The sequence below is a fragment of the Eublepharis macularius genome, chromosome 6 (assembly GCF_028583425.1).
Source record: "Eublepharis macularius isolate TG4126 chromosome 6, MPM_Emac_v1.0, whole genome shotgun sequence".
NCBI lineage: Eukaryota > Metazoa > Chordata > Lepidosauria > Squamata > Eublepharidae > Eublepharis > Eublepharis macularius.
This window is the reverse complement of record NC_072795.1, coordinates 105,629,046-105,701,134: the sequence shown is the minus strand read 5'-3', so window position 1 is coordinate 105,701,134 and position 72,089 is coordinate 105,629,046. Positions and strand designations below refer to the sequence as shown.

General features: G+C 42.0%; 1 protein-coding gene across 3 annotated transcripts; it reads left to right on the top strand.

Annotated features, from left to right (window-relative positions):
- The first annotated feature begins 32,038 nt into the window (after nucleotides 1–32,038).
- A1CF (APOBEC1 complementation factor) lies at nucleotides 32,039–67,933 on the top strand. 3 transcript variants are annotated; one of them, XM_054982400.1, is made up of 12 exons: nucleotides 32,039–32,110; nucleotides 37,962–38,105; nucleotides 39,845–39,979; nucleotides 45,473–45,603; nucleotides 46,321–46,559; nucleotides 47,343–47,507; nucleotides 52,733–52,830; nucleotides 53,967–54,240; nucleotides 56,085–56,269; nucleotides 58,520–58,656; nucleotides 59,835–59,968; nucleotides 63,877–67,933. In XM_054982400.1, the coding sequence occupies exons 2-12, from the start codon at nucleotides 38,007–38,009 to the stop codon at nucleotides 64,026–64,028; spliced, it is 1,749 nt and encodes a 582-aa protein (XP_054838375.1). In that variant the 5' UTR covers nucleotides 32,039–32,110; nucleotides 37,962–38,006; the 3' UTR covers nucleotides 64,029–67,933. The 3 variants fall into 3 exon arrangements, with proteins under 3 accessions (XP_054838375.1, XP_054838373.1, XP_054838374.1); XM_054982398.1 differs by having other exon boundaries at nucleotides 56,061–56,269; XM_054982399.1 differs by having other exon boundaries at nucleotides 32,062–32,110; nucleotides 38,002–38,105; nucleotides 56,061–56,269.
- Nucleotides 67,934–72,089: the final 4,156 nt, after the last annotated feature.

The following is a 72,089-nucleotide window of genomic DNA, read 5'->3' as shown; positions in this document are numbered from 1 at the left end:
ACATGTGGTGCCTGATTTGGATTATATGCTTCAGCTTTTCTGACCTGAAACAGTCTGGCAGGGGGGCTGCTATTCAGTCTGTTCTGGAAACTCTTGTGGGTTCCCACAGCAGGCCAAACAGCACATTTCAAGACTACTGTAAGTCAGGAAAATGGTGCAGGGTGATGGCTGAAGCCCTTTCTCCAAATGGGCCACAGTTTTCATTCAAACTGGGTATCGTGCGCTCAGGAACTGAGGAGAAACCAGAACTCACATGTGACTGTTACACAGGATACGGGGCAGGGATCATAGACCCAACCTGTGTTCTCTATAACATGTAAATCAGGCTCACAGAATTTGTACCTTCAGGGATAGGCTCCACTATAAGAAATGGAGAGAGCTCTGTATTACAGCCAAGTTCCATAACCCTCTTTTCTTTTTGTGCTCATTCACAATCGAGTCTGTTGCTATCTCAGTGTTTGCTATCATTTCATTTAAGCTGTGTACTTCATTCCATGATATGCAGATAGGGTTACCAGCCAATCAGGGAAAAAGTGGCCTAGGCTCTTTCTCTGATTAACCTGCATCCAGGGCAAACTGGGAGGCAAAAACAGCACCAGAAGAAGGCCCCACTCCCTCATCAGAGGGGAGAAGGAGGAAGAACAGGCATATGCCAGTTGCACATGACTAGGGACCACTGGTTTACAACAGCATCAGGTCTCACCTCCTTCACAAGAGTCTGCTGGTACACAGCAGTGGCTCATGCCCGCCTCACAGGGAGCAAAGGACAGTGGCTTGTGGCAGCACAGGACAACGTAATGGTTTCTCCTTCTTATCCTCACAATAATCACCCACTGCCTGCCTCACACATTATAGCGAGGATAAAAAGGAAAAATCATTACATTGACCCAAGCTCTTTAGAGGAAAGAGAAGCTACAAAAGCGCCAAATAAACAAATGCATGTCAAAAGAAAATCTTTACACTATGCCAAGCCTGAAGAAATTTTGACCCACTCAGCCAGCTATGTATGGCACAAAAAGGCTAAGCAGGTTGAGAGTGTGCTAAGTAGTTTGGGGACTGAAAAAAAGAAGGGGGGAGTAGGTATCAATCATCTGGCAGAACAATATATGGCTGGCAGGCTGTATTCAGTTGGGTCAGCCACATGCTGAACAGGCCAGCTTTATACAACATCATTCTTTTCTCAAGGATTTCCTTGACACTAACATTTTGACTGTAAACCCGATTCTGGTTTTAAAAACCATGAAGTTCAAAACAAACATAATGTAATAAACAGAGCAGATTAAAAAAACAAATTAAGGGGAATGTGAAAATTCTGTACATGAAAATAAACCATCCTCACTAAGAATTTAGGAAAATTCTACTTTGTATGGCCTCACTTCTGAGTCATTCTACATACTTGCCTTTTAACCTTTCACATGATTTACACACATGGGCTGAAAGAGCTGCATCTCCCCCCCCCCCCCCCACCCCAATGCTCAGTGGACTATGTGGCAGCACCATTTTCCTTTCTGCCCTTCATACTAATCAGACATCCTCCAAAGAGGCAGTTTAGACCTAGGTCCATGGTTAGCAACGTATGTATCAAGTTACAGGACAGAATCTGCTGTGGTAGGAAAACCTATGAAGCCAAACATAAAGAGCCACTAGTTTTGCAAATGAAAGATTAAAAAGAACCCTTTTCTTTCATTTCCCCCACCCCTCAAATTCTTTAGCAGCTCCTCTAGCACATTTACAATCTGCTTAGACTTTTCAGGCCATTAAAAGACACGCACACACATCTGCCAAAGCAGGAATGTGTTTAATCAAGAGTGCCCCATATCCCTTTCAGTGGATTACATTATACAGTGTAAAACATTCTATTTGGCTTCAGAGACTGGGAACCATCCTTCTTATGAGTACAAAAGGTATTCTTTTCTCCTTTTTTTGCAAGCATGTGACTTATTTAAAAAATTAATAGCTAAACATTGACATTTTCCGCTGAGGTTTTCTTTTTCTGTGAATATTGAGGCCACATATTTTTCAAGCATCATTTTTCAAAGGAAAAGAAAAACGGGAATGTTCAGTATCATTTTTACGAGTCTTTTACACACCCAAAAACAAAGAAAAGCTGTGAACAATGAAAGAGTCACTCGGTGTATCAGTTCCACCTAGGATTTTGCATACAGTAGGAAAACATTCCCATCAAAAATGAAGTGAAGGACCTATCTAGGTCATATGTCACAGAGCCTTGGTTCGCTACATATATTATATGAGGTGTCTGTCTCTTTCCTTGGATTTTGGTGTTCAGGTGCCAAGCTGTAAAAAGTTCAAATAGGAATATCACATCCACTTGCCTGGATGGGAGCTGAAAATCATTAAAAATAGTCTGTCTAATGCAGGAATAGAATTTTTTCACAAGAAAGAGAAGAAAGAACAGAAAGCATTTTATTTAGACACACTTAAGGCTGTGGAATAGCAACATCTGCTTATTAAAAATGGCTGACAATACAAGATGATGCACTCCAACTTCACCATTGTTTGTGTCCACATAGAAAACAGCTGTAGCATTTGATTGCTGATGAAACTTTTTACCTTTATTGGCGAGATTTCACTATCCAGTAGTAAAGTTAAATGAATTTAGAAAAAGATGTAACACATCCTAATGCCTGAGGGCCTTATCATGCTTGTGTTCCGCACCTTCTGTTTCTCCCCTCCAGAGTTAGCCCACAATGAATTGCTGTATGATGGCAGAAAAAGCTGTGTGCTTGCAGAAATCTTCAAATTGCTTCATACTGTGGAACAAAGTGGGACAATAAAACAGAAGGTGCTACATGACTCTTCTCTACTAAAACTGTAATTTGATCACAAACTGGAGAGCCAGTTTGATGTAGTGGTTAAGAGCAGCAGGACTCTAATCTGGAGAGCCAGGTTTGATTCTCCACTAGAGATGGACACGAACAGGAAAAAAAAATGAATACCATGTTCGTTGTTCGTTGCCATCCACGAACAGGGATTCATGAACATCGACAGACATAACATGTTCATAAACATGTTCGTAGTTGGAGGTTCACAGGAGCCAGAACGGCCCCCTTGGGACTTAGCTGAACTTGAGCCGGGGAAAGGAGAGTCCATGGGTCTCCCCTTTTCATGTCATTTTCTCTTCACAGTGGCAAAAACTAGACTGTCTGCTAGAAGCTAATTGGGGAGCTACAAACTGACCTTCCCAATGTCCAATGCCCACCAAATTTGCAGGGGACATAGTCCTCACTGTCCTCTGAAGACCTCCCAAGTTTCAGAGAGATTGCACCCCGGGAAAGGCATGATCCATGGGTCCTTCCCTTTCCTGTCATTTCTTTTCACAGTGGCAAAAACTGGACTGTGCTGGAAGCTACTTTGGGGGGTTACAAGCCAGAAGGAAAGCCAGAAGGAGTTCGGACAGAGTTCAGACAGTCCATGCCTATGTTGCCAGGGAAACTGATTGAAAGGCGCCAGACTATCTGGCTTTACAAATGGCTGACACGTTCCAAGCCACGAAGAGGGCTTGGAAAGAACACATGTTCGCCAGGAAATGGGGCTTCACGAACAGGTTGCTCACAAACAGCAGATTGGGCTGTTCGTAGCTTTTTTTTGTTTGTTTGTATTGCTGTTCGTGCTCACCTCTATTCTCCACTCTTTTGCTTGAAGCCTGCTGAGTGACCTTGGGTCAGTCACACCTTCTTGGAGCTCTATCAGCCCCACCCTCCTCACAGGGTGATTGTTATGAGGACAATAATAACACACTTTGTAAACCACTCTGAGCAGGTGTTAAGTTGTCCTAAAGGGTGGTATATAAATTGAATGTTATTATTATTATTATAAAATCATGGGGGCGTGGTGTCGGCATCATGAGGGATGGACACCTGAATCGAGAGCTCTCTCCCCTTCTGTCCTAAATCCTGGCATACAGCAAAGAAAAACCAACTTTAAAGCATGAATATGAGAAAACAGGACACAGAAAGAAGGAAGAGTAGTGGGAAAGAGGTGAAAAATCTACAGGAGTACTTCCTGAATGCAACAACATTGCAGGGAAGCAAGGGAGACACGCAACAAAAAATGGTGGACGACCTGAATAACGCAGAGGCACTCAATGAAAATGTATTAGACCCTGTATTAGCTATGCATCTGGCAAAAATGGAAAGAAACATCCTACAATAAATGTCTGCCTTGCTGCAACCTCTAGTAGAGCAACTCAACGAAATAAAAGCTGATCTCCATACAACACAAAAAGCTGAATACACAGCTGAAATTAGTATGATAATACAAAGCGAAGTTAAGGCTCTACAACAAGATAATAACCATCTGAGGGCAAGAGTACTCAGCTTAGAGATAGCAGCTTGGCAGCAGCACTTGAAATTCAGGGGTCTAGAAGAAGAAACCACAAATAAAAGGGACCTACTGACATTTCTAGCTGCATGGCTGGCCCAAGTTCTACGACTGGAAGAAGGCATAGTCCCAAAAATAACTAAGGCCTATTGGATAGGAACTCTAAAGCAAACAAACCGCAACAAACCCAGAGATATACTTGCAGTGTTCCCAGACAGGGAAACTCAAAAGACTATCTTAGAAATGGATAGGAATAGCGGAGCGCTAAAGTGCAACGGAATGCCTATTCATGTATATACAGAACTTCCTAGCGAAGTATTAACAAAAAGAAAGGAACTTAAAGAAACAACTGAAGCCCTGAGATTGGCAAACATACCCTATAAGTGGGTGAACTTTACAACTCTACTTGTTCGATATCAAGATAAATCCTACTACCAAAGAATCCTGCTGCAGGACTAGATCTTTTACACAATATCAACATAGAAACATCGATAGACATTGACAGGTCTTTGCAAAAGAGGAAAATGCAGCAATCGCCCTCACCACACAAGGGAAGTAAGATCCTGATTCGTGATGCCTGAGGACCAAACTTATCCTAGTCTCACAAAAGAATCCAGAAGATCACAGTAAAGGCTTTTCTCAACCTCCATGCAACAATGAGATATCACTGGAGCTGGGACAAAGGGGGAGGGGAAATCCCAAACTTTGCTCTCTACTGATTAACGGCACTAAATTCTGGTGTTAGAACCAGTAGCTGTGAGGTTTATTCACCTTCAGCTAGAAAGTGCCATTTTTGGCTCATCTATTTAACCATTTGCTTTATATTTCAGTGTTTGGGTTACAAGGGAATGGAGGGAGGGGGGTAAAAAGGGGAAGGGAGTGAGGGTGGATAAAGGAAAGGGGGGAAGGTAGATCTAATATATAACAAATCTGTTTAGATCCCTATTTAAGTTAAAAATAATAAAAGTAAATAATAAACGAATAAACAAATTCAAAAAGGGGAGGGGAGGGGTAAGGAAGGGAGGAAAGGTGAAAAAGTTGTATAAGCATAGTTAATGATAGATCATAGTTTATTTCTTTAGCAGTAAATAGAACGGGAGAGTGGAGAAAAGAGAAATTGGAAAAGATATTAATAATATAAATACAGCTGTTATTTATTGTTTACAACTCATTAGTTCATTAGTAAGACAGAAGAGGGAAGTGAAGGAGGAGGAGTTTAAAAAAAGAAGAGCTATACATAATTTATATATATTTGTTAATCATTGTTCACGGTTCATTAGTTTTTAAGTAAATTAGTAGTTGTTCATTGTTGTTGATAGTTCATTTTGTTTCAGTAAGAAATAATAAAGGGGAGGGTAGTGGGAAAAAAGAAATAGGATTATTATAAAATTGCAAGAGAAGCCTAAAAAGTTTTAAACGAGTGTTTTATTGAATGGTCTAAAGGGGATTGCAATTATTTTCTGCATTTGCATTCTCCCACTGACAGTTGGGCATTGTACTACATTGCAAGGAAAGGCATTATTTATGATGTCTTGGCGACTGTACAGAAGCTCTGTGCCTCTGTGCATCACAACACCTTTCCCACTGGCTAGCCAATGTGCCAGCATTAATTATCTTGCATTATTCTTAGCAATGTTCTGAAGACAGGGAACCTTTAATTTATGCATGCCTTGCCCCCAGTTTTTGAGTACATGAGATTTAGCCATAGCAATCCAGTAGGTTTTGAGAATCTACCTACAGTGGCTACTAGCCATCTATACAATGACTCGTGATAAATGCAGCCTCCTGCACAAAATCAAAAGCAGCACTAAAATTTTCTCAGCCCCACCCACCTCACACAGTGATTGTTGTGGGGATAATAATAACATACTTTGTAAACTGCTCTGTGGATGTTAAGTTGTCCTTGTTAGAAGAAGGGACTGGCGATGTCTCTTGCTCAGGCCTTTAGGACTTCCAGCAGAGAAGAATGAAGGCAACAAACATAAAGTCAGTTAGATAGATAGGCTGCTATCAGTCTCCTTCCTGTCAGAGGAACTTCCTCCCTTCCCTTCTCTCCCCCTCCTCTTTTTCTTCTTCCCTGCATGCACCAGGAGAGGCAGCATGGTGTCTTCTCCTGAGAGAGATGGCCTACTTTCAATCAAAAGCCATCCTAGTTAGTTAGATCAGTTACTAGTTCCTTCTCTCCACTAATCTTATGTAAATATATTTCTATAGACAAATAAACAGTTATTGGTTCTCTAACTTGGATGAGATGCTTTCAGCGTGCAGTTTGTTTAGTTAATGTGCCTTAACTAAAACCCAATAGTCCTGAAGGGTGGTATAAAGTTGGAAGTGAAGTCTGACGTATGTGTCAGTCTATGGAAAACAGGATACGTTGAAGTTGACTCCCACCCCCTTGCAGCAAGAAATCCAAGCTCTCTTGAGTCAAAGGTTCTTTAATGAGATATCCTAGCTTCAGCATATATATGTCCATAGGTTACACAGAGGCAAGTAAAAGCATCTGGCTGTACACAGGTCTCTTGTTGAGAATGATGTACTGAGTGCTTGTTACAATATATCTATCCCTCTACACAGCCCCCCCCCCACCCTCGGTGCCCATCCAGCTGGGTATAGTCAGTGGGAGAGCAGGAAGGGGCTGTCCCAAGGCCGCTGCGGTGAGCCATCCTAGATAAGAGCTCAGCCGTCCCGGGAACTAGACAGCAACTGTAGAAAACAGACACATGAGAACATACTGCAATATACTCAAAGTGGGCATTATGGAGGGACTGTGGGCAACGGACCTGACAGTATGCCATCGAAAGATCAGATGTAAATCCAGATGTTGCTCAAGCCAAGGATTTGATTAAGAACATACTTCACCAAATTAATACCAGGGTCTTTTCACTTTTCAGAGGTAACATTTTTGAGAGACCTAGAGAGAGCTGTGACTGAAAACTGAAGCATTAGCTAGCTTATTCCAAGCCCCTTTGGTGGTCTAACATTTAATACTCTAAATGTGTCAGTTTCATCCACACATGGCTACTACAGGCAAATAGTCTAGCACAGGGCTAGGCAATCCCTAGCATGCATGCCTACAACTGCACACTAGACCATTTTGCATGGCACCCTGGACCAGATGTACATCCAAACAACCAAGGCAACACCGCTAGGGTAATTAGTGCAGGAGAATGCAACAGGCATGCCGTAAGCCCATCAAGACCTTCACAGGCACTAGACAAGACCAAGGAAGATCCATGAGAGAATAACAATGATAATACTAGCAACACTGGGACTTGGCTTGTTCCAAGAGTTTGCCAGCACAGCACACCAAAGCCCTGTGCACAGAACTTATCTGTTCATTGAAGCATCATGTAGGGGAGGGAAAGCAGGCATGATCCCGCTGGCCCTGGTACAATGTGCATTCGCACCATGTAGACAACTTGGTGATCATGCAGAGGTGGTGGGGCAAGGCCATCATGCTCATGGCCACTTTCCCTCCCTGCACAGCGAGCCAACATGCAGGTGTGTTGTCTGCACTGGGCTCAACACATTCACAGGTAGGCATAGCATTTATTTTCAGCCCTTGGACCAAAAAGGTTGCTTCTTGGAATCCACAGCTGTTTGCTAACAAGTGGAAATTATGCCCTGCTTTAGATCTGGCCCAACAAGACAAAACATTTCTTAAATCTTGGAAGTTTAAATTTTAAAATTATGTCATTAGGGATAACTTAAACCGCTGTTTGCTAACTTAAGCAATACCTATAATGTTAACTAAATTATTAAACTAAGAGTGCATACTGATATACAAATGAATAGGAACTACTGCAGGTTGTCTGAGTAGGAGTAAGCTCCTCAATAAACCCTATCTTTATTCTTAAAAACACACACACACATACACACACACACAAATATGTGCTTCCAAATCCAATGCTGACTTTCTCATCACCCTTCAGGCTGGTTGTTCATTTTAAAAAAATATTTCAAGCACTTTGCAAATTCATCCAGTCAAACTTTTGTTTGTATTCTATTTCTTTATTATTAAAAAGTTTTTTAAAACGTAGACAATAACTTTGCAGAAACTACCATGGCTTCAGGATATAAAAAAGACCACCAAGCAGCTCTGTGCAAAATCAGCTTCTCAAAAAATTGCACTCAGTCAGTATAATACTGTAGGGAAGGCAGTTCATTTGATCAAAAAAGGATAAGTACGCTTCGACGATAGTTACAGTTTGATTGCTATATCTGCTTTTATCCCAAGGTTTCTCTCACTTTTAGATGTTATGTTTATTTCATTGTAACTTTATCCTCTTTAGCTCTTTGAAGTTTAACCAGTCTCTGTCCATTCTAATCACAGTAAAAATACAGGTTCATCCTTATATTGCTATCAGCAGTTGAATCTTAATAAAGCTATTAAATTCGAAGCTAGTCAGAGTGGCCTGATTTTTCATTGATAAGGTACTGGGATGCCTGGGAATGGAAACTGGACAGTATATCTCAGTTGTACACATGTAGGGGGTGTTGTGGGAAGGGCTGGAGTGTTGTGGAGTTTTGTTGAGAATGGGAAGTCCCAAGGAGGCTTCCAGTTTCACAGCCCCCCTCCTTCTCTCTTCAGCCCCAAAGTAGACAAGGGTTTGGCTGGCTGTACCCACTAGGATTCAAGGGCTTGATAAGGGAGGACCTGGAATACCCTCTCTGCCCCCTAGGAAGCTCCCTCTACATTCAGGGTGTGTGTCATGTCTGTGCCCCATCCATGCCATTATTTGATGCTGACCTGTTGTTCTGAACCAATGTTTCATGCTATACCTTAATGTCATATTGCCAATGCCATAACTGCTTTGCTTTCTCAGGCTTACTGAAGCTGCAGGTGTCTTATCTAATGGCTTTAGAAGCTCTCAGTGCTTCTGACCTTGTACACTGCTCGCTCCAATGAATTACTGTGTTTCAACTTTGATCTCCTGCTCTCTCAGTGTCTAGACTTGATAGTAAAAATATGTGAGTTCTCAGGACGGGTTCGCGGCAAAAGCCGTGTTTTACAGATGGAGGGGGAGGAGTAATTGTGTTCTTTAAGAGGAATAGTTTTCCCACATGTTGCCATTCCTGTCAGCCTGTTCTTACTGCTTAGTTGCTTACCTTGCTTCTGAGTAATTCTATGGACATATCTGTGGAAATGATCTGATTCCTGAAAAAAACCTTTTAACCAAGAGCCTGGATTCTTGCTGTGATGGTACAGGGGTCTATCTGCCATAGCCTGTCATCCATAGCCTGACAGTGTGTGCCCTGCAGTAAGGTCAAGTACAAGGAGTGAAAGATCCAGGCAGAGTTAATGGAAAAGCCTTATTTATTAACCAAATACTGTAACAATTGACTAAATAAGAGAACAGTTGTGAACATGGAGAATAATTTAACACAGCATATGCTGTAAACACACAGGGCAAAGATCCCACAGAAAAAAGCTGGTTGGAAAACAAAGCTCCATAATGTGACTGTCTTACTGGACTTCTAACCATTTCAGTCCCTGATCCCCTTAGGGTTGCCAGGTGTCTGGCTTTTATCCAGATAATATGGTATTTTGGAGGATTGTCTGGGGAAAACATTCCCCAAATACCCGCCACCTGGCCCCTCCCCCCAGCAGCTCCATCACCCAGCCCAGGAGCCTGGCTGGCCTCCTGCAGCTGTATGGCACCACTGCCAGCCTGGGGAAGTGGCCAGCCAGCCCTGGCTAGGCACTAGCCTCCTGCACAGAGCCGGTGAGAGTGGGCTGCCCAGCCAGTCTCCTGCAGCTACATGACACCAGCGAGAGTGGCTAGCAAGCTTCCTGCAGCTGAGTTGCACCACCCAGGAGTGGTCAGCTAGCTCAAGCACCCAGAAGTGTGGTCAGAGTGATGATGTCACTTCCAGTAGTGACATCATTGCACTAGAGCAAGAGCATGTGCAAAAAGGTGAATGCTGCCCTCAGCCCTAGGATCATGTCAGGGGGAATGGATTGCATTTTTTGGATTTACCCTTATATACATTTGGTATAGTTTCTAGCACCTTTCATACCTTCTAAAGCTGTGATCTACACAGGGCAGAAATGGAATTGCACTATCACTGTCTGGACCTGTCCTTTGCTTACTGATCTCAGAATATGCAATTGAGGAACTCGCAAGCAGCATTCCAGATTGCATGGAGTGTGCTTACCATTGTATGCACAGAGACTATGTAAAGGAGCTAGTACCCAGAAACAGTCTGCTCCAGGACATACCTAAAGGAACTAACAACAGAACACCACTGGTTGTCACCTATAGCTCCCAGCTCAAACCCATCCAACGTATCATCAGGGAGCTACAACCCATCCTGGAAAATGATACCTCTCTCTCAGAAGTCCTGGGTGGAAGACCTTTCCTTGCCTACAGACAGCCCCCCAATCTTAAACGACTTCTCACTTACAATCATGAATCGGCCAGCAGGGCCACCAGCACAGGTACCAGGCCCTGCAACAGACCCAGATGCCAGCTCTGCCCCTATATCTACCCAGGGAATACAATTACAGGACCCAATGGCATCAACTACACTGTCTCTGGCTCTTACAGCTGCTCATCCTCCAATCTGATATATGCCCTCATGTGCCAACAATGTCCTTCTGCTCTGTACATTGGACAAACCAGCCAACCTCTACGCAAAAGAATAAATGGACACAAATCTGACATTAGAAATGGAAACGTCCAAAAACCAGTGGGAGAACACTTCAATCTACCAGGACATTCCACCAAAGACTTAAAAGTCGCTGTGGTTCAACAGAAACCCTTCAAAAACAAAATCCAACGGGAGGCTGCTGAATTGGAATTCATATGCAAATTTGACTCTGTCAAGCTGGGACTGAATAGAGACTATGAATGGTTATCACATTATCACAGGTAACAGATTTCCTTTACAGAGGCGTGGTCTGGGGGAGCCCAGAGACGCCTGGTGTGGGCTTTGTTTGTCAATTATCTCAGCCTGAGTGCCTGTGGGCTTTCGGGGACCACAGTTCTCTTTGTCAGATGCAGCTGGCAGGGAGAGCTGTGGTTATCGAGGGCTTATACTACATAGGAATTGTATACCTTCACTGCGGCAAACTGACTCCACACCAAAAGGAGATGTTTACATTTACAAGCAAAGGAATGTTTTGATTGCCTTCACACTAATTGCATTCTGTCTTCTTGTGATATATGTCCTGTTCTTTCCCCTCCCCTCCTCTTCTGTATTTGACCAGTTCGGATCAGGCATCTGATGAAGAGAACTTGATTCTCGAAAGCTTATGCTACAATAAAATAAAATTGGTTAGTCTTAAAGGTGCTACTGGACTCTTTTTGATGAACAGATTGACACTGGAACATCAGGTATGACTCTTCTCCATGTATTGATTGCACAAAGTTTTTGAAGCTCTACAAGACTTCTGAGTAGAGCCCCTGTGTACACTGAACACACATAAAGAAGGATGTGGAGCCAGAAGGAAACCCAAATGGCTACATGTGTCTACCCTCTGACCCCAAAGGTCTCCCTCTGAACATGTCCAAAATGCAGATTAACACTACTAGGGTTAACTTAATCTCTCCCAGTATATACCAGCATCCCATGGTTTGAGCTAATCAGTTCTATAAGAAGGAAGGGGAGGGAAGACTTATTTCCTTGAAGTTTTGGGGAACAGCAAAACCAACACTGGAACATGATGTTGGAATTTTACTACTAACAAATAGATAAACAGTGAGGTTGCTACAAATATACTAGCAGAAATCCTACAACAAACATGTAACAAAATGGGAAATATTTACATTTACACACTCCATATCATATAGAATCAGAAATCATACACATACTCTGCAGAATAGCTGAAACTAGGGTTGCCAGTCCCCCACTGAGAGCGGCGAATCCTCCATTCCCACCCTCCACCCTCTATCCCCGCTTACCTGGCTGGTGGGGCGAAAGGCAGGGGAACGTGTCTCCCAGAGCTTGCTCCTAGGCAGTGGGCATGCACCCATGTTCCACAGTGGACCTAATTGGGCCCATTTGGGGACAAAATCGGCCCACTGCAAAGCACAGGAGCACTCCAGGGCCCATTGTGCCACCCCAGCAGCGCTCCTGTGCTCCACTGCAAGCCAATTTTGGGCCCAAACAGGCTCGATTGCTGATGGGAGGGCCCTGAAATGCTCCTGCACTTCACAGCGAGCCAATTTAGGCTCCAAATAGGCTGAAATCGGCCTGCTGCAGAGCGCGGGAGCACTTCCAGGGGTGGCATGAGGCCCTGTATGATGACACACTCCCAGAAGGAGATCTGAATACCTGTGGATTGAATGGCTGGTATAATAAGTATCTTATTCGCAAGTAATATGAATCTACTAAAATCAGTTGTTTGGTGTGGTAATATGAGTGGAACTTGGGAAGATAAAACCAGAACGCTTGTGGCGATTCACTATCCCTTTGTGGGTTCGATGTACAAATTAAGACAGGCAATACAACATACTTAAATATGAGTTGGGAGGGTTCTTTGAAACTTATAGATTGTAGGGATCAAACACTCTATTTGAGGAAAGCATGGGAATCCACTTTATTTGAAGTGGCTCAAAAAGCAATTCAGCTAACTGAAACCAAAGGCAGATGTTATTGCCTTAATAATTGAGGTGGAGGTTGGGGAGGGGGGGGGGAGTGATGCCAGAAAAGTCCTTTTACTTCAAACTGTGGCATTTCTTATGCAAGAGAAAATGAGGGCATGCCTTCGGAGCTCTAGTTTACCCAGAACCTGTTAGGATTTTGATATCCTGTCCATGGATCCAGACCATGCATAGCAATCAAGTTTTTAATAACACCAACACTGCATGCCTACTTACTTACTTTCTTACTTACCTACCTACTGAGATAGAAGGCGGATTACACAGTGCAAGTGAAATGCAATAAAACCAACAGCTGGGGCATTCACTGGGCAAAATACAATAATGAACAACAGTTAAGAGTCAGATATTTCATGAGCAGATACAATTAGACATGAGCATGAACAGAAAAAAACCCGAACATGGTGTTCGTTGTTCGTTGCCATCCACGAACAATGAACATTGATGAACATGACCTGTTCATGAACATGTTCATTGTTTGTGGGGGCCAGCAGGCTCTCCTCCAGCCACACCACTCCCAGAAACCCTACCTGAGCAGACAGCAGGAAATGTACCAATAATAAATATTAGCTTGGCCCAGAGCCTGGCAGTAGTCCTGGAACTTGAAGGGGTAGATCCCTATCCCACCACACACAAAGAAAATTCAAGCTCCAATGCACTCTCCCTGTCTCTCTCTCAAAATGCCAACAGCAACTGTCTCTCCCTCACTGTCTGCAAAACCAGAGCTGGGAGCCCCCTTCCCCCCTGCTCTTTGCTTCCTTGTAACAAATTTGGAGCTCCACACTTGAAAGGAAGACCTGCCTATCAAGCTAAATTGGGCTTAGATGGGGTTTCCAGGGCAGCAGCAGGAGTTCAGACAGTTCAGGCAGTCCCTGCCTCCGGTTGCCAAGGGAATTGATGGCAGTTGCCAGACTGTCTGACTTGACAAACAGCAACGAACGAGGTTTGCAATGACCACCTGTTCGTTTAGAATGGGGCCTCACAAGCAGCTTTTTCGAGAACAGCAGATTGGGCTGTTCGTGGCTTTTTTTTGTTCGTATTGCTGTTCGTGCCCATCTCTACTCACAAGCAATTTGTTAGTGTCCACAGATAACCATGCAACAGTACAGGGCTACAGTCATGATGTACTGAAGTTAACATTGTCCAACAATTGTTGCTCTATGCCTGCTGCTCCTGATCACCAGGTACAGTTTCCGGTGTCTCTAACTTTTGAGAGTGGGGGGCCCTTGTAGTCCTTTGAGTACAGTGACTGGATGCCAGCTTTGCGCTCCTGGCTAAGAGTCATGGTCAATAAACCTTGTGCTCTCTCCCTTCACTGTGGCAACAAGCTTGCACTTCTGCACAAGGTTCTGGCCCTTTGAAGCTGAGAAGGGACTCGCCTTGGAATCTTTCTTCCAGCCAGCTTCCCCAAGGCAAATAGATATTCCATGTAGCTGTATTAAAAGCAATGTTGTAGTACTTCGCAATATGGACACTGTGACATCACAAGAATGTTTAAGAAACTTTTGTATATTATACTCCTGCCACATTGCCCCACTAGGCAACTAGCAAGCCAGCACCTCAGGGTCCATAGATGACATCTTTCAGTTCTTTTTAAAGAAGCCACGTCAATTAAAATCATTTCAGAATGGTTTCAAACTAGTTTAAAGTTTGGATTATGTTAATTTATTTAAATATTTATAATCTGCCTTCCCCTTGTGCCTCCAGGTGGCTTGCAATTCCAATTCAAAAAAACATACAAAATACAATAAAACTCCTATTAACCCTCTGCCTCAAGATAATGCCTGCAGCCTACAGCCCATAAAAAGTTTTAGTGAATAAAACAGCTTTTCAGTAGAAAAACCCTAAATATGGGAGACCCTTCATCTCTTCATTGCCTCTAGTAGATGCAAAGCTTCCTTCCCCTGCAAAGTGCAGGAACAACCAGTAGCGTTAACCTGAAGAGTATAGTTGGGAAATGGGGATGTGGGAGATGGTCCTTTTAACCACCATAACGTTCTCTCTTACTCAGATCACACTGTATCAGTACTGCTGTGCTTTATTTAAAACATTGGTGGTCACTTCTTCTGCCTGTTGTGATGAACTTCACTGGTTCACCAGAGAGTTGAGTCAACACAGTGGTTCTGTCGACTCAACAACACAGTAGTTCTCATATACCTTTTACTATATGTTGAAATACAGTCAGGTCTAATGCATAATTTGAGGTTCAAAACTTTTAAACGGCTTTAGCCATGGTTTATTTTTCTTTTGTCACCCTTTCTCCACCTCAGCACAGAGAATTACAATTTAAGAGGCTATGAAGGCAAGACAAATCCAGAGCACTGTTTGAAATAAAAATATTTAACAGCATGCCAAAGTAGTGACTCAAAGGCATAGAAAATACTGCATTAATTGAAAACATTGTTTTGTCATGCAATCAGAGTTTGGTTTTTTAAGAGCTTGTCACATGACACTGAGGAAATTTAAAGACACAACACAGGCCTGTCACAATTCATTCAGACACAATCTTTGCAGCACTTACTCCTGAGTAAGTGTGCATAAGATTACAATGTTAAAAATGCTTCTGTTTACTAACAGCTTATCCAACAAACGTTACATCAAGTCTTACTATAATCAGGTAGGAGGCTGTAGTTCAGACTTATCTGGATCTATCCAGGTTGCCAGGTTCCTCACTATTGTGGAGGGTTCCCTGTAGCCACTCACCTGGCCAGCAGGGGAAACTGAGGGGAAATAGGGGGAGATGGGCTGGGGCACAGGCTGGGGATGTCAGTGGGTGTATGCCCATATTCCCAGCCAATGACATCAAGGGTGATTCCGCACACGTTGGATAATGCACTTCCAATCCTCTCTAGAGATCATTTGGAACTGAATTCTTCATGTGTGAAACAAAAAATCCACCTCAAATGATTGATAAAGTGCATTGAAAGTGCATTATCCAATGTGTGTGGAATCAGCCCAAGTTTAGCACAACCCAGAAACAATGAGGAATACAGTTCTGTTATATTGTTCTGAATATCAACACAATAAGCATTGCTACAAAAACTTATAACAGTGGCCCTGATCCAATGTAAAACCTACTTCATGGTGGCAGAGCCAGCTCCATCTTTCCAAAAGGTAGCGGAGCAAAGCAGCCCAAGAGGAACAGGAAATTTCTGAATCCTGGCCTGTACTCCCTCGCCCATCATGGGCATATGCCTCCTTCACTAAGCACAGCCGGTGTGCTTAGGGTTGCCTGGTCCCTCTAGTCCCCTGGCGGGGGACTGGGAACCTGGCACTAACCCCCTGCAGCGTCCTGCATCCCTTTTCGCATGTGCACTCCGGGCACGTGTGATGACATCACTTCCGGGACATGACATCATCACGCGGGTCAAAGGGCAGCCCATGTGTGTGCTCCCATGCTTGCTGAAAGGCTGAATTTCCCCCCCTTCGTGGGCACAATTCAGCCCATTGTGGGGCACAGGGGCGCGCTGCCCCGCCTACAGGGCACCCCAGGGGGCGTGCCCCTCGCTGGCCAGGTAAAAGGGGTCAGGGGAGGAGGTGGGAACAGTGGATCCCCCGCCCCAGGCAGGGGATTGGCAGCTTTACCAGTGTTCCAGAGCAGCCACAGGGATTCTCCTTAATGTGTGTCAAAATAAAGACATAGCTGCAGACCTGTTAGATATCAAATCTTAATAAGCGTCAAAATACGGACATGCCTCTTAGATAGCAAACTAGCCTGTGATTCGCCTTTTCAAATCCAGCATCTTTTCTGAGGGAGTAGAGAACAATAAATCTGGTAGGACAGTACACCATTTGCTCTAACTGACACCTCTCTGGGTTGGTTGTTATTATAACTGACATTCTGTGAGGGATAAATTGATGTTGCTCTAGCCTTTTGGGTGCCATCATAAAACCAGCCACGTGTGCCTATATGACAAGGGCCAGCTGGGTCATTGATTTGGGAGAGTCTGGTTTTAACTCCCTAGGAGGGAAGAAAATTCTCTTTCCCCCCCGCCCCCGCCCTTTGGGGGAGAGAAGGTTTTAAAAGGTTTGGTGTCTTTTGTGGTACAGTTCTTAGGATGGAGAGAGGAGAGAACTAAAGGTGAGTTTGCCTTTGTTCCCTGGCCCCCAAGTGACAAACACCCATCCTTGCAAGGGATGTTTCAGGCACTATTTGGTAACTCTCAAGGGACAGTTAGATATTTGACTTTTTGTTTCCTTTTCTTTTTTATTAGATGTTAAGCCTTGTGTGCTACCCCTTCCTACATATCAGCGTGCTCTCTGTTTTTTATATGCTACTGTAGTACAATAAAGTTCTTTCTTTGGTTAAACCAATCTGTGTCCAAACTTCACCCACGAGTCTCTTGTTCAGCCATTTGCTAGAACTCTGCACACGTACAGAGGCTTGCCAGCTTCCCAAATGGCTGGTGAAGAGTCAGGCTTGTTTCAGTTTGGGGGGGGGGGGTGGCTCCTGAAGGACCCAAAGGGTTGGGAGGGAGGGAGAAGCCCCCCTCCCCAGTCATAGTAGCTTGCTTTGTAAATAAAGGGAGCTTTTTTCTCCACAGAATTAGATTTTAAAATGCACTACCCACCCACACCTCACAGAGAGAAGTGGTATAGCTCCAGCAGTATACTGTAGGATTATTATGGAGATGCAGAATAATTGGGGGGGGGGGGGTAGGACTGAGGAGATTTGGGTTCAAATTCCTGCTCAAATAATTGGATGACCTTCAGCCAGTCATTCTCAACCTAATCAACTTCACTGGGATATTGAGAACATAAAAATGGAGGAAAGGGGGACCATATGAACTATCCTCAGTTCCTAAGGGGAAGAGTAGGATAAACACTGACAGACAGAATTACTACTAAGTGAAATCAATCTTGGGAGGGTTTTTTATTTTTATTGTTCCTGCCGACTAATTTTAAACTAGAACAAAATGACATTGCTTTTCTAAAAATATCTTTAGGGGCTGAAAACAAGTTCACTGGCTTCACAGGGTTTTGTTTCGGTTTTTTGTATAAAACGACAAGCAGAGTCAAGAGTTTGTCTGTTGCGTGGAACACAAACAGAAATATCTACCAAACTGTGGAAAGTGGGAACAGGAAAAAAAGAGAGAAATGAACAACCTGTTCTTAATGAAAACAAAAGGGACACCAATTTCAAATTACACATGTTTGGAAGACATGGGCTACTTTACTAATACTTTTACCTACTTTTGCCTCTAAACAAAGATAATCTTTGTAGGGGGAAAGCATGCATAATCATGAACTGTTTATCCTGACTCCTATTAGAAATCCACAGCCTAAGTGCAAGAAAGTCATGGCAGACATGACATCCTCATTGTCAGGGAGCAGTGGAGACAACATCATGCCCCCCTCCAACCCAGCTCCCCACAAGAGAGGTCTTTTAAGCAAGTCTTTGGAGAAATGGCATATATATCTGCTAAATAAATCTAATGCCTAACATATATATATTCAATAAAGGTAGAAGGTGCTGGAAATGACATTTCTCACCCCAAGACCTTGGAAAGCCACAATAGGTGATTCTGAGCTAGATTGATTAATGTCCTGGCTCAGCATAAAGCTGCTTAATATGTTCATGTTTAGCTTTCCTGATTAAGAAGTTTTACCTTGATCTGGATGGCCAGCCCACCTCAGTCTGATCAGATCTCATAAGCTAAGCAGGGTTGGCCTTGGTTAGTATTTGGATGGGAGACCTCCAAAGAAGATCAGGGTTACAGAGGCAAGCAATGACAAACCACCCCTGTTCACCTCTTGACTTGAAAACCCTAGCAGGGATCGCCATAAATTAGCTGTGCCTTGAAAGCACTTTACACTCACACATTTAAGAGGTTTCAGTTACACTCTATGGCTTAAGAAACCTAAAAACAAAAGCACGTCAAAGGAAGTGAGATTATAAATCTACTCAGAGTTTGTTTGTTTGTTTGTTTGTTTGTCTGTTTGTTTGTTTGTTTGTTTGTTTGTTTGTTTGTTTGTTTAAACATTTATTAGCCATCTTTCCTCTAAAAGTCCTTAGGGTAAAAATCAGCAGTGGCTGAACATAGCCTAACTCAAACAGGGCACAGTATCTTATTCCAGGACACCAAAATACTGGACAACACTTCCAACTACTTTGTCAGACTGCACAGGGAAGCCATTGAAATTCACAAGCATAAGCAAAACTTCAACAGGAAAGAAGAAACCTTAAGAATGAACAGAGCATGGGCTCCAGTTCTGAAAAACAACAGGCCAACAAAACACTCCACACCCGACAATAGCCCTGCAGAGAAGATTAGCACATCAAGCACCAATCCATATGCAAAAGAACCTCCTCAGGATACAGTGAAGCCTCCCGCCATTAGCATTCCACACCCTGGGAAACTCTTACAGAATGACTCAGCTCAACCCCACCCCTCCTGAGTAGATACAAATGACCTACATCTTTTCCACACTGTGACACTGAGAGATCTCTGTCTTTTGGTGCTACACCTCTGAAGATGCCAGCCACAGCTGCTGGCGAAACGTCAGGAACTACAATGCCAAGACCACGGCAATACAGCCCGGAAAACCCCCAACAACCATCCTTAGGGTAACATACAAAGAAAAATATAAAGAACATATATATATATATATAACAGTTTAAAACAAAGCTAAAATAGCTAAAACTGAGTTAAAATATAGTTCAATTCCATTTAAAAGCTAGCCTAAATAAAACAGTCTTCAGCAGCCTCTTGAAGCTAGATAGTGAGGAGGTCAGGGTCGTCCCTGGGCAGATTGTTCCACAATCATGGGACTACCACTGAAAAGACCCTCTCCTGTGTACTTACCAACTGAGCTTCTTTGGTTGATGAAACCATCAGGAGGGCCTCTCCATGTGATCTTAACTACCAGGCAGGAATGTATGGGAGTATCTTAGAAATTGTTGCCTCAAGAACTCACCTTTTTTATTCTTCCAACACAGGTCATGCCATAAAACAGGGTGGTCAACCTTTCCAGAAGCAGGACCCAGCTTTCACCCTTAGGTGGCAGCATGTGACCTGCTGAATGCATGTGAGGAAGTCATATGACAAAGAGAAACTAGAATCACTGGACCTGCCTGTGCTAAAAACAGTGATGCCCACCACTGAGAGACCTCATCGGCCTGGTTTAGGGTTGCCAACTCTGGGCTGGAAAATTCCTGGATTTCTGAGGTGGAGCCTGGGAAGATGAGGTCTGGGAAGAAGGAAGGAGCACACCATGGATTTGGTCCATCCTCAAAAGCTGTCATTTTCTCCAGGGGAACAGATTGCTGTAGTCTGAAGATCAGTGGTGATTCCAGGAGCACTCCAATCCCAATCTGGAGTTGGCAATCTTATCCTGGTCTCCTATCAGCCCGCATGCAAAAAGGAGCACAGAAAGGATTGCCAACTGGCCTGAGGGAAAGGTACTGTCCCTTTACTAGAGGTTCAAGGTGTGGAAACAGGTAGTTGAAGCTTTCCATGGAATTCCATTATGCCTCTATTAAAAGAGCAACCCAGCTGGCAACTGTTTGGCAACCATAGGACCAGAGCTCTTGATATCTGTGCAGGTTCTTTCTTTCTTTCTTTCTTTCTTTCTTTCTTTCTTTCTTTCTTTCTTTCTTTCTTTCTTTCTTTCTTTCTTTCTTTCTTTCTTTCTTTCTTTCTTTCTAACTGAGATTCAAAGCAGATTATACAGTGTAAATCAGACATTGAATGCTCAGACATTCAATAGATAATACAACAAGCTATGACTTGCAGAAATTTGAAACAAGCATTATTCTGAATACACACATGAAACACTGCTGAAACAAAACATATGTAATTTGACATGACATATTAAACCACGTGGACAATATTCAGTAAGAGCATGTTTACATCAACAGACAGTGCCCAGTAGTATAGTTGACAGTCCCTGTCCCTTTAACAAACAATCTTTCTGAGCCTTTTCTTACAACACAAGGTAGCCATCTTCCAGGCTAGTCTTAGTTGGGAGAAGGCCTTACTTAAATCTCCATTTACTTGCTTGTCTAACAGTCCCACTGGATCCAGTATAACCCCTAAACTCTTAACCGAATCAGCAAGGCTCAACTGAACCCCACTAAAAGTAGGGAGAATGATGCCTTTCAATATTTCTGCCTTCCCAACCAGCATCACTTCGGTCTTGTCTGGGTTCAGTTTCAATTTGTTTGCTTTCAACCACAACTGTCAGACACCAACTCAGGTCCTAGCAGCAGATCCTTCCAAAAAGGTGGCAAAAAATAATAATCAAAATTTGCGCACACACATACACACCCTTCAAGCCACTACAGTCTACAAACTGCTGCCTTGAGGGGATTGCTCGCTCCATCTGATGGTACAGCTGACTCCATCAGCTCTTTTACACTTAATCAATTTGGACCTATTTACCAAGTACAGTCCCTATTTTCTGGTACTTGTCCTTGATAAAACTCCATTCATGGCTCCAATCTCTGGATTTAAGTATCCTCAGATCAGGACCACTTGGCTATTAGTAGATAAGATGCCTTTTAGCCAAAATATACTTTTGAGCCAATGCATGCTACACAAAGCTAACATCTGAAAGTTTCTCTACATAATATTAAAATCTGTGCTGATCTTTATTACTTTTGCAACAAGATGGAAAGTTAAAATGGCATATACTTCACAATTCTTCATTGCTTTGGACAGATTTTTTTTTATATAATACAAAGAGACTGAGGCTGGAGACTGCACTCTGCCGGAATCTGCCACGAAAGCAACCACTTCTATTGCTTCATAATAAGGCTGGTTCCTGCATAAAATATCCATGAGTTCACAGAACCTTTTCAAAACAGAATGTACAATATGCATTCCTGAGCATTGACAAATCTATTTGGGCACTGATTTCCACATGTCTCCCATTATAGTGCAGATAGAAAACAAAGAAAGAAGAGAAAGAAGCTATTTAATTGGTAGAGAAATGATTTGAAATGATGGTAAATGATGAGTGTCTTCAACAAAAGGAAAAAAAAGAGAAAATTAACCTTTTTATCTCCAAGTGTCATTTCCAAAGAACTTCACAGCATCTTCACACCAAAGATTCAAACATTGATCCTTAGCTGGTCCAAAGTGGTTGCTAATTGAGGAAGCCCAAGTCTGAGGAAATTTAGGAGGATATTTCAGGGACTCTGAATCTAAATAATATATAAAGTTTTATAGCTCTATAGCGCTCTTGAGAAATCCAGCCTAATGTGTATATAAATGTATCTATAAAAATTGGTCAATTTATTTAGACACTGAAAAAATGTACATCCTACACTAGAATATGCAGTTAACTTTTCATGCCCGTGCTTTACAGAATTATTGTATACGTTGATAGTTTTGAGGTGAGAAACTACTTCAATCTGCAGTAGAATAGCAAGATTTGGATCCAGTAGCACCTTAAAGACCCACATAGTATAAACTTCTGAGAGTCAAATCTCTCTTCATCAGATGGGTGTAAGTTGAGAAGATGCTTCAGCAAGCCAGATCCTTAGAGTAGGGCAAGAAAGAAATCTAATAAATATCAAAACCTTGTGTTAAAAATTGATCTTATAGAAGTGAATTTCCAATTAGACAGCAGTTGACACCGTGGTGCATTTTCAAGGGCTTTCTTCTTTCAACTGCTACTCTGCTCAGAAACACCAATAACTAAAGAAGTTGAAATGGCTTAATGTTATAGGCAGCATAAGACTCCACCCAGTACTTGGTAGTACTTGGGTCTAAATCATTGTTTCAGCCTCCATTGGCAAAGCTTGCTGTGATAAAATTTGAGAATCGCTCATTTTAAAAGTCATCGTTCTGAAGCTAACTTCATTAACACAGTGTCCTGTTTACAAAGCACAATGTGAGAAGTGAACAAAAGAAACCAGATTCTTGAGCTAAAAGACAAAATTAGATTTTGCTCACTTTGAGCTTCTATTATCTAACCTTCCTACAAGGAAAAAAATGCTCTGCTCTTCTAATAAAATAGAGACAAGGGTGGTTCTGTTTCTTTCCATGTCCAAAGTGCCAACAAAAACAGTTTAGTTACAATTTTTCCTGTTCCTTATTTTTCTCTCTGGGTGTTCCATTAAATCTTAAAAAATTCAAAAATAAATCATCTACATTATGGGTTTCCACTCATGCAAGGTAGAGGTGGGTGATTTCCCCTGATTCCCTTTCCTTATGGTAACTCCCACCACATAGCACTGTGGTGCATTTCATTTAAAGAATTCCCCCCTGCCCTGACATTCAGCAGACAATTTCCAGTGGCCTCGGGAGTCTGCTGAGGGAAAGGGAAGGCAGGGAAAGATTAGCATCTGCAGCCAGATGTTAAGAGCAACCATGTTAAATCATATCAATTGTTGGTCTAGCTCAGCTCTCTGGTTCCAACAGTACTTAGTCAGATGCCACAGGGAAGCCCATGAGCAGGACCTACAGACAATAGCCCTCACCTGCTGACTGGTCCCCAGCTTCTGAGCACCTCTAGCCAGAAATTTTATTGTGAAGGGGTGTAAGTACATTGAGAGGCACTAGGGTTACAGGGTCCTCATCATTCTAAACATTTAGACTCATTGGGCAGGCCTTATGATGTCATGTGCGGGGTCCAGTGATGTCATGGGGTATGGTCTGGTGATGTCACATTGAATAATTGTACTTTTCCACATATATACCGTATCTGTTTGAAGACACAATTACGTTTCTTTAAAGAAATGGGATATTGACCTGATTTTTAAACAATTAGAATAACAGGGACATTCATGAAAAATGTACCCGAACTTTTAGTATCCTTCCATACACAGTTGACATGTATAGTGGTGCCACAAGCAAGCATACCTAGTCCCAGAAGAATCCATATAGCAGCAATGTTGCACATCATCAGCTGTTCCAGGAAAAGTGATTAGCTCTTGGAATCCTTTGCTGATTTAATTAGTGTACCAACAATCTTCTTTCAAGAGAAGCTGCAGGGCATAAGAGTGTGGGTTAGGATTCAAAACTATGCTAGGAAAGCTTAGGGTTGGGGGGAGATGGGAATTAATCAGTGCATTAAGTACTAAAAATAGAGATCCCTAAATTATACTTGTAAGTCACTCCCTCCAACCTAGAAATCAACCCCCAAAACAAAGCCCCACCAGGGGTCGCCATAAGTCATCTATGACTTGAGGGCACTCTCCACCACCACCAGTTAGGTAGACATGTGTGGTTACTGCATCATAAGTAGGACCAGCATCAGCACAGGGCGAGGTGGGGCAACTGCCAGGTCCCGTGACTTTCGGCTGAGCAGGCTGCTCCCAACATTCGCAAATACTTTCAAAAGCACTTCCCAGAATGGCAGAGAAAACCCTTGACTGAAATGATTTGTTTTCAACAGTTGTGACCAAACTAAACAAAAACAGGACAATGCTCAAAAGGATAAGGAGATCTCTCTCTTAACAGCTGCCATTTCAGGTCGCCCACAGCGGGGACCCCCAATGCATGGCTGCGGGCAGGGTTTAGGACTTACTGTGTCACGTTCTTCTCCTTTTGTGCAGTCTGATGTGAATCCATCTGATGTTTGTCAGTACACTAAGCAGTCAGGTTACTGGAAAAATGAATGCCCTGTTTTGCCTCAGGAATGTCCTCCTCAGTTTCAGCCTCCACAAAGAGAAATCTTTAGCGATAGATGCCACCAACTGAGCAACTTGGTCTGCCCTCTCTACTGCTGTATTGCCAGTTTCTCACCACCAACTGCGTGTCATGAAGATTGAAGGACAGCCTAAATTGGTCCCTTGACCACAAACCCTGCTTTCCTTCTTTGCCCTGATATTCTAGTCAATCTGCTCAGGAAGGATTTGTTAACCAAATTGCATGCTACTATTTATTGCTCTTCCGATGGTCTTCATGTCTCCCTTCCTGCCACTCAGATACAAGCCTTCAAAGATGTCTTAGCTGCTCCTGTTCCCTCTGATCTTAACTCCCTTCCAGAGCCCCTTCGGTATTTGCCTCCCTCTCTTCAGGGAATCTTTTTGGATGTCGTTGGGTTGTTAAAATCTGCCATCCCAGTGATTACCAAGCATTATTCAGGGCCCCCTCCCTCTATTCCTCTTAAGCCAGAGGACATTGAAGGTCTTTGTCCCTTGGTGAATTCTTATTCGCAGCAAGGTATTCTTATATGGAGTGCTTCTCCAGCTGACACTTCAATTCTCCAGGTCAAAAAATTTGGCAAAGTCATCCCTGATGGAAAACCTGTTTACCACTTTGTCCGGGATTTGGGTGCCATTAAGGCCTACGTTATTCCCTGCAGTCCCATTGTTCCAAATCCAGCCACTATAGTGACTTTGATTCCTGTTAATGCTTGTTGGTTTACTGTTATTGATTTTTGTTCGGCCTTTTTCTCTGTCCCTGCGGCCAAAAAAAGTCTCAGTGGCTTTTTGCTTCACTTGGCCTGTTACTCTATCCAGTCACACCCAATTGACTTAGACCCAGCTGCCCCAAGGCTACGTTGAGAGCTCGTCTTTGTTCTCTCCGATTCTGGCCAAAAACTTGAACTCTGTTGTCTTGTCTCTAGACTCTGTTCTTCTCCAATACATTGATGACATTTTAATTTGCTCTACATTTCAAGCAGCAAACTTCAAGAATAATGTGACCATCTGCTCTCTCTGAACAAAGCCACGTTGTCTCTCCCAGCAAGCTGCAATTCTGCTCTCAGACTGTTCAGTATCTTGGCTTCCAGCTCACCCCAGGACAGCGCAGCCTCCTTCCCAGCTGTCTTAAGGCCATCCAGGACTTACTTAGACCTCTCTACAAATGCCAGGAGACTAGATCTGGGTTAAAACTTCAAATGTAAGAACGGACTCCAGCCTCATTGGAAAAGTCCCTTCCAGGTGTTGCTTACCAGTCATTCTGCAGTAAAATTGCAAGGTCTTGAACCCTGGATTCATCATTCCCATTTGAAGAGTTTTGTGCAACACCCCACTGAAATCCTTTCCATATCAGAAACAGAAGACAGCACCCTAAAGGGGAGCACCGCTAGCCTGTCCAGTTCCACTGAAAAGCCAGAAGTTGCTGACCTTTTGGGGTCATCAAGTGGAGACTTGCTACCTCCAGAAGCAGCTGACAGCCAGGCAGCAAAGGCCTGCAGTGACAAAGGACAACGTGTGGATCCTCTCCACCAAGTCTGAACAGATTCTACTTCCCCTAGGACAATTATTACATAAAGTGCCATTCGCTCAGTGTTCCAGTACCCTCATCTGGGCAGCTTGAAGAAGTACAAGAAGAAATCATTTCTAAGTCCCAAGAGACTTCTAAGTCAAAAGTCTTGGTTGGGTAGACTCAGACTTTGAGGGACTGGCTGGTAGTGGGTTTTCTGTATTTAGATGTCTTGATTTGGGGTTTGGTCCTGGAGTGGGTGGTTCAAATTGTCAAAGGATTGGAGCGGGAAACTAACTTTGTGCTTTCCCTCTCCTTTAAACTAGCTAGAGAACTGATTGAATCTAACTGTTCTGTTTGTCATGAAATGCTTTATGATAGCAGCTCTGGATATTCTATGCTTGTGGTTCCCCTAAATGCCAGCGAAATGGCCAATTCACTACCATTCCCTTGGGAGACTGAAAATAGTACCCGAGATACCCTAACAAAAAATTTCTATACTACAAAACCCTCTACAGGTAACTGGTGTTTTGTGAGAACTTGTACTGATCCAAAGGATACATTGGGGAAAACAGCACCTGCCAGTGGAAGTTTCTTTGGTTCCCTGAAAATACCACAACAAATTGTTCTTTGGTGCAGAATTGGCAGGGCATATGGAATCAGACCTGAGAGCAATGTTATACAAACCCCACTGATAGTTGTTGGGAGCTGAATTAAATTTACAAGATTTGCGATTTCAGCAAGCAACCCTGTTGGTTATATAACGTTACCCAAGAGATCGTCGTGACCACTTCTGTCATCCAGCCAGGTGGGCTTGCTTGGAACGGCACCTTTCTGTCCTTCTTTCCCTCCTTTTATGCCTCCCCTGGACAGTGGGCTTTTACCCCTTCCAATTGCACCCTGGTCTATGGGAATATCTTTTATTGTACAATAGTTCAGCAAGGAACCCCATTACCTTTCCTTTCCCATTCTCTAGTTACTATGCTTCTGACTGGCCTACAAACTCCAATTTCAGTTTGTACCATGGAATGTGTGTACAGGGCAAGACCACCTTGGCTGGCCACTATTTTGTCTGTGGGCAACAAGCCTACAAGAGGTTACCTAGAAACTGGTATGATTCATGTTTCCTTTCCTGTTTTCTCCCTCACCTGTCAATTCGTAACCAGCTCCCAGCAGGAAAGTTTCTAAATTACTGAGATCTTGCCCAATCTCAAACCATTATTAAAAAGTGCACTCCTTTTACTGATGCCCAACATTTTGGAAGTATTATGCTTCTGGCAAGATAGGTGAGGGCCTCCTCCATCTACAGGCAGTGGTTGAGATTCTAGCAAGAGACTGTGTCTACTCTGTTGCTCACTGCCAACGAACTCCATCAGACTCAAGCCATGGTCTTACAAAATCATGTAGCTTTAGACATGCTGCTCAAGGAGGCACTTGTGCATCGGTCGGAACCCAATGTTGTATTTATATTTCTAATAATTTTAATGCCATTGAATCATATTGCCCAAGTTGCCTCCATCCACCATGATCCTTCGATGAGCGGGTTGGAGTCCCTTTGGTCATGGCTGCTTCTTGGTTGAAAAATTTCCTGATGAGTATAATTGTTGTATGTTTGATTGGTTTATGTTGTTACCTGCAGTGTGGTGTTTCCTTAATGACTTGGTGCCGTATACTCCCAAATCTGTCCAACAAACGCCTCTGCAACTTTCCCGAAATGTCATCTCTCCTGAAGCAAAAACGCGCTTGCTCCAGTAGTATTCCAATTTGCAAAAACAGTCCTTTAAGCTGTTGCAGTGAGATCAAGGCTTCAGTACGGCCATTTCTCCATGGTCTAAAAATAGTGAGATACTCATGGAAGGCTGCCGACTTCCTCGTGCGATTTTTGACACCATTCATTTACAAAACACCACAAACATGATTTGTGGCGTTTTGTAAATGGATGGTGTCAAAAATCACGCTAAGAAGCCAGCAACCTTCCATATCTCGCTATTTTTTAGATCATGAGGAAATGGCCTACAACAAAAGAGGGACTTGTCCTTGGAAATCTGACTAAGGTCCTGATGGAACCATAAGCTTGAAGTGAGCAGGTCACATACACCAGGCCCAAGGATGTCTTGGCAACATTGAGACAACTGTCAATTCTCCCATATAAGAAGACAGTTGTATTGTAACATTTCTATTGGTTCCTTCTTCTCACTCTTTTTTATGCATAAACTATAAAAGGTTATGAGGTGATTTGTTCTATGCTTCTGTGATAGGAGATTCCCAGAGCCCGTGCACACTAAAAATAAAGCTTTCAGGTTATAAAGAACAGAGTGGCTGTTTCCTGTTTTAGTGCACCAAGGATAGTCCAGCTCGCCTCACAGAACAAGTTCTCAGAACATAGCCTTCTGGCCTTCTCTAGTGAACAATGTCTTTTTGAGCAGACAGAGACCCTGGAGCTTAAACCTACCTGAACATAATGCTTCTTCATTCTTTTAGCCCTAATCACACATCGCATTGGGAGAGGGGGAGAACAGAAGCTTGATAATAGTTTTGTGTTTGTGTGTGAGAGTGAGTGAGTGAGTAAAGTAGCATAAGCTTTCGAGAATCAAGTTCTCTTCTTCAGATGCATGATCCGAACTGGTCAAATATTTGACCAGTTCGGATCATGCATCTGAAGAAGAGAACTTGATTCTCGAAAGCTTATGCTACAATAAAATTGGTTAGTCTTAAAGGTGCTACTGGACTCTTTTTGATTTTGCTACTACAGACTAACACGGCTAACTCCTCTGGATGAGTGAGTAAAGGGCATTCTGCACATGATCAGAGTTATGCATTCTTTTATAGCGACAACTTACACTAAGATATCTTGAACTTAGTGATAAAAACTAGATACAAGACCTACACAAACATTCATTTTCTGCTTCAGCCCACCATGCCCCTTCCTATTTTTGAAGCAAACTCCTCAATACAGAGGAGGAAACCCCAAAACAGTATAAACCTCATGGTTTTCTGCCCATTCTCACACAAGCCTTGCTAACACTGAGGCCTTCTGGGACAGCCTGTTAAAGAGGCAGTGCACAACAGAAACAAACAAGTAAAAAGTGAAGTAACCAGGGAAGAAAAGCATAAAGCAGAAGTTCTAGGGTTGCCAACTCTGGTTTGGGAAATCCCTACATATTTGGCGGTGGTGTCTGGAGATGTGGGGTTTGGGGTTGGGACGGACCTCAGCAGGGTATATAATGCCATAGTGCACCTCCAAAGCAGCCATTTTTTCAGAGGAGCTGATCTTTGATTAGAGATCAGTTGAAATTTCGAGAGATTTCGAGGCCCTACTAGGGTTGCCAGGTCCCTCTATCCTCTCAGTGGGAGGATAGGGGGGCCTGGAACTTACCCTCGCATGTGCACAGCAGCGCGCACATGCTCCTGCGGCAGCATGATGATGTCACTTCCGAAAGTGACATCACCATGCCAAGTGCATGGCGATGTCTCTTCTGTAAGTGACATCATTGTGCCAGCTGTGGGAGTATTCCCGCGTTCCGATTTGGCCAGTTTGGGGCCAAATTGGAGCGCAGGGATGCTTCCGCGGTCAGCACGAGGGGTGGGAGCATCTTCATAGTGCGTGCTCCTGAGGTGCATGCCAGTGGCGAGCATGCTCCGGGAGTTTGCCCCCTCCTGCAGATCACTCAGCGATCAGTGGATAAGGGGGCAAATCTCCAGGAGTTTGCCCACCACCCCAGGAGTTTGCCCACCACCAGCGGGCACCTGGTAACCCTAGGCCCTACCCTTTGGTCAGGAAGGGGTTAGCTCCATCCTCTGTTGCTACTTCCCCTCCCATATTCTTTCCCAGGAGATTTCTGCTAAAAAAAACCTGCTGCATGTTTCCTTTTTCCTCAATGGAACGGACTAGAAACCTAGTTCTTTAAATTGAAAGTTGAGATTTCAGAGTTTGGGCATGACATGGAGGGAGGGGTTACCACCCATGACTACAAACCCAGAGGTCTCATTCAACTATGGCTAATAGCCAGTGACAGATCTACCATTCATAAATTTGGCAAATTCTACCTCCCCCTTTTAACATCCATATAGAAAGATTCAAGGTTTGTAAGACGCAACACTATAAATACAATTCCTGAGAATCGAAATCTGCAACTGCATTAATTACTACTCATTAAAATAACTGCAGCTATAAGCACCACTATTTTGACATCCATATGAAAAAAAACCTGAATTCATTCAGCTCATTTCATAGCCCATATGAGAGTTAAGAACATAAGAACATAAGAACATAAGCAAAGCCATGTTGGATCAGGCCAGTGGCCCATCCAGTCCAACATTCTGTCACACACAGTGGCTAGAAATCCAGTGCCATCTAAAGGACTGTCAGTGAGGCCAGGACACCAGAAGCCCTCCCACTGCCTTCCTTCCAGCACCAAGACAACAGAGCACCACCTCCCCACAAAGAGAATACCATCTATCTCCTGTGGCTAATAGCCACTGATGGACCTCTACTCCATATATTTGTCCAGTCCCCTCTTGAAGCTGGCAATGCTTGTAGCTGCCACCACCTCCTGTGGCAACGAATTCCATGTGTTTATCACCCTTTGTGTAAAGTAGTATTTTCTTCTATCTGTTCTAACCCGACTGCTCAATAATTTCATAGAGTGACCACGAGTTCTTGTATTGTGAGAAAGGGAGAAAAACACATCTTTCTCTACCTTCTCTAACCCGTGCATTATCTTGTAAACCTCTATCATGTCTCCCCTCAGTCGTCTTTTCTCCAGGCTAAAGAGCCCCAAGCGCCTCAATCTTTCCTCATAGGGAAAGTGTTCCAACCCTTTAATCATTTTAGTTGCCCTTCTCTGTACTTTTTCCAGTGCTATGATATCTTTTTTAAGGTGTGGCGACCAGAACTGTACACAGTACTCCAAATGAGGCCTCACCATCGATTTATACAGAGGCATTATGATACCGGCTGATTTGTTTTCAATCCCTTTCCTAATAACCCCTAGCATAGCATTAGCTTTTTTTATGGCAGTCGCACACTGTGCTGACGTTTTTTAGTGAGTTAAAGTCAATAAAATATTGTCAACTTTCTCCCAGTTCCTTAAGTTTCAATTGTGAGTTTTTTAAGTAAATGGCATACTATTTTGCCTCAATGTTTGTAAACTGGAGTCGGGGGGGGGGGGGGACCACATCATTACTAAGGGTAGTCTGAGATTTCCGGGATTCAATCTCTTTTTTCTTAAGCAATGAATTTGTTTTCACAACAACAGAGAATGTCTCAATCCATTACTATAAATTTTAAAAGTTTATGTTTTTATATAAACTTTTAGAGCATAGGTCTAGTTACTCTGTGCTATTTGTTTGATTACATAGCTTTGTATATTTTAGCTCCTAAAGAGGAAATCAAATTTTAAAACTGACATTAAAAGATACTTGATCTCATTATAATAAGGCCTGTTTGCTTGCCTGAAACATGGTTTGTAACTCAAGTCATTACTGAATATCAAGGAGGGAAAAACCCATTGTATACCATGTATACCTACCTAAATTGTAACAAGTAGATTTATTATATAGTTAACAGACATATGCAATGAACAATTGCCTAGTGCAAAAATATACACACTGGAACTTGCTGAAACTAAAAATAAAATTGAATTAAAAATAGAATGTTGTTTGTTCAATTGATAGAGCAAATGATTTCAGCTTTAAAAACCCCTCAACTGAAATAACACTTCATCAGTTAATCTAGTGGACCAATTTTAAAATGGTCTCCTTCTCACCACATGCACAGGTCCTCAGGTCTACTATTGACTTTTGTCCTGCAAATTTTGTAAACATATGTAGCTTATGTAGATAGTAAGCTGCAATGACCTAGCTATCTGGTCAAAGGGCTGCATGGAGCAAAGAGAGATAGAGCTGGTTAAAGTTTAACTTACAGAACTGTAAACCAACTTGGGGCTGGTGAACCTTTGGAGTTTGATATGATGATTAGAGAATAACCAGAGTGACACGTCGCAAACTCGGCATAATCAAGGAGAACCTTTCCAGGTGGTGATCTCTGAAATTGCTCAGGTACAGTCCGTTCTATTCCATTTCCCCTCTTAACAATGTCCTAAATATAAACCACAGCATTTGCATGTTGTCAACTGTTTCTTACTGGTATTTAGAGGAAAGGCATAGATTGCATATGTTTCTGAAAAGAAAGGCTTTAGAAATTTCAAATGTTACAGTCTGCAGGGAGAGGAGTTCTTTATCTGCAATGATTTATACGCTATACAGTTACTCTAGGGCTGGTAATGAATAGATAGCTGTGAAGTTGGCATCTGAGCCAGTCAAATGTTGCTTTTTCACTGTGTGCCAGATGGACAACTGCTGAGATAGACACGATGGTGACAAGGACCAGAACGTTGCTGTCTTGCTGCTTAGCAGATTTGTGCCAGCTCCCATGGCTTGATTTCTTTAGCTTATCATAGGAAACATTACACATCAAATATAGGCACTGGTTCCAATTTTGCAGGGAAGTTAGACAGCAAGTTAGACAGCAGCAATAGATACATTGATCACTTTCATTTATTACAAGATGAGAGGGGCAGAAAAGAATTTTCTCTTCCCCTCATTATCTTTTGATTTGTTAAAGCACAACTTTGTTGAGGCTAATCATTATGTGTGTGCCTTGACTGCAGCACTTACACAATTGCTCTCCCTATATCACTGAATCTCTCTATACATTGCTATCGGCTTTGCCAGCAGGCAACTCTTTCGGCAGTATCCTATCCACATTATTTTTGGGGTGCAATAGTGTTTCCAAGCTGCGGGGGGGGGGGGGGGGGCGGTGCTGCATGAGATCTAGCAAGAAAGTTGTTTTGTATCAGATGGGTCCTCTTCTTCAGATCTGAAAAAGTTGAACTAAATTTCAAATTATTATTTTTTTAAAAAACACCCATATTAAATTATGTAGCATTTAGTGACAACCGAGTCGTAGAAGACCCTGATTAGAACCATCTTGCAAGTGAGCAGTAAGAGGCTCAACAGAAAACAATGATGGGTAGTGTTAATAGAGTGATATATGGTAGAGTGTAGCCTGCGGGCCAAAACAAACTATAAACCCAGCAAGTCCATTCAACCGATTCATATTGCTGTCTGGTGGAATTATGGCTGTGTACTTCCAGGGACACCTCTTGAGGTAGTTGTATAATAGAATTTAAAGGCAAGGACTAAGAGAATGAAGATATTTGTGCTACTTATGCAGCATCATTATAAGAATCATTGCACAGCACTCAGAGCTTTGTAATACCAACTGAGAGAAAGCGTATTTATTTTGCAAGCTCAGAGGTCTTTCCAAATTACCAAGCTGAAAAAAAAAATGCAGTATTGAATATATTCACAAAAACAAACCGGACAACAAATATGCAATTTCTAAATCTTATCTATTTTGTTTTTACTATGTTGTCTCACTATTGTGTGGGCAGTTCTTTTTAAAATTATAGACGGGTAGCCAATGGCAATAGGAAACATAGATGGTCCTATCAACCTCATTAATTCATCTCATGTAAAAAAAAATGAGGGCTGTGCTTTTGGTTATGCTGCTGTGCTGCTTATTTGAGACCTATCTCATTTAGGCTTTTTACCGAATTATTCTTGAGAGGGCCTGTTCCCCCCCCACCACCCTCAATCAAACGGGATTTGGATATTTATTTGCCTGTGGGGTTTTCTCCTGCCACACTTCCATCCTAACCTCCCACTCCATTGAACAAAGTTTGAAGCCTTCCTCCAGGCTCTTCTGACTTAAGTCGGTGGAAGGCTTCTTAGGCTGGAGAAAGGCTCTTTGGAGGATGGTTGGATCTACCCTGCTGTCTACACTGAAGAAAACAGATGTAAAGAAAATCTATTACATTTTGTCCTATCTGTCCTCCAAAGACCTCAAGGGAAAATATGTCAATTTCCCACCTGACCCCCGTTTAATCTTCACAACACCCCTGTCAGAGAGGATGGGATGAGTGGTGGTGATTAATCAAAGTCACTGAGCTTCATGTCTGAACAGCAGTTTGAACTTTGAATTACCAGGCAACATTCAGCTCTCCAGCCATTGCATTAAACTGTCCTTTGAGAGTTCATGAGCTTGAGACAAAATTTTAGTCGTGTAGGGTAAAATCTTGGAGGCCTCTCTAGGGGGTCCAGGGAATATTTATATAAATTTACTAAGGCTGTATATTGAAAAAAAAATCCGGTCATAGTGATATCCACTTTATGAAGAGTTCAAAAATTACACGTTTGGGTACATTTATTATGTATTTGCTTTTCCTAGAGGGTAAGCCTAAGCAGGCCTACTCAATCTTATTCGTGTCTATTCAAAGGTTCCTACTCTCAGGAAAGTGTTTTTAGGATTGTACGTCTAAAGATGGTGTGTAGGTCTTCTTGTTTAACTTATTTCCAGAGCTCTTGTTTGATTGCTACCATTTCCATTTGCTTTTTCTACAACTGTCTCTTGCAACTCAGTATTCGTCTATTGATCTGCAGACGATCTTATCTTATTCATGGAAACTGTAACTAGGCTTCCAGAGAGCACTGCTAACAAGCAAGCTCCAGAAGCAAAAGCACAGCTGGAGGGACAGGTAGTACATTGGAAACCGGTGTTTCCATCAGGTTAAGAAATTCCACAGTCTCTTTCTTGTGATGCGCATTGATCTTTGAACAGCAAAAGACAAATGTGTCTGCAGAATCAGGGATAGGGGCAGAATCCCCTTAGGCACAGTATTGCAAAGTCTTATGAGTCAGACAGTCTCAAATAGATTCAAAAAGGTGTTGAGAAGCTGCCATTAAAATGGAAGCATGTTCATCCATGAAATATTGATATAAATCAAGGTGAGCCAAAATGGGTAGAGTGCATGTTTTGCAGTGCATTCAAACCTTTGCACCTTCAGTTTAAACAAAACTAATCTAAGGTATATAGACTCAGTGCTGTAAGGCTGCTTTATAAATTCATATGTAAGAGCTGCAAGAATCTGAATGGAAAGCCTCAGGGGATCTCCAGTACTATGACAGTGAGTCCTGCAGGCTATAATCTAATATCACAGTGGCAAAACAAAACCCTCTTCATTGCAAAGTTAATTACATCTAACTATGACTAAAAGAAAACACAATTAACAGTCCCTTCCTATGCCCTAAGAAGCCTATTTTCAAAAAAATTTTGCCAGGGCAATGGCTTTAGTATTGGTGTCATACAGGTAAAATGAGAAAATGTATAGTGTATCATTGCAGATACAGACACAACTGGTTTGGCTCCAGTTGCTAATAGGTTTTTTTTTTAACCTTTTCAGTTGCTTTTGTCCCATTTTAAATACAGGGTTGAGTTGTTCTTTAAAAAACTGTTTTTCCCATTCTCAAATTTTCAATGTACTCCCCAATCAATGTGGAGTACAGTTTTAAAGGTTCATCGTAGCACTTCCAACAGCACCACCTTTTTATCTACGGTGATACAGTAGATATCCTCTGAGCCCTTCTTGTTCTATAGCCACTAGTTTAACTAATGATTGTACTATTTAATAGTTAGCATTTATGTCACAGTGGCAGAGGTATTCCATGGGGAGCAGGACCCCCATCTCATACCCAGCACAATTTAGGGGGACCCTGAACTCTGGGGCAGCATTTCAAGGGGTGCGTGAGAAAGCTCCAGTCCATGAAGGGAGTGGTACTTAGAATCCAAAACATTAACATTAAGTGCTGAGCTGCATGTGTGAAACGAAACATGACAGGTTGCATGGCGCAAAATGCATATGCTTTTTGCATACTCCGCCCTGCCCCCCCCACCTCATCCACATTGGCATTTACAGGCTTAGACATATGAAAACGGGCCTGAGTTCTTATACCTTTTGATGTATTGTGCCCAGTGCATCTGCACTTCACTTACAAGCCATTGTGCTAAATATCTGAATGAAAAGACACGGAGCATAGAGGATGAATCAGTGAGTGAGTCCTAATGTTGATCTCAGGTGGTGTGTTGGTTTCACTTTGCGTGACGGTTCTTCCATAGTGTATCAGAATGCAAAGTGTTCCACCAACAGTCTAACTAGTAAATGACAACAATGTTGACCTCATTTTTAGTTCGCAAGGTAGTGGAGCATCACATTAGTATTATTTACAAGATGGTGGGGAATCAGGGTGAACAACAGAATCCTTCCTAGGCTTGCCCTCTGATTCACTTTTGTTTCCTTCCACTGTTAATGCTTTAGCTGAAAGATCCAGAGGGTACAGAGCACTTTTCCTAACATGCTGTCGCTATATAATATTAATCACTGTTAGTTATATATTGTCCTTGCATTGTTTTTAATTGTGTGATCCACCTTGATTCTCACTGGGAAAGGTGAACTATAAATGAAGCACATAAAATAAAATAGGACTCACAAGGTTATTCAAGTTATTTTCAACAAAATATTTCTCAGAAAAGGACAACAAATGATCTACTGAAGACTTGTCTTTGTGTAGAAATTAATTCCAACAACATTTCAAAAATCACCCTCTTGTACTGACAAAACAATGTACGTTTAAAAAATACAGTAAAACCAAATTCAGTAAAGGAGATAGCAGATCCAATGCAGTAAAATTATGCCAGGATTGTCTTACACCTGATTGTAGGTTTAGAAAGCACATGACTGAGTATTGTACAACTCCAGCACATGGAAGAAAGACACGAGGGAGATAACGGCATGAGTGAAAGCCGCTCCATGCTTTTCTTAGAGCCCCGTTTCAGTCATGATTCAATCATTCTAAAGTTAATGCATTTGTATAAGACTTATAAGTGATAGCACCAATAAGGGAATAAGTTGTGGATAGATAGGCCCAAAGGCCACCAGTTCAAGGACACAAGGGGCCAGTTACAGTGGCCAGCCAAAGGCCAGGCACCCACAGAACAAAGAGGGCCCTCCTTGAAAAGAGAAGGGAGGACCTCACCAATCATATCCAGTCCTCAGAGCTCAGCTTTTAAACCACTGGATTCTCTCTTCTTTGTTCATCCCATCAATCCTACGCTATGAGGGACTATCCCTGTCACTATCTAAAGAAGATGAGCCCAATCTTTTCCATTGTTTCAGGGCATGTTTATGGTTGGACTTGGGATTCGAAATGGTGTTTGTTATTGTGAATAGAAATCTATAGGTTTTATATTCATAACAACAATTAATTCATACTAATTAATCCCAAATATATTTTTGAGGCTTTTTCATGTATCTTCGTTCAACATTCCTGCTTGGTGGAGGGGAAAATAATAGTAGTAGTAGTAGTAGTAGTAGTAGTAATCTATTTATATACCGCCCTTCAGGGTGACTTAACACCCACTCAGAGCGGTTTACAAAGTATGTCATTATTATCCCCACAACAAAACACCCTGTGGGGTGGGTGGGGCCGAGAGAGCCAGGAGCTGTGACTGACCCAAGGGTCACCCAGCTGGCTTCAAGTGAAGGAGTGGGGAATCAAACCCGGTTCTCCAGATTAGAGTCCCACACTCTTAACCACTACACCAAACTGGCTTGAATGATGCAAGTATCACTGATCATCTAGCTAATGACCCCAGGGGTAATACTGAAATGGTTGAGAAATTTACTGATGCGTAGGATTCAAAGTGCATTAGTTGAACTTGAAAGCAGAAAGAAAAACTTTTTAAAACGTGCAGCTTCTAAATCATCCATCCCAAAACATGCAACTTTGATCTTTTTCTTTGGGGAGATTCAGTGGTAGGATTTCACCTGAGAATTCATCATACCCTATTGGAGCCCTAAAGTTCTTTGTTGATTCTTTTTGTTTTATTGAGGTGTTGGGTCTTTTTATTTTGTTTTCTAATTACTTTGAATGATTCATGTAAAATATTTTCACAGATACTATGGAGGGTTTTTTTTTTAGTTTACTTAATTTATCTTAAATTTGATTGCAGTGAGCACCCCTAATTAACGTGATTTTTTGATGATAATCAGTCACAATGGAATCAAATCAAAAATCCGGGGATGGATTGGCCGGCACCCAGAAAGAAGCTGCCCTCCGCACATTAATTCAGCGCACGGGATATAATTTGATTCAGGTAGGAATTCCCCGTCACATTATTGGTTACAATTTTCTCATTGATTTGAAGGTAAATTAAGTAGCTTACAATGCCATCCTAAACAGAGTTACATCTTTCTAAGCCAATTGACTTCAATGCACTTAGAAGGGTACAGTTCATTAGGATGGCACTGTTAACTAGGGTTTGCTCAGTGACTAGGACAAGTTATCTCCTCAATCAATCATCCTTTTTTTCAGTATCTATTACAAAGATAAAATTATTACCTGACAAGTTATAGCATCATAGTATGCACGTTATAGTATGCAACACGCACATGCTGCCCCTAGTGAAATCCTTAATACAAAATACACAATGAATCTGTATGGCTGGGTTCATACAACCACCAGCACCCCGCATTCCATTGTTTTTGGAAGCAAGTTAGTTTGCCAGCAGGGCTTGCAGTCTCACACACCGCAGTGATATATATAAATTGGTGTCTCCATATGGAGGCTCTTCAGTCAGCTACTGCAATTTAAACAATTTCAACAATTACCACTGATCAAAAAAGGGTTGCCATGATCACTTAAAGCACAATAGGTCCAGTAATATCCAGATATGGATTCCACAATCTCAAGTGGGCAGTACAGTGATAATCTTAAGAAGTTTGTATGGGCTATCATACTTAACACCCAAACTTTAGAAATATACATTTTATTTTTACTGCAATGTAATGAATGTCTTCATCAGAATATTTGTCACCTACAGAGATTTTAAGATGTAAAATTCTTAATCTTTTAAATTCACGGACATTGCCTGAACAAATACAAATGATAAAGTCAACTTGAGGTCATTATGAGCAATGATCATAATGCCTAGATGCTACTTTTCATATTTTCCCAACAACTGGATGATTAACAGTTACTGATATTCTCTCTCTGGTGTGCTTTCACCAAGAAGACTATTTTCTTTATACGTGCTTTGCCATCCAATCAGAAGGAAGGGCACAAAAGTTCCCAGTAGAAAGGAGGTACAGTTATTATTGGACCAGTCCAATATGTGTTTAGTTGCCGTCACAGAAGATTTTAAAAGTAGAGCTCTGATGGTTCTTCATTCATCCCATTTAGATGTCGTAGTACATTTTTATTATAAACCTTATTTTAGTATGAAAGTAATCAAAGAGACTCTTTCAGGTGTCATGAGCTAATGATGTGATGTCAGGATAGGTCTGATTGCACAAGCGAACCAACTGGTCTCCTGGGGCAGGAATATTCTTAGAGGGATTAACCAAGCAGACCCAAAGGGGCACGCAGTGCAGCCTTTTGGGGCTGCCAGAATGTCTTTGGAAGTCCTAAGGTATTTCTAATGCAATAAAGATGATGCCCGAAATGTCCATAGCCAGAAGGATTTCTGCCCACAGAGTGTGACTTCTGCCTCCCTCCCAATGCTGAAACCCAAAAAGCATCCCCTCCCCCGAATACTGCTCCTGGCAGGACAGTATTCGAGGATGCCCCCAGGAATAACTTGGAGGGAATTAGATGTCTGCAAGGGGAGGGGGAAACGCCTCCTCAGAATTTTTAGGTAGGATTTAAACCATTATCAGATGAAGAAAATTAACAGTGCAATCCTAAACAGAGTTACTCCAGTCTAAGCCCATTGACATTAATGAGCTTAGACTGGAGTAACTCTATTTAGGATTGTACTGTAAATGAGATACACTAAAGAGACTTGCAATTTTGAGGTTACACATTTCAAAATATCTTTTGTTCTCTTCAATTCAGGAAAATGGCCAAAGAAAGTATGGAGGGCCACCACCAGACTGGGATGGACCACCTCCTGAAAGAGGCTGTGAGATTTTCATCGGGAAGTTGCCCCGAGACCTCTTTGAAGATGAACTTATACCATTATGTGAAAAAGTAATAATTTTATATTTCCTATGTTTCTTCTCATGAATATAGAAAGGGTTTTAGAAATATATTTTGCTACGGTGATGAGTGAGTGTCTACAGTGCCGGGGCTGCTGGCTGCAGGCCCAGGCAGCTCTGCAGAATAGATAACAAAAAAGCTGAGACCCACAGTGGCAATCATTTAAAAATCAGCATCATTGTAGTCCATTGCCCCCTTCCTTTTTTGGCTGCTTAGTGCTAATGCAGCTGTGGACAACTGGAAATGTATCCATTTAACTTAGGGGGGGGCACAAAGACACATATTCTTCCTGCACAGTCAAAGCTGGCAACACAGCTGAGGGTGGGTCTCTATTGGTAAATGGCTCCTGCTAGATGAACCAACTTTGCTTGCTGCCAATGCCAGGCATATATATTTACATAAGAATAGGAGCTGGAAACACAGCTCGATAATTGCTTCCAATATTCAAACATTGGCTACATTTAGGAGGGAGTAAACTGCCAAGAGTGACCCAAGAGAGAACAAGCTGCAGTATCATTCATTGGCCAAGGTGCCAGATGTGAAATAAATTGTTTACTCCAGTATATCAGCATTTCATATGAATCCAACCTGAGATGTGCATTTGTGTGTAGAGGAAAACATGATGGAGACCTAATAGTAATGCAGGGCATGAAATGTCACTGCCTATCTAACGTCACATGAAATGTCACTGCCTAAACTAATACTTCGAGGCAATGAGGTACACTTTAAGGCATTGTATCCACTACTGAGGATTAACTTACTTTTTTAAAGTAAATATTAAGATCTGCTTCATGTGTTACACTTGGTGTATGGGTAGTGAAAAAGTATGTACCACCACTACACCTCCATAACTGGCATAATCAGGTCGGTGTTTTCCTGCACTGATATATCCTTGTAGGAACATGGAGTGGCTGGACAGTGGACTGGCAGTGCAATACGAAGGACACTATCCAAGGGTGCAACCCCATTGAACAGGCCGGAGCAGGATTCTGAGCAGACCTGTTTAGGATTGCTCTCTCAGTTGCCCGGTGATCTTTCAATCTGACCATTCACATGGGGCTCTTTCAAGTCTCATATACTGCTGTGAGTTACTTGGGGGAGGAGAGTTTGCCTATGAATACAAAACATACATTTGTAAGAATCTGCAGATGAACTGACCTGATTTTAAGGAAAGTTACCAATTTGCAAATAAAGTTCCCAGATTAGCATTCTGCTTTTGGAAATCCAGAGTGCAATATGCAGAAAGCTAAATATGTCTCATCAAGAGGATTTTCACACATAAAGTGCTTTAGGGAGATTTCACGAGTGATACTAAAACACCTTTTAGATTTGAATGTGTAATTTGTAAATGTTGTTAGAGATATATATAATTGGGAAGTGAGCAACTTTTAATTAGATATAATTATGGTATACATGTGGTGCTTTTTCACAGAGGTATGAAATATTTCAAATACTAATTAAGATATAGATGTCCCTCCAAAACACGGAGCCAGCCATACATACATATAATACTTTCCACCAGTTTACATAAACGTTTTAGGTATATTTTGCACGTTTGATAACTTGCATGGCATGAGGTAGAACCTTGTCTACTCTGGTTTCATGCTGCAATTGTTTAGTTGTTAAAGTACCACAAAATTCTTGCTGTTTTTTCTTCAATAGACAAACTTGGCTACTCTAATGTATCTTGCTTATATTATCTAGGCATCTTTAAAAGCCATTAATAAATGAAACATTAAAGAATCTCTAAATAAACTGCTAGTTGGCAGGAACTATGGCTGTTATCCTATGCACACACCCAGGGGCAGATCTCATTGTAATTGCTGAGACCCCCTTATGAATAAACACTGAAGTAGGAACAACCGTCTTGTAATAGATTCTTTATTTTTAGTAAAATACTAGTCCTTAGTAAAATACTAATCATTAGTAATACTAATGACAATAGTAACATTAAGATGTTAAGAACATAAGAATAGCCCTGCTGGATCAAGATCAGTGTTCCTTCTAGTCCAGCTGATCCCCTGGAAGGCCAAGAGACGGGGCATGCAAATCAAGGCATTCCTCTGATGTTGCTTTCTAGCACTGGGATTCAGAGGTTACTGCCATGGAATGTGGAGGTCCCTTAACTCATGAAAACTAGAAGCCATTGATGGAGGCATTGATGTCAGTGCAGTGAACAGCATGTGAAACTTGGTCTGAGAAGACTGGGGTTCAAATTCCTATTCCTCCTTGAAAGGGTATCCTTGAGCCAGTCACTGTCACTCACTAATATAAAGTAATTTAACCAGGACAGCTGTGAAGGCTGAAATGTGAAAATTCCATGTATGCCATTCTGAGCACTTTGGAATAAGGACAGCATATTGATGTGATACATAAATAATACTACTTTTCCTTCAATGGAATTATTCCAGAGTTATCAGTGCACTTTGGAATTGGGTGTCCAATTTTTGATAGTTTCCTATGACTGAGCCTGCGTATTATGGACTCTTACAGCACTTTCATTTCAATTTTGTCCTATTTAGAGAACACTCTAGTGGACTTTATTCACACAATTGGTCCACTAATGGCAATAAAACAACTTATGACTGTGACAAGCAGAAGAGCACAGCTTGGTGTCGGGGATCCATGACTCTTTGTAAAGAGCCAAAGTATAGAAAAGGCAAACTGATAAGGGATACTTATGCCTCTATCCTAAGAACACTTTCCAGGGTGAATAAAATGGGACTTATGTCCAAGTAGACCTGCTTTAGGTTCCTGTTATAGAGTCCCTATGAGAAGTCCTCAACTGCAGCAAACTTCCTGCACAAACAACAAAAAAGTAGAACTGCTGGTGGTGTCTTGAGTTTGTGAAATAAGAAGGCGAGGTAACTAGTACACATTACATTCATATCTAGCTCAGCATTGCTGTAGAGTCGATACAGCTGTCTGCTGTTATCAGAGGTTTTGATAAAGCAGAGTTTGGGCCATGTTTGGAGATGGATTCTCTAATAAAAACAGTGAAAGGTATAGCTAGGAGTTGCAATTCCTATGCAGGCTGCAAGAAGCATCCTCATAGACACAGGCATGTATGAAACCCTCCTTATCTACTTCCTAGTAGTGATTGATAGTGTGTGCAGAGATCCTCTCCTCACCTGCTACAGCCAATACTCAGCGGCATGTATCCTACAACGAGCACACTCTGAAGACATGCTCCAGGCTACGATGACTTCCCCCCAGGCCCCCAGTGCTAAAAGAAAAGTCAGTAAAGTTGGAGAAAGCCTTTTTAGCCTAAGCTAGGATACATGCCGCTTCCAATGTAGTAGTAACAAAATATGCATACAATATTAACAGGCCATGTCTGAAGGCTGGATAGAATCCAATTAGAGCCAGTTTGGGGGCTAAAATAAGACCTGCCAAATATTACGTTTCTAACAGATTAACTTGGTAACTGTAGGATAGGGTTTGTGATCATAGTTTGTAGTTTTTAAGATGTACCTGTACAACTGTACCTGTGTATTATGGAATTGTTTAAGCATTTTATATATACTGTTTTGAAAATGTTGTTTTAATGGTTTAGTGTTCTGATGTTTGCTGCCTTGGAGACCCTATTTGGGTGAAAAGGCAGCATAGAAATGTTTTGAATAAAATAAATTTAACAAAATATAATCATACTACCCTCTAATTGCCCTTTCCCAGGTTTATTAAACTTCTCCCTGAAATACAAAGAAAATAGTACACAGAAAAGCTGCCTCGTTGACTTCCTCCCCTCCTCAGAGTAGCTGCCCCATTCCCATCTCCTGTGTACATGTCGAAGTTCACAGTTGCCTAAGGGGGTGCACGTGTATAGAGAGGCCAATGCACTTAATAGGTACCCCTGGATTCTGCAATAGAAAGATTACGCAAATGAAACCTATGTGCATACAAACGTGCCATTTGAATTCCGGTGCAGGGCTTGTGTTTCTAACAGGCGGCACAAATCCATGTTCATGGAAATCATTCTGTGTGGCCCAGTCCTTGTTCAGACAGGCCTTCAAAACATAAATGCCCAACAAAATCAAATTAGAGGACTGGATCTCCCCTAAAATTTCCACACATGCAAGAGGGGGCAATTTTCACTGATTGCTCCTCCTGAAGCAAGATCCGGGTCCAAAAGCACCTTAAAGACCAACTAGATTTCCAAAGTATGACCTTTTGAGAGTCACAGCTCCCTTCAGCACATACTTGAAGCAGGCCTCCAACTCCCTCCAGGCTATTCCAGGGGAACCCCTATCCCACAAGAGTTATGTATGGGAGGCATTTTGGGCTGCAGTGGGAGGGAATGTTGCTGACCAAGTCCTATCTCCCCAGAGAGAAATTTTTCCATCCATGGAAGTTGTAGATAGGATCCAAGTCCGACTCTAAAAAATAAAAAAATCACTCTACTGTTGTAACCTTCAGTTAGGTCAATAAAACACATACTGTCAATTCTCATCTCAGGGCTACTTCCAAGTATTGTGCATTTCACTTATATGAATGATCCTCTAAGTCTTTCTGGTGATTTCAAGAATTGTGTGCTGAAAATTACATTAATGGTTTTTTTTAAATATATGTGGGACAATAAAAGGGCAAACAATTTACATTTTTGCAGAAGTCTTGAGTACGCCAATATGTCATGTGGGGACTATGTGCATTCCCCCACTCCTGCATCTTACACACCTTCAGACAGGACCAGAATACAGAGACAAAAAGTACAACCCATCCACATTTCTCTATCCATTCCTGCTGACTCCTCGTATCCCATTGTACCTTTTCCTTATATCTCCACACAGCCTAAGAGGGATATGAAATAACTTCCAAAAGAAGCAGCCAACCATTCCGTTCAGCCATCTTCCTAATGCTCACTGGGGACCAAAAGTGTCATAGAATAAAATTCATTCAAATACACATTGAGTTGGTAGGTATTTTTCTGCCGCTTGTGCACAGGCTCTTTCTGTGATGAACACTGAACAGCACTATTCTAAGCAGGGTTACACCATTCTAAGCCCACAAACTTCAGTTGGCTTAAAACCTCTAAAGTTCTCAACACCACCAGAAACAGGCTTTTAAAAAAAAAAAATACAAAGAACATGTCAACACAAGAAATCATTACTTATATTTGGATGAGCACGCTCTACAATTCCTCAGGTGTGCACAGAAGCACAGGCAGCGTGTTATCAGTGTATGCCATTTACCTTGCTAACTAGATCAACAGTGCTAGCACAGCATGGATTGTTAACTTCGACATATGCCTCCTTTGTTTATTTTGACTTTGAACATGGGTCAGAAAGCACATCTTGAGTCAAACATGCTTTACTTTGTGATCACGGGCAATGGTCAAGCTACTCGGAAGAGGAACTGATACACAAATAGAATTGCAAGAATATCCTAACTTTGTTCTGGCAGCTTTTAACCTGGTATTTTGTTTTTGTTTTTTTAAAAGTGTTATAAGAAAATGGGGTTATAGACTATTGTTCTTTGCTCTTACAGATTGGGAAGATCTATGAAATGCGAATGATGATGGACTTCAATGGAAACAACAGAGGATATGCTTTTGTGACTTTTTCCAGCAAACAGGAGGCCAAGAATGCGATCAGACAACTGAACAATTATGAAATTAGGTAAAGTGGGTTGGTGTTGTATAGCTAAGAGTGAAATCAAGTCAACAAATTATCTTGGCAATATTTTTGTATAACTTGATTACCCAAGAGCATGTTTAAGAAAATTGGTCCTTGCAAACCACTCTAGGTCCTACCTCCAAACCACACACGGTATAGCAAGGGTTTCTACTGGGTATCAGCAACTGAAATACTTTGGGCCAAATGTAACCACCAGAGTCCCTTAGTGACCAACTCAAGAGGTAAGAGATGTATGTGAATGGAGTGGTGTTTAGGGCAACAGGACTTGCTAAAAGGTTACAGTATCAAGCTGTGACTGGGAATCTAAGCACAGGTGCCTGAGCAGCTATAAAAATCACCACCCAGTCTAAGCCTAACATATAGGGTTGTTGTGAGGAATAAAATGTATGGATTTTAGGCATAAACAAATCCTTCTTGCATTAGATTTTATATATGACTTCTTTTCTCATTAAAAGAAGGGAATTACTTTCATGAACAAAATTTTAATCTATTCCTAATTTATTTCTCAAAAAAAAAAACCAGAATGTTACTGGCAAACTCTAAAGCTGATTGAAAGCATTGTTTATTAGTTTATGCTTTGGCTATCAACTCTGTTCAGATACGTTAACATGACTCTCATGGTTCTGAAGCATAACCTTGATCAATATTTCTCAAAAGAGTAAGTTTCACCACAAAAATGGAACTGTTGTTTATATGCAGGAATGGACGGCTCCTAGGGGTTTGTGCCAGTGTAGACAACTGCCGTTTATTTGTAGGAGGAATCCCTAAAACCAAGAAGAGGGAAGAAATATTAGCAGAAATGAAGAAAGTTACAGATGGTGTGATTGAAGTGATTGTATACCCTAGTGCAGCTGATAAAACAAAAAACCGTGGCTTTGCTTTTGTGGAATATGGCAGTCATCGGGCAGCAGCTATGGCAAGAAGAAAATTGCTACCAGGTAATATGCATGAGAATACTGCAATATTTCTAGGTATAGATAGGAACAGTTAATTGCAACTAGAAAGGGAAGGAGAATTGAGGGACCATTGCTCTCTGTTGCTACCATGCAAGGATTCTTGTGCATGTACAAAGCTCCACACCACATGAGAGACCTTTTGCACTGTTGCACACAAACATATGAGAATCCAGGGCTGTTTAGTGTAGCAATAACTTGGCAGCATGGTAGCAGCTCTTTGTGTAGCCAGCAAATCTTAATCAAGAGCATATGTGGGATGAATGTGTAAGATAACTGCTTTGCTGCTGATGATCTGATCACAAAGGAGAATTCCAGCCATATCTTCCCCTTTCCCGGTTAGTAGCTGCATCTATCAAAGTAGGGGAAAGGCAACTACTTGTGGTATAGGAAATTCAGGGTTGGGATCTCTGTAAATTTCATTAATTCCCAGGATTTTTTTCAGGACAGCTATAATAATTTTGGAAATTCTTCAGATTGGTTTAAATTGGTAGAGTTCATATGTCTCCACTAAATACATATATACATAATGCCAGTGAAAAAATAATGAATCCAAATCAGCCCATCTGATGTACAAAGTTTGGGAAGGAGAGTCTCTGCATTCTTGCTCCTGCCTTGCTGTAGTGAATAGCAGTTTCCGTAATAAAGTCAATTCATTTTAGTAATAAGATCTTTGCAGAGAGAGACTCCCCTCTCACAAATCACTTAGGTGTTATATCTAATTTGAATTAAGATCCATATAATTATGGAATTCCGACTGCTTCACAGGAAGGATACAATTATGGGGCCACCCTATTGCTGTAGACTGGGCGGAGCCAGAGGTCGAGGTTGATGAAGACACTATGTCATCGGTAAAAATCCTCTATGTGCGAAACTTAATGTTATCAACCACTGAAGAGACCATTGAAAAAGAATTCAACAATGTTAAACCAGGTAAAAGAAAGGAACATTGGCAGCTTTTTCAGAGTTTATCAATAACAGATACAGCATCTACAAAGATAATAAACACTCTTTCAACCTAACCGACCACAGGATTGTTACGAGGATAAAATGGAGGAGGGGCAGGGGGGACTGGGAAGAAAAAACAGTCAAGAAAAAGAGTCCCCCTCCCCCCACAAAAAAGGAACAAAGATCCTCCAGGTCTTAGCAGGGCCAGGCACCTCCTTCCCTGCCCCGCACAGGGTGAGGATTACTGGTTTGCAGTAGCTCCCACTAACCTTGCATGGAGAGAGGCTCACCAACCACTTAGGACTAGGGTAGCTCTGGTGGGTGGTGGTCCCTGCACCATCATCCCCCCAGTGGCCTTAATGGCCCATCCAACCCTGAAAAAGAGGGATCCATATATGCCACCCCAAGCTCCTTGAAAGAAGTGCTAAATAAAATTAACCAAATCAGTAAACAGTCAACTCAAAACCTTAGCCACTGCATCACTGCTATTGGGAGGGCATTTTTCAGGGAAGAAACAAAGAGCAGAGGCAACTGTAACTTCCCTCTCCTTGCTGCAGCGTCCCCCCTCTTCCCTGCTAGTTTGTCCCCGGCTGGCATAATAGAATCATGTGGGCCACAGTCAGAATCTATTTACGAGTTACTATTGATCCACGTGAAATGCCTTGAAGTTGATCAGGTTGCTTTTATTTAAGCATTATCTTGTCTACGTGGGGAAAGTTTCTGTTCTGGGAGCTTCACACCCTTCTTGAACTTCCTCTCCTCTCACTTGTTTGTTTGTGTGTAAAGGTAGCCCACCAATCACACCATGTATTCAAAGAAAACTTAAACATTTCAGAAATGTGGGCTGTTCGGAAATTTTAAGGTAGCAGCCACTCCTTTCAGGGGATTCTTAACGACAGCAGACCACTGGGTGGGCTCTCAAATGTATGTAATAGCAGGAGACTTGCCGAAAGCTTCAAGGTACCAAAGGGTGCCTTGGAAGGTAAGTGCTTAGTGCTGGGTATTGGCTGCTGCTGCTCTGATTTAGCACAGACATTTAAAAAATTAGGACATATAAGCAACCTCCCTCCCACCCAAATTTAAATTAGTCTAATTGGTCACGCCTGGAAGAAATCAAATATATTTTTCTCAAACATCAGTACCTCAACTGATGTTTTAACAGACTTCTCCGCAATTGTTTAATAAAATGTTACATAGCAAACAGTTATACCAAGCCATCAAAACTTAGATTAACAGGCATAAAACCTCAATTCCATTGTAAAGAACTGAAAGCACAAATTCTCCAGTGGCTCATTACATGCCCAAAGCAAAAATGCAGAAACTGAATGGTAAGGAAAGCAATTACATACAGCTTCAAAAGTCTCTACACTTAGCTAAATGTATAGCTTCTGAAACAGGGCGTTTTTAAAAAGCTTTATTTCTGTGTGTATGATTATTCACTGTCACAGCTCTGTGCTTTTGGATTTCTACTCTACCTTTCCCTTAGGGCTCAGCAGCCAGCTACAAGTTAGAACGCAAGTAAAATATATAAATGTTCAGGACATTTAATAGTGCAAACCTAAGCAAAATTACATCCTTGTTAAAGAGCAGAATACATGACAAAATGTCCAGTTCTTTGACATTCCTAGACTCCCCATGCTCCAGTCTACTGGTAGTGGACCTGAAACTAAGAGCGGAACTACAAGTGACAAAAGGCACAGACTGGACACTTGTCAGCTTCCCTCAAGTTTTGATGGGAAATGTAGGCATCCTAGTCTTGCAGCTTGGCTCTCTGACTGCTGTGCAGTGGACTTTGCAACTGTCACTTGTCCAACATTCCGCCAAGCTGCCTACATTTCCCATCAAAACTTGAGGGAAGCTGACAAGTGTCCAACCTGTGCCTTTTGTCATTTGTAGTTCCACTCTAAGTTTGTCCTCTGCCTGCTGGGGGAGGGAGATGATCTACTTCCAGCAGGCTTGACTGCCAGCACTCTAATGGCTAGCAGGGAAAATGTTTATTTTTTAAAAAAGCCATCAGCAGTGGCAAGACACCACTTCCAGTTTTTCCCTCTCTATGCATTACCAGATGCCTCTGGCAACTCCCAGAGAAGCATGAAGTCACCTCCAGGGGAAAGGTGGTGATTCCTAGAGGGTCATGATGTCACTTCCGGGTCTTTCTGGAAGTGACATCACTGACAACTACCCCCTATGCCTCCCCCTAATCTCCCGCTGGTTGCCAGACCACACCTGGCAACCTTACCTGGAACACAGAATGAATCAACTCAATTTGTTGGTGGCTGCTACTGGTTCCTTAAAACAAAATTATGTTTTAAGCAACTGGTAGAGAAGTGTTAGCTTGGAAAGCTCAGTTCCTGCCTGGTGCTGGCATGGGGAGCATTTTCCTTTCTCCTGCCTGTCTGCCCACCTCAAGAAAGAATGGAGCACAAAGCTGTATTTAAGAAGCACTTCTCTCCCCTGAGCAGGTACTGTGCTGCTGGATCAACCTGGCCAAGCTAGACATACAGGTTCTTAACCCAAACCCAGACCCAACTCAAGTTCCCTGAAGCTACACAGCAGCTTTCGGGAGTAGTTGTTAAAAATAAAAGAGGACTCTAAATCACCTCAGAATGCCTCCACAGGGGGAGGAAGGGGGTCTTCCCTCAAGCTGTTTCCGCCTATCAAAATAGCAAGGTTTTTTCCCTTGATTTTTTTGCTCCACATGGAGTATTCTGTGCACGTGGAGCAGTAAAAATGGGGGGGGGACTCCTTCCATGCTATTGTGTGATGCAGGGAAATGGCTTGAGGGGGGAAAGAGGAGCCCCTCCTTCCCCCATGAAGAAATTTTGAGGCCATTTGGGCTGTCTATTGTTTTTTAACTGCCATTTACTTTTTAACTGCTGTATGTCTGCAGAAAAAACCTGCACGTCTAGCTTGGCCCTCAATACACACACACACTTGTCATTTTCCTGTAGTTCCAGACTTGGATCATTCTAAATATACTGAATCATGTGATGTATGTGGATATATTTTTCTTTTAAGTCAAATCTTGGTACAACGTACCCCCACTGGGAGGCAGATTTTCCCTCCAATGCAGCCAAGATTGCTTGCTGTGGTTGGGAAGCCCCTGGTAGCATGTCTCTGGTATAATTTAAAGGTCTTTTTGTCCCACACTTTAAGACATATATTTTTGGCTTATACTCCAGCCTAAATATTGCTAGGGGAGAAGCAAGAGCCCACATCTTTAAATGAAATGGCACTAGGGGGTGAGTTAAGTTCAAAAGAAAAGAGCAGGTTTATTAAACAGGCAGGGTTGACAGATAGGTAGGCAAGGAAAGTAAAGCTGAGGTAAATTTTAATTGCAGAACAGAATACTTCACAAGCAGTAGGCAAAATAATCTTCTTAAAGCTTAGTTTCAGTAGTTACAGATACTAAAAGTGAGAGGTTGGTAATTTCAGACGTAGGTTACCTTAACAAGGTTTCTTCATAGATTTCTTACAGCTTAGGTGTTCTGACTTCACTCAGATCCAGGATCCTCCTCAGAGCCAACTTAAGTCTTCTTTAAACCTAAAGCTGTCCTCAGGGCCGGATCTAGAGGGGGGGCAGGGGGGTAGTCTGCCCCCGGCACCGCCAGGGAGGGGGCGCCGGAAGCAGCTCCCAGAGCGTGCAGGCAGCAGCATGGGCAGCCGTGCTGCCTTTTGCTTGCCCTGCGGGACAGGGGGCGGCTGGCTTGCCGTGCACCCCCTGTCCTGCAGGGCAGGAAAAGGGCAGCGCGGCCGCCCACGCCATTCATTTGCCCTGCAGGAGAGGGGGCAGCCGGCCACCCCCTGTCCCGCGGGGCAGGTGCATGGCGCGGGCAGCCTCACAGGCTCCCGCGCTGCCTTTTGCTTGCCCTGCAGGACAGGGGGCGGCTGGCTTGCAGCGCACCCCCTGTCCTGCAGGGCAGGCAAAGGGCAGTGTGGCCGCCCACATCACTCGCTTGCCCTGCAGGAGAGGGGGCAGCCAGCCACCCCTGTCCCGTGGGGCAGGCGCATGGCGCGGGCAGCCTCGCAGCCTGCCGCACTGCCTTTTGCTTGCTCCGCAGGACAGAGGGCACGTGGCAAGCCGGTCGCCCCCTGTCCCACGGGGCAGGCGAAAGACAGTGTGGGGGGCTGCAAAGTCGACCGCGCCATTCGTTTCTGAAGCGAATGGCGCGGGCAGTTTCTCAGCCCCCCACACTGCCTTCGGCGCATAGCGTGATGATGTCATCAAAATGACGTCATCACGCTGCGTCAGGAGCGTGCGCGCACTGTGCACGCGCGCGAGGGCCGGCAAGCGTTGCCCCGGGCGCCGGGAGCGCTAGATCCGGCCCTGGCTGTCCTAGTTAGGGCAAACTTTTCCTTTTTCCTCACACAGAGGGTTACAAGTTTGAACATCCTTGTTAGACTTCACAACTCCTTCCACAATTCTGTCAACATCAATTTGTTACCCTCTCGCTGTTCAATCACAGAGAAGGGGGAGCATCCTGTCAATCGGTCTCCTTTCAGGCAGTTTTTTTAACCTTTCCATTTCCACTCTCTGGGTGCTACACTGAGTAAACCTTTGATTTAAAAGCCCATTCTATCACACTTGGCCTAGTTTATAATTAATCACACAATGAAAAACAGCTGTCTAGAAATATAGTAAATGAATAAATAAATAGTTTCATCTATCACAAATAATTCAATCACGCATGGGGCTGAACCCATGAAGAGTTTCTGTGGACTAAAGGATTTATGTCCGTAGACTGAGACTTGTCACCTCCCCCGCATATACACTGCAGCCCCAAATGCCTCCTTGAGTGCTGTTCTGGTTGCCCCCTTTCTGTCTCCCAGGAGCAGCGTTTGGGTGGGACATTTCAGGCTACAACGGAAAGGGGAGGCAAGATAGTCTCACTCTGCAGATGGAAATCCTTCCATCAGCAGACATGCTGCATAGAATCCCTTTTCTTTGCATGGCAGTCCTTACCATACAGATAAGCAAATTTGTTATAGTAACACATATGCAGAGCCCACACCAAAAAGCTCAAAAGAGTACATCACTAAGTTAACATAAATACAAATAGATTATCTAAGCAGCTCACTGCTTGCAGGGCTAATGTTTAATATTTACTGTAAAATGATCAAATTGAAGACTATAGAATTATTGCAGAAGATCAATGCTGTACATTTTAGCAATGTCCATTGCAGACCTAATCTCCAACTTTCTTTTACAGGATCAGTTGAACGGGTAAAGAAAATAAGAGACTACGCATTTGTGCACTTTAATAACCGAGAAGATGCAGTTGAAGCCATGAGAGTCTTAAATGGGAAGGTAATGCTGAATTTATTTAGTATTTGGTGGATTGTGTGTGTACAAAGTAATATGAATATGGCTTAATAAGCTTTCATAAAGCGGGTCAATGTATAAATTAGTAAAAAAAAAAATGTAGTGCCAGCAATGGGGGTTTGGCCCGAATAGCTTTCGTTTGCTGTGATTTTCTGTTCATGGAAATCTGTGATCTTCAATGCATGCTTAGAGTTTGAATCATCATGAGCCATTTGCATGCTATTCTTCTATACATTTGGAAACCGCTAAGTACAAGCCTAAGCTATTCCATTTTGACCATGTGTAATTTATTTCCAGGGTATCTTTTGCTAAAACCATTATCACTTGAAATTGATACACTTGTCTTTTAATCTTTTATCTGGCTATTGCTTCCATAAATAGATCAAAATAAACATATTTTGGAATTAAAATAAAGTGTAAAGGTCCACAAAAAGAAAAAAAACCAAATTCCTAATTTTAAAAAAGTTAAGCCATAAAATCCAGTAATACCCATTCATGGCTGCCCTCCAATCTTCAGTTAGGAAAAACCAGAGCAAGGCTTCCCTGGGTTAACTCAGAGAATGCGGAGGTGTATAATGAAGGAGGCCTTGACCTGGATGGCTCAGGCTAGCCCAATCTTGCCAGATCTTAGAAGCTAAGCAGGGTTGGTCCAGGGTCACTATGGAGACAGGCAATGGCAAACCACTTCTGAGCATCTTGTACCTTAGAAACCCCAGCAGGGGACACTATAAGTCAGCTGTGAATTGACAGCACTTTACACAAACACACATATGGAAGGAGACATTGACTGGGAGCCACCATAAATTTCTGCAGATGGCAGAGTTTTCTGCCCTGGAATGTGACTTTCTGTGGCCCCAAATATACCCCCAAATCCTACTTCTGAAGGAGACGGGACCTCCAGGACAAGGGTGGGGGGAGCCGGAGGTCTGTGGCAAGAAGAAATAACTGGTGGGAATCACCTCCCTCTTGGAAATCTTCCATTGAAGTCAAGCCATTCATTCAAGTGCCCCAAAGCCTGAATCAGGGTTTGCTTTTCAATGTTAGTAACTGAAATGTTTCTTGATGCTTTTAAACACCTCATTCCCTCTCTCGTTTTCACTTTCCATTAATTTTGTTCAAAGGTGGTAGATGGCTCTCCCATTGAGGTCACATTAGCCAAGCCAGTAGACAAAGACAGCTACGTCCGATACACCAGAGGCACAGGAGGAGGACGAGGGACAGTTTTGCCAGAATACACCTATACATTTGGGCATGTATATGATCCCGCTGCAGCCTACCTGGGAGCCCCAGTGTTCTATGCACCTCAAGCCTATGCTGCTATTCCCAACCTCCATTTTCCAGCTGCCAAAGCACACCTGAGCAACAGGGGTATCATCAGGCCTCCATCAATTAGAGGTAACTCTATTTAGAAGTGCGTATTTAGGGCTATAGTAGGACATTAGCAATCTATACAGGCAATGTTTTCTAAACTTTCTTGATAGCTTTACAAGTAGACACATGATGGAACTATATGAGGTATTACTACGATGTAATTCCCATACACGTTTATCCACTAGCATATGTCCACAGTTCAGTGCGCAATATATGAATGACAATCTGGAGTTGCAAAGTGACGTGTCAGTCAGGCATGCATGCCAGACTTCATGAGCTGCCGTGCTGATGGAGGCCATTGCTGGTGAAATTGTGGGTTTGATTTCTGCATTTTGGTAAGAGTAGAGGCCAGATCAGGGAGCAAGACTCACTGCTGCATATGGGTGCTGATCCCCATATGGGGTAGGGCATCCCCACCCACCCCCCAGCTCCCATTTCCTTCTGCCATAGAGTGTCCAGCAATTCCCAGAGAGGTCTGACATCTCTTCCAAGTTTTCTCTGGAAATGATGTGGTAACATCGCCAGTGGTGCCCCCCCCCCACCCCATGACTCTATCTCCTGCTGGTTCCCAAGCCATGATCAAAGCTAAAGTTTCGTTGATGAGCAATTTCTGGAATAGCTTTTGTGGGTATGAACAACTTAAAACACACACACACCGCTCAGGTCTACGACTGCAACATGCATTGCTGATGTTCATGATGCACTGTCTCCAAATTAAGCTCCACGGGCAGAACTGCATGTCAAAGCAAACTTGGTACTTTTCAACATCAGTTCATACATTCATTTCCATGTCTTCAAGTGCTTGACTAATTCAATGTTGGGGAAAAAATCAAGTGATTTACATGCATGTGTGAACCATCTTACTAAACTGAACCAGTTATGGCAGGTATGGGTGGATAAATAAAGGTGACAGATTTGGGGAGGGCGGCAAAAACCAAATTAAACATAATTGGTTTAGAAGCTGAAATACAAATGTTAATCAGTCTGATATGCTTATACCTTTAACCAAGTTGGAAACAATCCCCCCCACCAAGTAATCTGTACATAAATTCAATGGAAAGGTGAGCCTCATATTAAACTGAACAGAAGAGAGGAGATGGGGAAAGTAATATAGAATTCATTTGTGCTCTGCAACCACTGTATCTCCAGGCCCTTCACAAAATGAAGACCTGGACTTTTAATAATAAGGGTCTGCCTTGAATTCAATACAAACCCGATACTCCAGGAAGGATAATGAGACAGTTGTACATTGAAGTGGACTGCAATTCCCAGGTTCATCATATTTCTAGAAGGAGGCAAATTTTTGGTTCTCTTTGTAAAAGAACCTGGGTAGCCTGAAGCTTGCAAGCTAAAATTGCAAATAGTAAAAAAACAGAAAAGGCCACAAGGTACAATAAAAGTTAGAATGATACAGACCTGTAGGCACTTGTGCATATCCATATCTACTTCAAAGGCAATAAAGGAATTGTGTGCCTTCAACATTGCTTCTTCTCTGTAAATTGCTTTCTACAAACAAGTAACACAGACAGAAATACCAAGACATTTCCATGCTTGAGGCAGAAAATCTACACAGTGCCCCTCACTGATCTATACATATATACACAAAAATATTCATTAATTTGATGCCTTCAATGGTACACCAAAATCTATTACTAGAGGCAGGTCCTATTACCCAGCCTAATGACAAAGTTGGCCATCACTTGTAACATTTTATCTACCCAGAATTCCCTTCTCCAATCTTCTTATCCAGTATCAGTGTTTGGGGCCAAGCCTTCCATTACAATAAGAATCAGGGAGATTTTCCGGTGATTTGATTTCAGTGTAATGCCTTCTTACATTCCTAGAAATTTACATGAATGTACCTGTAGGGGCTGCCGGAGTTAGAGGACTAGGAGGCCGTGGCTACTTGGCTAACCCTGCCCTGGGTCGTGGATACCAGCTCAAAGGAGAAAAGAGGGGGGAGGACAAACTCTATGATATTTTGCCTGGAATGGAGCTTACACCAATGAATCATGTCAGTTTAAAACCACAAGGAATTAAGCTTGCTCCACAGGTGGGTAAAACAAATTTAGAAGAAATGTTCCAATACTTAACCACTGCCTGTATTTTTGTTAGCTCTTATAAGCCTGCTGATGTGGGGAGGGCAGAATATAAATTGAATATAAATAAATAAATAAAAATAAAGAGGATATAAAGAGAAGTAATTCCTGATGCCCATTTTTGCCTTTCCCCAAAGAGCTTTTTTAAAAACATTGTGTGTATTAGTTTTTTTCCTCCCTTATTCCCATCTGAACCATATTTTGACCTGAAAGAGTACTCTCAAATAGAAGTGAGCACGGACTGAAAAACAGACCAAAATTTTACACGGACTGGGCTGGTTTGGCATTTGCGAGCTGGCAAGTCGTGGGATGCACCTTTTTTCACGAACGCAACAAACTTTGGCCGGTCCATCACTCCGTTGCTCTGTGAAACCAGACATCCTGGCACTGAGCAATCAATTCCCTAGGCAATGTAGGAGCCGCATGCAGACCTTCTGCTGCCCTTGAAACATACCAATCTTACCCTGAAAACCTTGATAGGCAGCTCTGGCTGCCAACCAGAGAGCTCCCATTATTCTTTATGTGAGCGTTTAGTATATAAGACACAATGCGGAGCCACAGTTTCACTTTCCAGCTGGTTACCAGCTTGGAGGAACTGCTTGTTGCAGGATGTTTTTTTGGATTGCACCAGAGGGAGGCTTGGGGCTTGTGTCTGGGTGGGAGCAAGCTTATTGGATTTCCTCGGCTGAGGGTTCATTCTTGTTTGTCCTTTTTTCCCTTTCAATTCTTATTTGCTTGTGGGGCAGTAGGTTAGACTAGGGCTGTGCCACAACCCAGTTTCAGAGCTCCAGTCAGGCTCTGGATGCAAGTTTATTGGGTTTCCTCAGCTGAGGGCTCACTCTTGTTTCTCCTTTGTTTCCTTTCCATTCTTATTTGCTTGTGGGGTAGTGGGATAGCCTAGGGCTGTGGCCAACCCAGTCTCAAAGCTGCAGTCAGGCTCAGGGTGCAAGCTTATTGGTCTCCTTGAGGGCTCACTCTTCTGTCTCATTTCCCCCCCTTTCAATTCTTATTTGATTATGGGGTGTTGGGCTATCCCGGGGCTCTGCCAATTGCTGCAAGCCAATGCAAGTCAATTGGCATTTGCATCTCCTATTCTATGTACTGGAAGTTTCCTGTTTGTACTGGAAGTACTGTTCTATGTACTGGAAGTTTCCTGGCAGCCACTTTGGGGGTCTGTAACTCAGACGTCCAAAATGCAATCTTGGCCAAACTTGGAGGGTGGCTGGAGGAGAGCCTGCTGAAGACATGGTGCAAGTTTGACATTTCTGAGTGTGAAGGGGACGGTGCTAGGGGCCCCGGAAGTGACGGACCATGGCCCGATGAACCAGTCCATGAACCAGGGTGGGTCCATGAAACATGACAGACCATGGACCGATGGTCTGTGGCTTTTTCCCAGTCCAAGCTCATCTCTACTCTCAAGGTTTGCACTCATGGTGATACACCAATAGGTTGCCAACCTTCAGGTGGGGCCTGGAGATCTTCCAGAATTACAATTAATCTCCTGACAACAAAGATCAGTTCCCCTGGACAAAATGGCTGCTTTGATATTATACCCTGCTTAGATCCCTCCCCAGGAGAGAAGGTAGCATAATATAGCCCAATCTCGTCAGATCTCAGAAGCTAAGCAGGGTCAGTACTTAGATAGGCAACTGCCAAGGAAGACTGCAGAGGACAGTACTGGCAAACCACCTCTGCTTCTCACTTCCTTGAAAGCCCCTTGCTGGGGTTACTATAAGTCAATTGTGACTTGACAGCATGTGCACACACACAGGTCCCTCCTCAAAATCCCACACTCCCTAGGCTCCAACTCCAAATCTTCAAGAATTTGTGGACAATTTAACTGCCTAGCTGGAAGCCAAAGTTTGCCTGCTAAAAGCTAAGTGGTGCTAGCTGCATGACCTCCTGACATCTTGATAGGGGGGACTGGTCTATAGTAGTACACATACATGCTGTTTTTAGCACTGGCCAGCTGAGAAGCAGAAACCAAAGGCCTGTAGACTAGAGCTGTAAGAGGACAGGGTAATTGTAAAACCACTTTAGTCCTCTCTGATTGCGGTCTTCCAATGGGGCTGGAGATGGCAAGCAACAACAAAAAAAGAACCAGCAATGCAATCTATACAAAGAAAAATCCTTCAAGACTGAAGGTCGCAGTCATATTTATAAGCACAGCATTCTAACAGCAGGGAATATATTTTTCATTCTAGATATTAGAAGAAATCTGCCAGAAGAATAACTGGGGACAGCCTGTCTACCAACTTCATTCTGCCATTGGCCAAGACCAAAGACAGCTGTTCTTATATAAGATCACTATTCCTGCCCTGGCCAGTCAAAACCCTACTATGTATGTCACTATTCTTTTTGCTGGACTTAATCATGAGGATGGGATTTCTTTGTGGTGTTTGAAGGTGGAAAACTTTATGCAATATATTTGCAGCCTCATTGATCCTATGCATGTTTACTTGGAAACAAGTCCTGCTGAGTTCAATTAGGCTTACTCCCAGATACAGGTGGGTGGGATTGGAGCTTTAGTCTAATTACTCATTGTGATCAAACAATGCAGTATCTCTATCCTTCTGAGCTTGAGAACAAAGGAACTATGGTGTTACTAATATGGATAAACGTATTATATATAAATAGAAATTATGCTTATCAGGTGACTTGCGAATCACCTATTAATTTTATTATGAAAATGGACAGAGATAAAAATATTGTGATGCTTTTTAAACTTTCAGTGGAAATTTTAGGAAATTAAAAGGCAACCATAAGTTATTGAGCTTTGATCATGGATCATTACTTAAAATAGCTCTATATGTGTTATAGATCCTTGCATTCCACCTGAGGATCACAGGTACTAGAATCTCCCACAGTCTTCTATGTGGAAGGAAATGTTCAATGCAGGATCAATAAGTGTCTGTGAAGCAGAAAAATCTCATAGGCAGCTTTGAGATTACATCCAATTTCACTGATCAGTGTGCAAGCCCAAAATCCACAATCTGCTAATTTCTGTGCATGTGTCACAATAATTCCATGAGGGCTATATTCAGGGCTGCCCATCCTCCTCACCCCCTCCCCTCTGCTGGCCTGGCAGGAGATGGGAAGATTGCTCCTGCCTTTCACCCCCTGGGTCTCTGGAAGGTACGAAGCCCACGGCCATCTTCCTCATGCCCTGGCAAATAGGCAGGGTGCAGTGGCAGTCACCTTCCTCGCTCCTTGCTGCCCGTGGGGAGGCAAGATGTTCCTATCTGCCTGCACCTTGCGGAAGGGCAAAGCCCTGGCCACCCTCATGGGTGGTGGCCAGCTAGCTGGGGTCCCTCCACCATGGGCACCCAAGGCAATCTCCTAGGGACACCTAGAGCATGAGCTGCCCCAGCTATCTTATAGGTATCCCTTTAAGCAATATTAGTGACACCATCATACTTGGGGTTGCGAGGGAGTTTACATCAGAGACAGTGAGGAATTGTTTGCCAAGATGCTAGTATCAAAATGATAGAGAAAAAAATGTTTGTCACTGATTTGTAGGCATCCCTTCACACCACCCAAGCTAAGTGCATACATAGATGAAGCGAAAACGTATGCAGCAGAATACACCCTTCAGACCTTGGGCATCCCCACAGAGGGGGCAGAGACACCAACTCCTACAGCTCCTTTTCCAGGTGTGTGAATTATGACAGATTCTTTTCCAGACTCTCCTTAATTGCATGTTATGAGCACTGAAAGGATGTTTGGACCACATCTCAGAGGTGGAATTTCACTTCCCTCTCTTTGCCGTTTTACTTAACATGCCCTAGTCTGTTTTGGTAACTGTTTCACAGTTTAGCTGGACTACAGAGGCATCACTGCAAGCTCAAGTGAGATGGATGGGGGGTGTATTTATTCAGACAAGTGTTTACGATGTGCCTAATGTTGGACATGTGAATTGGCTGGATTCCCCATATAGATGTTTAGATTGGCAACTTTGGTTAAACCCCAGGCAAACTAACAGCAGGGAAAACATTCAAATGTTGAACCTCAGTTTTAAAATGGGGGAGAGAGGTCACTTTAACTGCCTATGTTTGAAATCACATATTTGGCACAGTGAACCAGATACCAGGTTAAAACAATGCTCCAATTAAATCCAGGCTACACACCTACATTGTTGGATACTGCACTGTCTTCGTACTGTAACAATAATTTGTAACTGGATTTTCTGGTATGAAACAAGAGAAGCCAAAAGCTGAATGACTGAAAAGATAGTCCTGGGCTACATTCACTCACACTTGGGTGTTGCCCTGTATTAGACTCTCTTATGACTTGTTGGTTTGCTCGGTACCTCCTTCCCCCTGCAGCTTGAGGAGCTGCCCAGTTCACACATGCAGCCAGTTTAGTAATTGCATAAAACCACAGTTTAATGGATTTAGCTCCAAATGAGAAGCTGTTCAAATGAAGATGCTTTCCCCACACTGATTCATCATGTGATCCTTCTTTTGTGCCAGTGGCTGATTCCACACACGTTGGATAATACACTTCCAATCCTCTTTATAGATCATTTGGAACTGATTTTTTTGTGTGCGGAACAAAAAATCCACCTCAAACGATTGATAAAGTGCATTGAAAGTGCATTATCCAACCTGTGCGGAATCAGCCTGTGTATTGTCATAAGATTAATTGCTTCCCTAATCAGAAGTAAGAGGCAGACACAGGCTTGGGTACTAAGGACCACTAAGGACCCTAATCTCAAAAAAGGCAGGCAAAAAGGGGTCTTCCAGGGCATTTAGCAACTCAAAGGGATCAGGTTCAGCAGTGAATCCATACCTGTAGGATCCCCACCACCACCACCATATTGTGGACCCAGACTAAATTGGGTCTGTGGGGAGTTATTTCCATCAAAGAGTATTGGGGATATCCTTTGATGGATCTGCCTGCATCAGACATCATCTGACCCTGACTGATTTCATGGAAAGGCAACATCAGTAGGAGATAAATCCTATAAGTACCTTGACATTTAATTTTCACCAAGCAAATAATCAACAAATTGTTTATGACAGAATTCTTAATCACATCATAATGTATAGGAAACACAGTTAGGAAAAGGAGAGGACATATGGGACCAAGACATTCATCCAGTTTATTATATTATATTATATTATATTATATTATATTATATTATATTATATTATATTATATTATATTATATTATATTATATTATATTATATTATATTATATTATATTATAGGTAGTACAAATAAAACTGCCTCCACTGTAACTACATATCCTTTATGATGGGATACCGACTTCTTGCATTACTGGAACTATACACCAATTGGTACCATTCATTAATATGGAGCTAGTCAGGAACATCAGGGTTTTTTAAAAATTTAAAATCCATCCAGCTAACTGCCATGCAGAGAAAATCAATAGTCTAGGCTTGTTCAAGCTTCCGCACTGTGTAAGACATGCTAATGTTTTATTGAAGGCATGGCCATTTACGACTTAATTACAGTGACCTCTCACTTTCCTTTACCCACCATTACTTCTGACTAGGGAAGCTGAGAAGTACATGTTGAGACCAATCCAGGTGCCAGTAGTTCCGTAACAGGTTGTCCTTTAATGTTAGCAATACACATCAATCTAATACAGATGGGTTTTTTTAGAATATGAGTGGGAGGAAGTGTGCTGATCATCTTATGGTCTAATAAATATTTGCTGACAAACCAAAACTCCTAGACATTTGCTAAATTGACAAGAACCGTTTAAGGCAAGGGCACATAAAGGAGAGATCTTTTCTTATCCATCAGTTAAGGAACAATCTCATGTTTCACTCTTGTCCTCTTACATTTATTTGCCACTTTTCTAACACAAAATGTGTATAGAAAACTTGTTAAAGAAAGGCTGGTTTTAAACTAGGAAATAATAAGTTAAATACATGTTATCTGTAAGAAACACAGCAGCAGTAAATGTCAGCAAAAGCAATATTTATCAGAAACCATTAAAATGATCTGTGACTGGAAAGAAAGCTTCATAAATAAAAAGATACAGAGGAAGGTGGCAAGGAATTCTAGAGTGAGAGTTCCACAGTAGGAAATGCCCATCAATTTGACCTACATAAAGGGCAAATCTGCACCCATCCTAATCCATTTCCTCTTCACAAAAAGATCTTTGTTTATGCCTATATCTACCTACCCTACCCTAGAAAAAGTCAATATATCAGATGATCCTGTAATTATAGTTGCATGACAGTATTCTAAAGTACCATCCTAGGAAAACATTCATGGTCAGACCTTACCTTTCACTCACCACCACACACGGGAGAAGTGTGCAATGTCTTTTTTAATCAGACCTCCATAGAAGATGGCCAAACGTTGCATTCCTTGTCCATCTGCACACTTCTGTTATTCTTTTCTCCACGTGAAGTTGGCTAATATGAATCAGACTCATGATCTATCATGGTCAGTACTGCCTGCTCTGACTGGCAGTGGCTCTCCAAGCTCTTGGTCAAAGGTCTTTCACAATCACATCACCTAGAACCTGACCTTCTTATTTAAACTCCCCGGGGATTGAATATGGGAATTTCTGCATGCAAAAATAATGCTCTACCCCTGAACCACAGCCCTGAACAATATTATAGGACTATAATAGGATGGTCAGTCATTATTAGTATCCCTCCCTCTCCTTATAGGTTATAATCACTATCTGCTGGTTTGTATTTTAACTTTTATTAATTAGTTTAGGGGAGGGGCTGTGGCTCAGAGAGAGAGCCTCCGCTTTGGATGCAGAATGTCTCAGGTACCAGCCCTGGAATCTCCCGTTAAAAGGACCAGGCAGAGGATGATGTGAAAGTCCTCCGCCTGTGACCCTGGAGAGCTGTTGCCAGTCTGAGTAGACAATGCTTACCTTGAATGACCGATGGTCAGATTCAGGGGTCATTTCGTAGAAAAGGAGCTGCAGGAACTCATTAGCATAACTCATTAGCACAACTTATTTGCATATGTCATGCCCCTTGCCACCACAAGAAGTGTGTCATTAGCATAACTTATTTGCATACGCCCCACCCCCTAACATCACCTATCCTGGCTGTTTTGGACCCAATCCTGGCCATTCAGGGCCGAAATTGGGCCCAGAATGGCAAAAAGGGGCTGAAAATGGCCGAAAGGGGCCCAAAATGGTCAGGATTGGGCCGCTGCTGAACGGGAGATCCTCCACCCATCAGAGGCCCGATCCTGGCCATTTTGGGACCAATCCTGGCTGTTTTGGGCCTGATCCTGGCCATTTTGGGCCCAAATTGGGCCGTTTCTGCCCCAATCCAAGCCGAAACGGGCCCAAAATAGCCAAAAATCTGGTGGGCGGGGCCACCTGACATGTGACCTTTTGGGAGAACTACTGGAACTGCGTTCCTGCACGTTCCTCCTCAAAATGAGCCCTGGTCGGATTCAATGTAAAACATCTCTACGTGTGTTCATGTATGTTATTTTAAACACGTATGACAAAAATCACAAGACAGAGTTCTACGACACACTCAAAAAAAGCATTGTCCTTCTCTTCTGCTAACAATAGAAGACACTTTATTTTTGTCTTTCCCTGCAGGATACACCATTGCGAATGCAGCTGCCACTGTGGCAGCCACTCAGCTCAAGCAAGCGGTGACTCTGGGGCAAGATCTGGCCACCTATGCAGCCTACGAAGCATACCCAGCATTTGCAGTAGCTACACGTAGTGATGCTTATGGAGCTTTTTAAAAATCAACTTGCTTTATTTAAAGCAACTTATTGCCTTGAGTTCAGTTGTGGCAGGGGATAGGAGCTGCTTCAAGCTAATGATTAGTTGGACATGGCGATTTTGAATTAATGATTGAGCAGATTTATTGATGTCAGGATAATTCTTTGCTGTTAGATTAGCAGTTTAGTCATCATAAATAACGGAAAACACTGATAAGTTTTTTGAAATGGCTTTAAGTCATTTTTATACTGAAAAAGAAATAACCGTAACCAAGATGAAAAAGAAAGTTTCTCAAACACACTGTGTGGGGTTTGTGTTTACAGATAATAATCCTTGATGGAGAATTTCCAAGAGTATTTTTAAGAGTGTCTAGACTTTGGGGCTTGTGTAGTTATTTACATTCATTGATTTCCTATTTGTTGTGCATTTTATATAGTTATGAATTCTTATAGGTATAAACCCTTTTCAATGGTTAAAACCATGTGTACCAGGAGGCCACCAACAAGACTGAGTACTACCCATGATAGTAAAGAATCCAATAGCACCTTTTAAGACTAACCAACTTTATTGTAGCATAAGTTTTCGAGAATCACAGTTCTCTTCGTCAAATGCAAGAGAACTGTGGTTCTCGAAAGCTTATGCTACAATATAGTTGGTTAGTCTTAAAGATGCTACTGGACTCTTTACTATTTTGCTACTACAGACTAACACAGCTAACTCCTCTGGATCTACTACCCATGATGCTCCCAGTATGTGCAGTCATCATTTTGAATTGTGGCCTTTGTGCAGTAAAAGAGGCATGGCGAAAAGCAGCCCTTTCAGAAGAGCTAGCTTCTGTTTTGTGATAATGGGATGAACTGAAAAGATGAGTATAGTGTTTTAAGGTCAAATCAGTCAGGAGGACCCCACCACATTCTTATTCAGAGTATTTAGCTGATCTAATGCTTTTTCAGCAGCAGAATAATTATTTTGAAACTGTTAATTCCAAACATACAATTTGAACATGCTGCTTGGTCCTAAGCATTTTTACTCAGAAGTTAGACTCACTATGTTCAATGAGTCACCGGCCTGAAACCTTACACCATCATTACAAGTAATTTTTTAACTGCATGTATTTTTAAAATCACGTTTGTAAAACAAATGAAAATAGTACTGAGACTACATTGTACACTTCATCAAAAACAAAACAGGAATCCAGTATCACCTTACAGACAAAACATTGGGGCCCCCTTTTTTTTGTTGTGGTTACAAACTAACTCATATGATGCCTTATGCTTCTAATTTATGTGGTGCTTTCCAAACTAAAAAAATGGATCAAATCATCACAAATAATTTAAATTGGATGACATACAAATGGGCTTCAAAGGGGACAAAAGGAAAAGTCCTTTGCAACACATCTGTAGGAGAACCAGAAGAAGTTTGATGAGCGCAAAGAGCAAGTCTGGCTTGATACTGTCAAGTAGCAGCTATACTGGATGCAAGAGTAGCTCACACATCTGCTTCCATTAGATATGTGTAATATGAGAATGACTCAAAGGTGAGCATATCTTTCTTCCTTGTTTTTACCCAAAGCACATTCTTGAAAGATGTCACGCTATAAATGCACAATGTTGCTTTAATCATTAAGAGAATAGAAATAAGAGTTTGTGGGGAGAGGATCCTTAGGAATTCTGTAATGAAATTTTCCAATTATAGCCCAAAAAATTCTTTATGTTGTTTTACAGCCACAGATTTAGCATGTTGTTAACTGAAGATGCACCATGTTCTTAGCTACCATCACATTCTGTTCTCGATACTGAATGGTCTTATTGGTTGAGTTGAAACCTACCACCTTTCCCCTAGCATTGCAGAAATGTACATGGTATGAACAGTGTCTGTTTCCAGCTAGTTCCAGAGAATTTCATCTTGTAATCCCATTCCAAAGGTATCAGACACTGGAATAATCAATGGTGTCTTTTTATATTAACTGTTAAATAAAAGGTATCACGATCAATTGAATTTTAGCAAAGGTCCACAAAATGGTTACCAGATAGCCAATGGAGGCCATAAAATTAATTCTGTTGACCAGTTGGTAAAGGCTGTAATATAACACCTTTTTAAAATAATGTAACATGTTTAAAGAAAAGCCACTGACAACACGGGAACACAATCCTAAGTGTCACCACAGTGGAGTGGAGGATCACTCTGCTCCCCATAACATGTAACCTTTTAAGAATGACCACTCGTCCAAAGTAAAGAAAATGTCTTGAGTTTTATGAATTGTGCTAGAGAATTGTGCAACAGCAGACTACTTTCTCAAGCAATATTCATTGGCTCATCTGATTCTCTATTTGAATTTCATCCCAGTAGGAAGTCAAGAAACCTTTTGAACTTACTCCTCTGTAATCGCATGTACACACACAGAGCTCGATCCAGATTACAGAAGGATCCCCATGGGGCATAACAGAACTCTGCCCCCACCCACGCACATATAGTGCATATGAGAATACTCACAAGCAAAGCACCAGGGAATGAGAGGCCACTGTTGTTCTCCCGTATCCTGTTTTTAGTTAAGGAACATGAATTCTCAGTGCCCGTCGCCTACAATGGCCTGAGGTGCTGCATCTCTTGTGCTCAGTTAGGCCTCTATATGGACCACTTCTACACACATGCCCTCAGTGGCGTGAATTAGAAAGCAAGGTGCATAAAACATGGAAGCCCATAAACACATGGAATAATCTGGCAATTGGCCATCTGCAAAGAAATATCAAGACCCCAACCTCAGTTCCAGCCCCTAGTTAATAGGATCCAATGATATATCATATCATGCAGAACACATAAATATATGCTGGTATACTAAAATCAGTGGGTATTGTACTGGCCCAGTGAAAAGATTTGCCTCTGGGTACTCATTCCTAAAGCAAGCAGGCGTGTAGAAGCTGACTCATACAGTCCCTAGTGCTGCCTACTATTTAACTAAGTGCATTCTTTATAAGCTTGTTTTAAACTCTTTATTCAACAGATCACACTGAATTTTACTCTATTTCCCCTCTGGTCCCTGTTTGTCCATTACATGCCTGTATATTTGCCCAAGACAGAGAAAATTGTTTAAACCCCCGTTGTACTCAGGAGTGTAAACAGCATTACCGATGTTTTAGCTCTACTTGCTCTTGCAATGTGAACTTATCAGGCTCTTGGTCCCTTTGATTCTCATTGGCTGTCGGTTTTTTTTTTTCTCTCAGGCAGGGAATTTTCCCAGACCTGCAGTCTGAGAACAGCTTTTTAACCTGGAGATGTCAGAGCCTGAGCCTGGGAGGGTCTGTATGTAAAGCATGCACCCTATCTCATTCTTCTATAGCCTTTCCCTACAGTCAGAATTTGAGGAGGGGAGTTTTTGCAAGGGCATGGAGAAATCCTCACATGAACTCCTCACCTCATAGAGATAGATGCCTTACAGGTCTGATAGAAAATTAGCTCTGATCTTATATTGGTTTGTTGTTGGTACGCTTGTCAGGACTCCCCAGAATTACCATGTTCGCACATCTAATACTGAGAGAAATTATTACCATCGCCTAGGATGAATACTGTTGCTTAATTTTTATTGGTTAAATAACTATCTGCTCTCCCTTACCTCCCAGCTATTTATAAACAGCAGGTGCAGAAGACACAGAAACAGTATTAAAAAAAATGTGCGCATATAAGCACTTATTTTTTTTGTATGTGTGTGTAGTTTTAATACAGTCTTTGTATAGAATTCCAGCACTGTGAAACTGTAGATGTAGTTTTATTTACAGGAACTTTTTGTTTTGAAAACACAGTATAAGCTGGCCTCTCTTGAACTGCAAATCATGAATTAAAAAAATCATATCAAGTAAAGCTGTTTTGTAAATCAAATGGTGATCAAATGACCTAAGAAATTATTAAACTTCTGAAACCTAATATACAAGTGTCATCCTTTTTTGTAGTTTTTTGACTTGAGTGCTTTCTAAAAGAAATTGTCTGTACATGCTTAATATCTGCCAAGGTAATAACCTTTGCTTCAACTTCCTACAGTATTAGCTTACAAAGTGGTTAGTCTTCTCTGACAACATCACTCTTCTCACACCGAGATGATAGAACAAGATGGGTAGCCATGTTAGTCTGTCTGTAGCAGTAAAAAAGAACAACAGACTAACAACATTTGTGGTAGGGTATAAGCTTTCATGAGTCACAGCTCACTTCTTCCGATCAGTCTGAAGAAGTGAGCGGTCACAAAAGCTCATACCCTACCACAAATTTTGTCAGTCTTATAGGTGCTACTGGACTCTTGCTCTTCTCACACCAAGAACCACTACATGTCCTATATAGAATGCTATGGTTCTTCTCTACCTGTCATACATTATACTAATTTATTCTGCCACAGCCTGTCTTGCACTGGATCTTGAGACATGTTAGTGAACTGATTGTTACACTCTACTTTTTAAAAAAAGTTAATAGAATGTACTTATTAGGTACGGTTGTACTTATCAGAGAATAAACGTGAGTCAAACACAGTCAATCATATTTACTGTTTAGATAGGCAATCGTTTGGGGGAAGGGAAACCAGGGGCACTCTTGAGCACATGTCCACAAATCGTTTTGCCTTGGGGACCTCATGACTTGCTTCCATTAAGCAATGAGCCTTGACCTGGTGGAAGGAACCTGGTTGGTTTCAGTGCAAGAAGCTTACTTCTTTTTTGTCATTATACCAGCTCTCCCTGGTTGTCAGCTGGGGCGGGAGGCTGAACTTGCTCCTGGAGAACTTGCCTTATACCGAGTCAGATCAGGGTCTAGCAGGGTCAGTATGTATACTTTGACAGGTAGGGGCCCTCAAGAGTCTCACCTACTATCTGATCCTTTTAACCCTTCTGCATGTAATATCTGGAAGACAGTGTACCTTAGGCCAGATGGCATGTTGGGGGCATGCTGTTGAAGGATCGATTGAATGTCTGCTTTAAAAAAAAAACCTATAGACACAATATACATTGCAAGATGTAAGCAAAGGTCCATCTAAACTGGCAATTACCACATTCTTTTTTCATATAGTCCCTTTGTAATGCATTGATACACAGTGGCACTTTCCCACCAAACATCAAGCTGTACTACAAATAAACAGGCAAATAAAACCATTAAGATAAGTTTGTGTCTATGGGCAAAAGTGGATAGAATTGAGTTCTCAGTGCATTAAGCTGATCAAAGTGAATTTGAACTGTGCCACCTAGTGGAAGACAGGCATATTTTTCAAATATAAATATGATTTTAAGGGCAAGATTCAGGTCCAGTTGCACCTTAAAGATCAACTAGATTTCTGGTTGGTCTTGCTACTGGACCTGAATCTTGCTCTTCTATTGCAGACCAGCACAGCTATCCACCTGTAAAGTTATAAAATGTCATTTAGTTATACAGACCTTCCGAATAAGACTCCGAGTTTACTTTTCAACATCCGAAGTTATTCCTGAGAACTGTTTCCAGTCTTGTGGTCTCTTCACAGATTACATCACAATCTGGTGTGATTGTAACATACTTAAGTAAGTGCATTAAAAAGATTCAGAATTAGTTGTACAAACCAGGAGCTGGAGCTGGTTTGACCTTGAGTAGACAGTACTGCAGTTCCATAGGTTAATGGTCTGATTCATTATAAGGCAGCTCTTCCATGTGTTTTTAAAAATCATTATAGTGCACATATAATGATGTTGCCAGCTGGTGCACGCCTGTAATCCTAGCTTCTGGGGAGACTGAGGCCAGGGGCTGCAGTGGCCCATACCTATCAGGCATTAAGTTCAGCATCAACAGGGTGATGCTGCTCAGGTGAGGTATTCGTAGAGCAATATACCTCAGAAAGAGCTATGCCTCCAAATAAATTCAAAAGCCCAAATCCCACCCCCAAACCCTAGAAAAGTGATGCCATGCTTTAATTATACACTCTCTTAATTTGCCACATGTCACTGTACAATACTGAGGGTTCAAACATGGGAATAGCTGCAAAGTAGGTTCAGAAAAAAAACAAACTAAAAGATAGAGTTTATTATCTGGGGTACCATTTTGGGAGTGCCCTTGACTAGAGTTGGCCCCAGACAAAAATGTGTTTAAATTCTCGCTCAGACATCAAGCTTAGCAAGGTGGTCTTTGGAAAGTTACTATATTGTAAACTATTCTTATTTATCAGATTATTAAGATAAATGGGATAATTTCGTGCATCCCGAGCTCTTTGGACAAAAAGTGGGAGAAAATTTTGATGTATGAGACCAAGGAGGTAATAAGCCACTCCTGCTAGGGTTGCCAACCTCCAGGTGGAGCATGGCTGTCTCCCAAAATTGCAACTGATCATCAGAGTAGATAAATCAGTCCCCTTGGAGACAATGGCTATTTTGGGGGGCGCTATGGAATTATACCTCGCTGAGGTCCCTGCCCTCCGCAAACCCTGCCCTCCACAGACTCCACCCTCGAATTTTCAAGAATTTCCCAAACTGGAGTTGGCAACTCGACTCTCCGCCCATGTAGGCTTCAGAGGCCTCTACTCAAATGCTTCTCATACACCACCTGAGCAAATAACACAGAAAGGGAACATTGATTGGAAACAGATGTAGAATCATAAGTATAGGAAACTGGGCTTTTTCCAGAGACATCCCAAGCAGAGAGTTACACCCTTCTGGGTTTATTGAATTTAATGGATGTAACGCTGCTGAGGATGGCCCTGTTACTCTTTAAAAAGGCTCAATACATGACTTGAGTATTTAAAAGGACTTGTATGTGGCCTTTCTTTTATTTTAGATCTCTAGAGCTCACAATTTATGCAGGCTGGAGAAAGAAAATATCACCATAGCAATCTTTGCTTTCTGTACAACTGCAGTCCATCAAGGCAGATAATGTTAAATTGTTCTGTACAGTCAAGGTCTCGCAAAAGATTGAGATAACAGTGTTTGTTTGAGATCTATCCAGCCCCTGACCTGTTAGAGGGGAGGGGGAGAGAAGCCCAGTCATTTTTCAATCCGTATTGCTATTTTTCTTTTTGTCTTTCACAAGAAAGACAATCACAAGAGTTCTAATTCTCACGCTTACATGAGAAGCTTCATGACATCCTACAAAAGGGACTCTTTTGGATTTTAAGGTACTTTCCACCAATTTATCAGGTTAGGGTGGGAAGTTAATAAGGACAGTCTAAAAAACCATCACATAGATAAAATATAGCAGGATCAAAAATTTTCAAAGATTTGAAATTGTCAAAGTGTCCAGTTTTACGCTCATTCTATCAATGTGGCATTCTGAATTCAAATGTGCATGTTCAAAGTGAAATTTTACCTCAGAATTTAAAATGTGAGTACTTTGGAGTTAGCATTTCTTCTTGTTGCTGTTTTTTGTACAAGCAACAATTAGTTATATGTCTACCATTCAATTCTAAATATTGCTCCTATATTATCAAATATTCAGTACTAAATACTAAGTAATAACATGAAAAATATCAGTGTGGGTATATATTATGTTTTGATACATATTATGTACATGTCACATACCTAATATCATTTCTTGCCAACTAGCAATAACACCAAGAGCGATCCTAATCAGGTCTACACAGATTTCATCTAAGGTTTATTAAGTGAGGCTTACCCTCAAGAAAGTGTTCTTGGGATTGTACTGCTCATATATAAAAGACTCAAGTCAAATATTATGGGATAGCAAATGCAGATTAAAAATTCAGTGAATATTCAATAGCATTAGAGAATATCTATAGAATATATGACATCTACATTAATGAGAAGAATTATGGGAAGCCAATCAATTTCATTTCTAATATAGAACATGCAAGTAAAGAAACCAGTGAAGTAAATGGTGTGTAGACAGCTATTTTAAATTCCATAGTGGTGGTACAGAGGTTTTCTAAAGAATGTAAAAAGAAAGTAACTTTTATAGGCATGATGTGTAACAGCTGTATGGGCGGTGAACTGTTTCAAATAGCAGTGAACCATGGCATGAATTCTGAAGAAACAGCAGAAGGAACATACCAATTATTGATACTGTAAAATGGTGTGCAGCAATCTCTGGTTCTTACAAAGAAGCACTGTACCGAATGTAGATGGGTGCTCAGT

Excerpts from the sequence above, each read along its gene's own strand:
- A1CF (XM_054982398.1), top strand. The coding sequence starts at position 38,007 with ATGGAATCAAATCAAAAATCCGGGGATGGATTGGCCGGCACCCAGAAA. Across the intron at positions 45,604-46,320 it reads CTGAACAATTATGAAATTAG|GAATGGACGGCTCCTAGGGG; the intron begins GTAAAGTGGGTT and ends GTTTATATGCAG. Across the intron at positions 58,657-59,834 it reads GCCAGTCAAAACCCTACTAT|GCATCCCTTCACACCACCCA; the intron begins GTATGTCACTAT and ends ACTGATTTGTAG.